The sequence below is a fragment of the Cherax quadricarinatus genome, chromosome 23 (assembly GCF_038502225.1).
Source record: "Cherax quadricarinatus isolate ZL_2023a chromosome 23, ASM3850222v1, whole genome shotgun sequence".
NCBI lineage: Eukaryota > Metazoa > Arthropoda > Malacostraca > Decapoda > Parastacidae > Cherax > Cherax quadricarinatus.
In genome coordinates, this window is record NC_091314.1 from 16,875,992 (window position 1) to 16,948,080 (window position 72,089).

At 37.9% G+C, this 72,089-nt stretch overlaps 1 protein-coding gene across 1 annotated transcript; it reads left to right on the forward strand.

Annotated features, from left to right (window-relative positions):
• The first annotated feature begins 6,104 nt into the window (after window positions 1-6,104).
• LOC128685732 (mitogen-activated protein kinase kinase kinase 4) lies at window positions 6,105-51,406 on the forward strand. Its single transcript, XM_053772311.2, has 7 exons — window positions 6,105-6,183; window positions 7,444-7,631; window positions 12,021-12,189; window positions 18,375-18,497; window positions 41,760-41,860; window positions 50,283-50,462; window positions 51,093-51,406. Exons 2-7 carry the CDS (start codon window positions 7,500-7,502, stop codon window positions 51,177-51,179), a joined length of 792 nt encoding a protein of 263 aa, XP_053628286.1. The 5' UTR covers window positions 6,105-6,183; window positions 7,444-7,499; the 3' UTR covers window positions 51,180-51,406.
• The last annotated feature ends 20,683 nt before the right edge of the window (window positions 51,407-72,089 follow it).

Consider the following 72,089-nt stretch of genomic DNA (forward strand, 5'->3'; position numbering starts at 1 on the left):
CTCCTTCGCCTACATTCCACCCTCATTTCATCGAAACTTGATTATGGTGACCAGATCTATTCAGCGGCATTTCCTGCTATTCTTTCTAGCCTTAACCCCATTCATCACCAAGGATTACGTTTATGCCTTGGTGCTTTTCGCTTTTCCCCTGTTGAGAGCCTCTATGCAGAAGCGAACGTTCCATCCTTATCTGATCGCCGTGATGCCCATTGCCTTCGCTACTATGTACGCTCTCATGATCTCCGCAATCCTTCCATTTATAGAATGGTCACTGATATTAGTAGACATTCTTTATTTGTTCGCCGCCCCTGTTTACTGCGTCCATTCTCTCTTCGCCTTTATTCGCTCTTGTCTTCTCTTCAATTACCACCTTTCTATGTTCATGTAGCATCTCACTTTTCCCTACCCCCCTGGGAAGTTCCAGCTGTTCGAGTCTGTTCTTTCTTTCTCCCTTGCTTGAAAGCCAACTGTCTATGGTCACTTCCCGCTCTCTTTTTCTTGACCACTTCCACTCTCATTCTCATGCCATTGCTGTGTACACAGATGGCTCTAAGTCTTCTGATGACGTAGGATTCACAGCAGTGTTTCCGGACAGCGTCGTACGAGGGCATTTACTATCTTCGGCTAGTATTTTTACTGCTGAATTGTATGCCATCCTTGCAGCACTTATCCGTATTGCATCTATGCCTGTGTCATCATTTGTGGTTGTCTCAGACTCCCTTAGCGCTTTACAGGCTATACAGAAATTTGATACACCTCACCCCTTAGTCCTCCATATCCAACTTTGGCTACGCCGCATCTTTACCAAGCATAAAGATATTGTTTTTTGTTGGGTCCCTGGTCATGTTGACGTACAGGGCAATGAACAGGCAGACACTGCTGCGCGGTCAGCAGTACATGACCTACCAGTTTCATATAGAGGTATTCCATTTACGGACTATTTTGCTGCAATATCTTCCCACCTTCACACCCGTTGGCAACAACGTTGGTCTACTATGCTCGGTAACAAACTTCAATCTATTAAACCGAGCATAGGTTACTGGCCGTCTTCTTATCACCAGTGTCGAGGTTGGGAGACTACTCTCTCCCGTCTTCGCATTGGCCATACTCGTCTTACTCATGGATATCTCATGGAGAGGTGCCCTGCTCCTCTCTGTGAGAATTGCCAGGCTCCATTATCAGTCAGCCACATTCTGTTGGGCTGCCCACTTTATCAACGAGCACGCAGAATTTACCTCTGTCGTCATCTTCACTCCGCTGCTCTCTCTTTACCTTCGCTTCTCGCTGATGGACCCACCTTTCATCCGGACTCTCTCATTGACTTTTTGACAAAAACTGACTTACTTCACAAATTCTGATACCTTCAGCCCTTTCTACCTCAATCTCTTGCTACCCTCTACCCCCGTACTATCCCCTGCCCCGCTGTTTTCTGTAACCTACTGATCATCCCTCCTCCCTTCTGCCGCCCAATACCCTCGCTTCCTTCCCTACCCTGCAGCGCTGTATAGCCCTTGTGGCTTAGCGCTTCTTTTTTATTATAATAATATAATAATAACTTCTCCACGTCTTTGATTGTTTGTGATCTGTTTCGTTAGCATGTTTACCCCTTTTGCAACATCAGCCTCCTAGATTTCTACTTTCTTCACCAGTATGGAACTGATTGTTGATTTGGACTTGGCATACATCCTGGCGAGCTTGGTCACATGTGCGCCACTTTTGTATTTTGCTACAAGTTCTTTCTTGAATTCTATCATGTTTCTTACCTTCTTTACCAAGGGGCTGGCACTGGAACTTTCTTTGGCCCCATGGTGACTTATTTCGCAATCACACTCAATAAACAAGCACAAAATACAATGGATTATTACGGAATGTTTCAGATGAATGCGTGGAGTATTGCTCACAGAATAAGTGACAGAAGCAGACTGAGTCACATATGTGTGAGCAGCTGTGTCCTTGGTGGGTGGACGTGTCTGATACGGACAATTTCCAAGCGGAGGTATGAAACCCAGGGTAAAATTTCTCCCAAAAAATTGGTCGAAATCCGAATTGTATGACATCCGCACTGGGTGAAATCTGGGGTTCCTCTGTATTAATATACAGTGGAACCTTGCCTTATGAATTTAATCCATTCTGTGACTTTGCTTGTATCCCGATTTGTTCGTATGTTGAGTCAATTTGCCTCATTTAAATTAATTGAAATGCCATTAATCTGTTCCAGAGGAATTCCTGCTCTCAGGAGGCAGGAGAAAATATCAACTCTTTGGCTTATTTATCTATCACATTTCATCTAATATGACATAATAAACAATATTAATAACATAGAAACATGATATATACTCTAGAATGAATAAAATAGGCCATAATATGGTCAGTGATGGTGCTGGTGGCAGCATCTGCCATTTACTCTCCCACTCTGACTATAGTATCTTCCCATGCTCTTATTATAAGAGAAAATGGAGTGTTTGTGAGACTAACTGCAGTAGATCAGTTTCATAAAACTGAAACAATGTAGTAAATAATTTTTATTTTTTGTTCACTTTTCACTGATTTACTTGCTAGGCTCTTAATTAGTATCTTACATATCATAGAAGTTTTATGCTGGTACTGCCTGGCAGAGTCCATAACCCCACACCTATCTTGTGTTTATCTATGATTGGTGGTGAGGTTGTCACATATGTAACCACAGGTGTGGTCAAGACGTGTATATATAGGTGAAGACTTGATCACTGTGGGCACATTTGTGGTGGCGGCGGCAGCCATCTGCCTCACTCTCTGCTGCTGCTGTCTTCATTTCTCTAGCTTTTTTCATAGTTCGTAATTGCTTCCTGAGTTTCCTGCTGATTGTACGTGAATACTGTCTCTTTGAACGAGGCATTGTGTAAAAAATTTGTGCAGTATAAGACAAAATTGTGTCCCAAGGGTCTGCTACAGTCACTCAGGGCGACGCACCTCCTCTTCCTTTCTGCCCTTGGTCAGCACTTAGATGGCGTCATAGCAGCTGTACCTACAGCCACCCAGAGAGTTACCAATTTGTTTTTTGAAGCATTTGACACAAAAATATAAAAAAAAAAAAAAACGAAAAATGTCAAAAAATGACAACAAATGTACTACTGTTATGGTATGTCACTGTTGTTTTATTATTATTATTACGTATTATTATTATTAGTATTCATGTACAGTATTATAATAATTATTATTATTATTCTTTAGTTAACTGGAGCAACGATCCAGTTCCCTAGATCAAGAGCCCCTCACCACGTATGTACGAATGATAATAATAATACATATTTAATATTATTATAATTATTTTTTTTTATTATCACACCGGCCGATTCCCACCAAGGCAGGGTGGCCCGAAAAAGAAAAACTTTCACCATCATTCACTCCATCACTGTCTTGCCAGAAGGGTGCTTTACACTACAGTTTTTAAACTGCAACATTAACACCCCTCCTTCAGAGTGCAGGCACTGTACTTCCCATCTCCAGGACTCAAGTCCGGCCTGCCGGTTTCCCTGAATCCCTTCATAAATGTTACTTTGCTCACACTCCAACAGCACGTCAAGTATTAAAAACCATTTGTCTCCATTCACTCCTATCAAACACGCTCACGCATGCCTGCTGGAAGTCCAAGCCCCTCGCACACAAAACCTCCTTTACCCCCTCCCTCCAACCCTTCCTAGGCCGACCCCTACCCCGCCTTCCTTCCACTACAGACTGATACACTCTTGAAGTCATTCTGTTTCGCTCCATTCTCTCTACATGTCCGAACCACCTCAACAACCCTTCCTCAGCCCTCTGGACAACAGTTTTGGTAATCCCGCACCTCCTCCTAACTTCCAAACTACGAATTCTCTGCATTATATTCACACCACACATTGCCCTCAGACATGACATCTCCACTGCCTCCAGCCTTCTCCTCGCTGCAACATTCATCACCCACGCTTCACACCCATATAAGAGCGTTGGTAAAACTATACTCTCATACATTCCCCTCTTTGCCTCCAAGGACAAAGTTCTTTGTCTCCACAGACTCCTAAGTGCACCACTCACTCTTTTTCCCTCATCAATTCTATGATTCACCTCATCTTTCATAGACCCATCCGCTGACACGTCCACTCCCAAATATCTGAATACGTTCACCTCCTCCATACTCTCTCCCTCCAATCTGATATTCAATCTTTCATCACCTAATCTTTTTGTTATCCTCATAACCTTACTCTTTCCTGTATTCACCTTTAATTTTCTTCTTTTGCACACCCTACCAAATTCATCCACCAATCTCTGCAACTTCTCTTCAGAATCTCCCAAGAGCACAGTGTCATCAGCAAAGAGCAGCTGTGACAACTCCCACTTTGTGTGTGATTCTTTATCTTTTAACTCCACGCCTCTTGCCAAGACCCTCGCATTTACTTCTCTTACAACCCCATCTATAAATATATTAAACAACCACGGTGACATCACACATCCTTATATTATTATTATAATAATAATACAATATAATAGTAATAATAATGATAATAATATGTAATAACAGTAAGGAGAAATTTAGAAGGCTGAAAGTAGTTGGCACCACAATCAGCAAAACATTGGTAACCACTACTACTTTTCACCTGTCTAGACTTAAGTAGTCTATAAGTATTAGGTTAAGTCTGCCTGAAATACCTCAGCATGATAGTGGCTTTCTTTGCTCCAATCATATTACGATATGTAAACACACATTGTAACCTTTGCAAAGAAATTAATATTTTATTTATTTATTTATTTAATCCTTAAACTGTCCAAGCAGATCTACGTTCATATGCATAGTGCTCCAAAAGTAGATCTACTTTTTTTTATATATATTTTCAAATACATACTGTATAACAAAAAAAAACGTAGATCAAAGTTTTTTTACACGTTTTCAAATGTAAAAAAAAAAAAAAAAAAAAAAGATCTACTTTTTCTTTACATACTTTCAAATGTTGAAAAAATGTAGATATACGTTTGGACAGTTTAAGGGTTAAGAAACCTCCCTTGAGAGGGAAGTTCGCATCCTGAAATTTTGTTCGTATCCAGAAGCAACAAATCGACTAAGCGACTGTTTGTATCCTGAAAAAATTGCTTGATGGGGCATTCGTAAGCCAAGGTTCCACTGTACAAGATAATACACAAAGAATGGGCTAGTGTATATATAAAAAAATTAAATTAAACTAGGTTAGGAATTTTTGCTAGAATATTGAACAAAGTTGAATGATAAAGCATTAAGGGGAGGAGGGTTATGTATGTACGTACTTGGATTTTTTTAGATTTGTTTTATTTATTATTAACACATTGGCTGTTTCCTGCCAAGGTAGCGTAGCTGAAAAAGAAAAACTTTCACCGTCATTCACTCCATCACTGTATTGCCAGATTTGTGCTATGGATTATTGTCTCGACCAGGCCACGTTCACAAAGGAATTTTGTTAGGTCATGTTCATTGGGTGTTTCATATCTTATTCCTGTTGTACAATCCACTGGAGAATTTTGTCGCTATTTTATGACATAGTTTTTCTTAGCCTGAATAAAAGATTTGGTTTCGTTTTTACAGTGCACTTGTTTACAAAGTTTTTTCGACTTCTGGATGATTAAATGAACTCTACTTGTCGATGAGTAATGCACATGTGTGAAAACACTATGCCCACATTCTCTTTCTAGTATCTTTAGCTAGATATATGGAAATATTTTGTTCGACTACAAGAGTATTGTACAGTATCTCCTCCAGCATGTCATAGTGTCCTGTCTTACTTGGTATGCATATGGTGGTAGCTCGACCCTAAGCTGGGTCGACTCTTGGCACATTGGTAGCATCTTTGACTTTCAACTGAAAGACCTGGATTTGATATTGGGGATGGTAGAGATAAATATGTTTCAGTACACATGTTGCCCCTGTTCAGCTAACAGTAAGTAGGTACCTAGGTACAGTATATGCTTATTTGTGAGTCATAGTCCTATAAAAAAGACTGAAGAACCCCATTGGAAATTAGGTATTCTACTGAATGCTGTTGACTTATCTTGGGTTAATGAACCCTTGGGGTTAATAATCTGGATAAAGTCCTCCTCTTTAATACATAATTTATGGTCTCTTAACTTAGAGAGGGCAGTTTCATTAAACAAAAAAGAGTATCTATATTTCACAACTGACACAAATCGGATGTGAAACTCCTGGTAAGTATTTTGATCTGCAAACACCATTATTCTATTTTGACATACTAAAATGTCATCTCATTTTATCTTCATTTTGTGATTTAGTTGTAAGATTTTCCAGCCACAGTCTGTTTTTTAAGTCTTCAAATTATTTTAATTCTAGAAAGGGGTTGTTTTTACAGGATAATTTCATCTTGCTGTGAATTTTTGTCATCATAGTATTATACTGATGTGTGATGTACTATATTGTGCATTGATGTTAGCTATAGTCTGTGTTAAGGGTATGGCAATGTATTGTTATCAGTGCATATAGGTAAATTTTGGTAGTATTGTATCAGTAGTGGCCTAAAATCTATTATCAGTGTTGATGGGAAGTGACTAATTGTAATTAGTGGGTATTGAGTAATTTTGATGGTGTTGATATTAGCGTGAAATTAAGTTTCAGTACGTATCTACAAAAACTTTGATATTGTCCTATTACTAGTCTGTACAGCAGGACCCCACTTATACAGCAGGTTTGGTTCCTGGCTACCACTTTAAAGTGAAACATAGCCCTCCCCCCTCTTTTTTTTTTCACTCTCTTTCAAATGCATATAAGAGCCGAACTGCTCTGCAATACACCTACCATCCGACTTACGGCCTGCTCGATATACGACCACTCGACTTACGACCGTGTTTTGTATGCCAAATTTCTGGGAAATAAGCAACTGTTTGTGTTGTACACAGTGTTTATCCCAAACCTTACAGTATAAAATACAGTACTAACAGCATAAAAAGTAAAATAAAAAATGAAATACCAAAATAAAACAATAAAATAAAGCCATTACAAAATTTTATGTTTATATTCAGTAGTAAGGTTCGACTTACATCTATTTCGACTTACATCCGGTTGGTCGGAACCAAGCTCGGTCGTAAGTCGGATGGTACCTGTACAAGGGGCTTTTGACATGTACACTCAACTATTATATTCCTTTGTAAAACCATGTATCATGTCAAAATAAATTTATTATTATTATTATTATTATTATTATTATTATTATAATATGTTTACACCATCATATATTAAGTGAGCAATAGAACTAGGCTTAAAAATTCATACACAGTACACACATTACTTACCTTAAAATATTTTTGTCCTTAGTTTTCGGTGAATATATTGTAGGAAATCTCAGTAAATGAAGAATGGGTATAATTGAAAACTGCTGCATTAGTGAAACACCATAAAGTAAAGCACTGTAAAACGGGACCCTCCTGTATACATATTACTGTTTTCCCATTCAGGTGCTGGACGGTTTGGCAAAGTGTACACAGCCGTAAACAATAACACAGGAGAGCTGATGGCCATGAAGATTCTTCCACTGCAACCCAATGATCACCGCTCTATACGACGCATGGCTGATGAACTGCGCATCTTTGAGGGTATCCATCACACGCATCTTGTCCAGTGTTATGGTGTTGAAATACACAATGTACGTCTACATGCACATTTTTTTATTTATACAGGATTCCACAGACATATTTAAAGTTTGTCATTAAACTCTAAACCATAGCCTTATGAAAATTTTGGAATAATACCTCGGTTATTAAAAAAATTTAAATGTTTAAATTTTTATTTTTGAGAATAAGAGTAAATATTCCCAGTTTGTGATGATAATTTAAATGTCATGCTTAAAATGTTTTTTTCCTTCCACTGCTGCCATCACCCCATCCTTTTTCCCCAATCTTAGGTTGGGTTTGTTTCAGTGTTTCATCTTTCATATTTTGGGTAAGCTCAGTGTAAACACATTGTGCTTGCTCAAAAGTAATGTAAATACTGTATCTCAAATTTATGTCTTGGTTATTGATATTTCAAAGCAGCACTGCACAGTTTGTGGATTAATTTGGGTATTGAATTAATTAATAAAGTGTACCAACAAAATCAAATGCAGTAATATCTCATTAGTTATACAGTGGACCCCCGGTTAACGATATTTTTTCACTCCAGAAGTATGTTCAGGTGCCAGTACTAACCGAATTTGTTCCCATAAGGAATATTGTGAAGTAGATTAGTCCATTTCAGACCCCCAAACATACACGTACAAACGCACTTACATAAATACACTTACATAATTGGTCGCATTCGGAGGTGATCGTTATGCGGGGGTCCACTGTACAGTGAAACCTCTACTTGCGAGCGTGTCCACGTGCGAGTTTTTCCAAATACAAGCAGTCGATGGGCCGATTTTTTACTTCCATACACGAGCAAAATTTCCACAAGCGAGCAGACCTCAAGGCAGGTTCCTTGACACTGGTGAGGGACTTCTGCTCTTGATCTCGGGAATTGTATCTCATTTGTTTGTTGGACTATCTTATTGAAACTTGGGCAATGTACGATGGAAAGATGCTTCTTAATGTACACCAAAAATGAAAGAAATCTAAGCATAAATAATGGAGTTCGCTTCTCAGCAATTAGCCACCCCTTTGCGGTAATTTCAAATGGTTTTTATGGTTGTATTCTCGTTTTTTTTTCTCATTTGATAGAATGGAGATATGTTACAGAAATAGATATGATTTTAATTGCTTTCATGACGAAAAGTACCTTGAAATAGAGCTCAACCTAGGAGAAATGGTCCATTGCTTGGCTGTTTCAGTCGGGAATGGGTTGACATTATTTATACAGTTATTGCAATAAGGAATAACAAATTATTTATATAATAATAATAATAATAATAATAATAATAATAATATGTATAATAATAATATGTATAATAATAATATGTATAATAATAATAGTATAATACAGTGGACCCCCGACTAACGATGAGCTCCCAACTCGACCAATTATGTAAGAGTATTTTTGTAAGTGCTTTTGTAGGTGTATATTTGGGGGTCTGAAACGGACTAATCTAATTCACAATATTCCTTATGGGAACAAATTCGGTCTATAACAGCACCCAAACAGACTTCTGGATTGAAATACAATATCATTAGTCGGGGGTCCACTGTAATATAATACAATAATAATCATAATAGTAATATAATATGTATAATAATAATACATATAATAGTGTACTACATATAATAATTATAATAATAGACGGCTTCAGAAGGCCGTCACTAGATGGCCGTGTTTACCACAACAAAGAGGGAGCGGTTGTGGCTGCCTCCACCTGTTACATAATGAGATATTTTATTCATTCTAGAGTATACATCATGTTTCAATGTTATTTATATTGTTTGCTATGTCATATTAGATGAACTGTGATAGATAAATGAGCCATATAGATGGTATTAATGAAATTCATGAAGTACAGTGGACCCCCGCATAACGATTACCTCCGAATGTGACCAATTATGTAAGTGTATTTATGTAAGTGCGTTTGTACGTGTATGTTTGGGGGTCTGAAATGGACTAATCTACTTCACAATATTTCTTATGGGAACAAATTCGGTCAGTACTGGCACCTGAACATACTTCTGGAGTGAAAAAATATCGTTAACCGGGGGTCCACTGTAGTAGTATTTTGCCCGATCTCCAGACAAACTCGTCCACTGCCGACACCGCCCATACCACTACATGAATGACATATTTTATTCATTCTGGAGTATATATCATGTTTCTATGTTATTTATATTGTTTGCTATGTCATATTAGATGAACTGTGATAGATAAATAAGCCGTATAGATGATATTAGCGAAATTATTCATGAAGTATTTTGCCCGGTCTCCAGACAGACTCTCGTCCACCGCTGACACCACCCATACCACTACATGAATGACATATTTTATTCATTTTAGAGTATATATCAGGTTTCTATGTTATTTATATTGTTTATTATGTCATATTAGATGAAGTGAGAGAGATAAATAAGCCGTAGAGTTGATATTAGCGAAATTATTGAAGTACAGAATTCCACTGGAACAGTTTAATTGCATTTCAGTTAATTTAAATGAGGAAAATTGACTCTGCAAACTAGCAAATCCAGTTGCGAGCAAGGTCATGGAACGGATTAAACTCGCAAGTAGAGGTTCCTCTGTATTTTTAAATCTCATGCATGATTCCGAATAAAAGATTAACTGTTTATAGAATAGTAAAAGTTTTTAGTGTACCTGTACCTCATTGCTACCTTGTACCCTAATTAATAGGACCTTTTTTTTTTTTTTTCCATTTGAGGGACTATGGGTATTCGTGTTATCACCGAAGTTACTTGCTGACACGGACTAGCATTGAGAAAAAAGGGGGCAAAGGAGAGCAGTTGGCCGGTATTTTTTGCCAGGATCAGGCCTCTGTCAAGGAGTATCGACCATATTTATGGCTTCCTTCTCTCTTTGTCTCCCTGGTAAAGTTCTAGGAGATATCCATGCCTGTTGGTGATTTCAGTCATCTTTGGGTCTAGTGAGTACAGTATTCACTCACAACACAACGTAGAATGGGTGTTGCTATGCTTGCCCTTTTTTGGGCAGGCATAAAAATATTAGAGAGATTTGAATGTGCTTCTATTATGTTATAGATTGCCTCATTCTAAGGCCTTTTTACTCTTGTGAATTTTGCCGTATCTGTCTTAGATTTTGTTTATGAATTGTTGAGAGCGAGTCCAAAAAGTCATAATTCCAATTTACGAGCCGACTCTTTGCTGACTACTACTACTACTTCCTTTCACTCTACCACTCCTGTCTCCCACCTCGTCCTCCCACTCTACCATTCCCATCCCCCACCTCACCCCTCATATGTATTCTGGCTCCCTTACCTTTGCGTTTCTCTGTGTGACTAGTTAATGATCCAGGTCAGAAACATCATAATAAGTTTGTTTCTTTTGGGTTATTTGTATATTGTTCCAGCCTTGGTATTGTGCTTTTTTATTCTTTATGAGCGATTGTAAACCTCCCACTCCCAAATCTGGAACTACACAGTTAAACATCTCATCTCACTCTTCCTGGGGAGGAGTAGTTGATTGGTTACTTGAGGATAGCAATGAGTTCCCCTGTTGATTAAAAGGCAATTTCAACAATTTTAGGTGTCTAGTTTAGGCTCTGGAACCCTTCCAGATAGAGGCCCTTAACCCTTAAACTGTCCAAGCAGATCTACGTTCACATGCGTAGTGCTCCAAAAGTAGATCTACGTTTTTTTACATATTTTCAAATATAACAAAAAAAAAGTAGATCAAAGTTTTTTTACACGTTTTCAAATGTGAAAAAAAAAGAAGATCTACTTTTTTTTACATACTACTTTAAAATGTTGAAAAAACGTAGATCTACGTTTGGACAATTTAAGGGTTAAATGGTCTGCAGCTCTAAAAATACAGTACATCACAATACAATTTTTATTTCTTTATGCAGTACAAATAATGTAGCTTACATGTAATAAAACATTGGTAGGCATAAAATAAAGCCACTAATTATATGGTGCATTTCAGTCAAACTGATCCTAATGTTTAATTGTTACTAAGACTATTAAGTAGGACCTAAGCAGAGAAATCTTTTTATGTGTTGCACTAACAGTTGGGCTTTGTCAGGTATAGTGCATGTATAAAGACATTATCGTATACATTTTGACTAAACAGAAATATTCGAACAAACGAAGCCTCAGGATCCAAGAGTAGCAATTTTTAGTTATACATACTTTATTGTGAAAACTCTTGTATTACAGTAGTTTTTTCACCATCAGTTAAATTCATCAGAATTGAGGGAGCACCAGCAAGCCAAAGCAGAGGATGTTTACCTTTTTTTTTTATTTATTTAGCACAAGCAGTGTTCTGTTTTCAAATGTTGTGCATATAAAATTTTATACAATTTGTTAATTAACTTTTTTGCAGTTTGTTTACACTTTCAAGAAAATTTTTAAAGACCTCTACTATAATACTGAGAAATCTCTTGGCAGGATGAGATGCTAATGTTTATGGAATATTGTGATGAAGGCACTCTTGAGAGCTTAGCTGTAAGCACAGAAACTGGTCTTCCTGAAGAAAGCGTACGAAAGTATACAAGGCAGCTGTTGGAGGCAGTTAATGCATTACATGAACAGGGCATTGTCCATAGAGATATCAAAGGTAAGAACCTGTACTCTTCACTAATCTGTTTTTTCCTTGCTCATGTTCAGTAAACCCAGATTTTAGTTTTTAATTTGGTTTAATTTAATTTTCCTAGAGTAATCTATAAGGTAGCCTTGTATACTTTTATGTATAATCCTAGCCAATTTACAGATAGTCAGCCAATTGTGAAGATTTTATTTTATCTCGTACTTAGTCTCATATTGACTTGAAACCCACAAATGAGCTAAATTAGAAAGCACTTTCACATTAAAATAATTTTAAATGATTTGTAATAATGGCAGCAAATTATGAATTCATTCAATAAAGTTGAAAGAACTGAGTAACCATATGGCTTTCATTTGTGTATTTATAATTCATCTCTGTGTCTCTCTTTCTTTTCTGTGTGTGTGTCTGTTTGTATCTTTCTGTATCTCTCCCTTTGTATTTCTATTGCTCTCTCTTCCCTTTTCTGTATCTCTCTCTCCTTCCATTCCCTTCCCTGCCCTTTACTCTCTTACTTCTGGTACACTCTCACTTATCACAAACCACTTTAGAACGTTTATACATGTACAGTGGAACCTCCACTAATGAGTTTAATCCATTCTGTGGCCTTGCTCACATCTGGATTTGCTCGTTTGCAGAGTCAATTTTCCTCATTTAATTTGTTCCAGTGGAATTCCAGGGTTCATAAAATACTTCAATAATTTCCCTAATATCAACTCTATGGCTTATTTATCTATCACAATTCATTTAATATGACATAATAAACAGTATACATAACATAGAAACCTGACATATACTCTAGAATGAATAAAATGTCATTATGTGACAAGTGGAGGCAGCCATAACCTCTCCAGTATTTTTGTGGTAAACACTGCCATCTAGTGACAGCCTTTAGAGGCCTTCTATTATTATAATTATTATTATATAGTACATTATTATTATACATGTATTATTATATGTATTATATTATTATTATTATGAATTATTATTATTATGTATTATTATTATTATATATTATTATTATTATGTATTATTATTATTATTATTATTTTTTCAACAAGTCAGCCGTCTCCCACCAAGGTAGGGTGACCCAAAAAAGAAAGAAAATCCCCAAAAAGAAAATACTTTCATCATTCAACACTTTCACCACACTCACACATTATCACTGTTTTTGCAGAGGTGCTCAGAATACAACAGTTTAGAAGCATATACATATAAAGATACACAACATATCCCTCCAAACTGCCAATATCCCAAACCCCTCCTTTAAAGTGCAGGCATTGTACTTCCCATTTCCAGGACTCAAGTCCGACTATATGAAAATAACCGGTTTCCCTGAATCCCTTCACTAAATATTACCCTACTCACACTCCAACAGATCGTCAAGTCCCAAGTACCATTCGTCTCCATTCACTCCTATCTAACACGCTCACGCATGCTTGCTGGAAGTCCAAGCACCTCGCCCACAAAACCTCCTTTACCCCCTCTCTCCAACCCTTTTAAGGACGACCCCTACCCCGCCTTCCTTCCCCTATAGATTTATATGCTTTCCATGTCATTCTACTTTGATCCATTCTCTCTAAATGACCAAACCACCTCAACAACCCCTCTTCTGCCCTCTGACTAATACTTTTATTAACTCCACACCTTTTCCTAATTTCCACACTCCGAATTTTCTGCATAATATTTACACCACACATTGCCCTTAAACGGGACATCTCCACTGCCTCCAACCACCTCCTCGCTGCTGCATTTACCACCCAAGCTTCATACCCATATAAGAGTGTTGGTACTACTATACTTTCATACATTCCCTTCTTTGCCTCCATAGATAACGTTTTTTAACTCCACATATACCTCAACGCACCACTCACCTTTTTTCCCTCATCAGTTCTATGATTAACCTCATCCTTCATAAATCCATCTGCCGACACGTCAAGTCCCAAGTATCTGAAAACATTCACTTCTTCCATACTCCTCCTCCCCAATTTGATATCCAATTTTTCTTTATCTAAATCATTTGATACCCTCATCACCTTACTCTTTTCTGTGTTCACTTTCAACTTTCTACCTTTACACACATTCCCAAACTCATCCACTAACCTTTGCAATTTTTCTTTAGAATCTTCCATAAGCACAGTATCATCAGCAAAAAGTAACTGTGTCAATTCCCATTTTGAATTTGATTCCCCAAAATTTAATCCCACCCCTCTCCCGAACACCCTTGCATTTACTTCTTTTACAACCCCATCTATAATATATTAAACAGCCATGGTGACATTACACATCCCTGTCTAAGACCTACTTTTACCGGGAAGTAGTCTCCCTCTCTTCTACACACCCTAACCTGAGCCTCACTATCCTCATAAAAACTCTTTACAGCATTTAATAACTTACCACCTATTCCATATACTTGCAACATCTGCCACATTGCTCCTCTATCCACTCTATCATATGCCTTTTCTAAATCCATAAATGCAATAAAAACTTCCCTACCTTTATCTAAATACTGTTCACATATATGCTTCAATGTAAACACTTGATCTACACATCCCCTACCCACTCTGAAACCTCCTTGCTCATCCGCAATCCTACATTCTGTCTTACCTCTAATTCTTTCAATTATAACCCTACCGTACACTTTTCCTTGTATACTCAGTAAACTTATTCCTCTGTAATGTTTACAATCTCTTTTGTCCCCTTTCCCTTTATATAAAGGGACTATACTTGCTCTCCGCCAATCCCTAGGTACCTTCCCCTCTTTCATACATTTATTAAACAAAAGACCAACCACTCCAACACTATATCCCCCCTGCTTTTAACATTTCTGTCATGATCCCATCAGTTCCAGCTGCTTTACCCCCTTTCATTCTTCGTAATGCCTCACATACCTCCCCCACACTTACATTCTGCTCTTCTTCACTCCTAAAAGATGGTATACCTCCCTGACCAGTACATGAAGTTACTGCCTCTCTTTCTTCCTTAACATTTAAAAGTTCCTCAAAATATTCTCGCCATCTACCAAATACTTCCATCTCCCCACCTACTAACTCCCCTACTCTGTTTTTAACTGACAAATCCATACTTTCCCTAGGCTTTCTTAACTTGTTTAACTTCAAAAATTTTTCTTATTTTCATTAAAATTTCTTGACATTGCCTCTCCCACTCTATCATCTGCTCTCCTTTTGCACTCTCTCACCACTCTCTTTACCTTTCTTTTACTCTCCTTATACTCTGCTCTTCTTATAACACTTCTGCTTTGTAAAAACCTCTCATAAGCTACCTTTTTCTGTTTTATCACGCCCTTTACTTCATCATTCCACCAATCACTCCTCTTTCCTCCTGCCCCCACCCTCCTATAACCACAAACTTCTGCCCCACATTCTAATACTGCATTTTTGAAACTATTCCAACCCTCTTCAACCCCCCCCCCCCACTACTCATCTTTGCACTAGCCCACCTTTCTGCCAATAGTCGCTTATATCTCACCCGAACTTCCTCCTCCCTTAGTTTATGCACTTTCACCTCCCTCTTACTTGTTGCCACCTTCCTCTTTTCCCATCTACCTCATACTCTAACTGTAGCTACAACTAAATAATGATCCGATATATCAGTTGCCCCTCTATAAATATGTACATCCTGGAGCCTACCCATCAACCTTTTATCCACCAATACATAATTTAATAAACTACTTTCATTACGTGCTACATCATACCTTGTATATTTATTTATCCTCTTTTTCATAAAGTATGTATTACTTATTACCAAATCTCTTTCTACACATAGCTCAATTAAAGGCTCCCCATTTACATTTACCCCTGGCACCCCAAATTTACCTACTGCTCCCTCCATAACATTTTTACCCACTTTAGCATTGAAATCCCCAACCACCATTACTCTCACACTTGATTCAAAACTCCCCACGCATTCACTCAACATTTCCCAAAATCTCTCTCTCTCCTCTACACTTCTCTCTTCTCCAGGTGCATACACGCTTATTATAACCCACTTTTCACATCCAATCTTTGTTTTACTCCACATAATCCTTGAATTAATACATTCTAGTCCCTCTTTTCCTGCCATAGCTTATCCTTCAACATTACTGCTACTCCTTCTTTAGCTCTAACTTTATTTGAAACCCCTGACCTAATCTCATTTATTCCTCTCCACTGAAACTCTCCCACCCCCTTCAGCTTTGTTTCACTTAAAGCCAGGACATCCAGCTTTTTCTCATTCATAACATCCACAATCATCTCTTTCTTATCATTATTATTATTATTATTCTTTCTTTCAACACACTGGCCATATCCCACCGAGGCGGGGTGGCCCAAAAGGAAAAACGAAAGTTTCTCCTTTTACATTTAGTAATATATACAGGAGAAGGGGTTACTAGCCCCTTGCTCCCAGCATATTAGTCGCCTCTTACAACACGCATGGCTTACGGAGGAAGAATTCTGTTCCACTTCCCCATGGAGGTAAGAGGAAATAAACAAGAACAAGAACTAGTAAGAAAATAGAAGAAAACCCAGCGGGGTGTGTATATATATATGCTTGTACATGTATGTGTAGTGTGACCTAAGTGTAAGTAGAAGTAGCAAGACGTACCTGAAACCTTGCGTATTTGTGAGACAGAAAAATGGACACCAGCAATCCTACCATCATATAAAACAATTACAGGCTTTCGTTTTACACTCGCTTGACAGGATGGTAGTACCTCCCTGGGCTGTTGCTGTCTACCAACCTACTACCTAGGATTATTATTATTATTATTACAATATAAATACAGTGGACCCCCGCATAACGATTACCTCCGAATGCGACCAATTATGTAAGTGTATTTATGTAAGTGCGTTTGTACGTGTATGTTTGGGGGTCTGAAATGGACTAATCTACTTCACAATATTTCTTATGGGAACAAATTCGGTCAGTACTGGCACCTGAACATACTTCTGGAGTGAAAAAATATCGTTAACCGGGGGTCCACTGTAATTTGGAATTTTTAGTCACACAAAAAACAGAAGATTTACTGTTATGCAGACTACTGCATTATTGTAATAACGTCAATCCATTCACGACTGCATATTGGAATGTTTACTGTTGAACATCGGCAAAATTACAACATATCTGCTATTTTGAGCTCATTTTCAAGGTATTTCTCATCATGAAACCACTCAAAATCATATTTATTTCTGTAATATATCTTCCATTCTATCAAATGAGAAAAAACGAGAATACAACCATAAAAACCATAGGAAAATACCACTAAGGGGCAGCTAATTGCTGAGAAGTGAACTCCATTATTTATGGTCCGATTTCTTTCATTTTTGGTGTACATTAAGAAGCATCTTTCCATCACACATTGCCCAAGTTTCAATAAGATAGCCCAACAAACAAATGAGATGCAATTCCCTAGATCATGAGCAAGAGCCCCTCATCAGCATCGTGGAACCTCCCTTGAGACCCGCTCGCTTATGGAAATTTCACTTTCCTATGGAAGCAAAAAATCAACCGATCGACTGCTCGTATTTGGAAAAACTCTCACGTGGATGAGCTTGCAAGTAGAGGTTCCACTGTGCTTTTATTCCTTTCCACAATTGATTGTTTAGCATACTGTTCCTCCTTATTTAACCCTTGTTCTGTCACACAGCTAACTTAATGCCATTTATTCCTTCGTATGTAAGCTCTACCACCTCTGTTATCTTTGTTTTGCTCAGTGCTAGGACTTCCAGCTTCCTTTCATTCAGAACATTAAGAAAACAGTTCTTTCTTGACGATGGAAACTAGATTCATGTACATTGACATAAAATACAAAATTGGATTACATTTTCTACAATTTCTCCATTTCTCTTCCTACTTAGCCTCATTCTTTTAACTAATACACACTTAGCAACACTGAACCCATTTGTTAACAATATTAAATTATGTCAGGCAAACAACTAAAATTTACACTCAAGAAATAATAAGCATGAGAATTGCTTTGTCGTATATATGCACTAAGAAAATAGGAAAGCAGAATAAAGACCTGAAAATAAAGAAAACAGTATGGAAGAATTCAAAAGTAGTAATGAAGGAATGTTATATTTACATGAAATTCTAGAAATGTATACCTCATGTATACACATTTTCTTCAAGAAAAATGTTATGAATGATAATACATAAATTTTTTGTAATTGTTCTCTTTATGTTTTTTTGTTTTTAAGGTGCCAATATCTTCCTGTCTGATGAAGGCAATACTTTGAAACTAGGAGATTTTGGATGTTCTGTCAGACTGCGTGGCCATCAGACAGAAATCGGAGAACTGGCTGGAATAGTTGGCACACATGGTAAGTATTTTATTTATACCATACTTGATTGTAAATGTTATGATAATACTGACAAGCTGTGGTAAAGAAAACCTTGTTCAACTCGTAACATTTATTAAGGGAAACATTTTACCATAAGCGACTGCATCACTCTGTACTTGTGACAGTTTAAAATTTATGATAAGAGCTCAAAAAGAAAGAAGAAACTTTCATCATCATTCAACACTTTCACCACACTCACACATAATCACTGTTTTACCAGAGGTGCTCAAAATACAACACTTTAGAAGCATATACATATAAAGATACACAACATATCCCTCCAAACTGCCAATATCCCAAACCCCTCCTTTAAAGTGCAGGCATTGTACTTCCCATTTCCAGGACCCAAGTTCGGCTATATAAAAATAACTGGTTTCCCTGAATCCCTTCACTAAATATTACCCTGCTCACTCTCCAACAGCTCATCAGGTCCCAAATACCATTCGTCTCCATTCACTCCTATCTAACACACTCATGCACGCTTGCTGGAAGTTCAAGCCCCTCGCCCACAAAACCTCCTTTACCCCCTCCCTCCAATTTTTTCGAGGACGACCCCTACCCCACCTTCCTTTCCCTACAGATTTATACGCCCTCCATGTCATTCTACTTTGATCCATTCTCTCTAAATGACCAAACCACCTCAGCACAACCCCTCTTCAGCCCTCTGACTAATACTTTTATTAACTCCACACCTTCTCCTAATTTTCACACTCCGAATTCTCTGCATAATATTCACACCACACATTGCCGTTAGACAGGACATCTCCACTGCCTCCAATTGCCTCCTCACTGCAATATTTACAACCCAAGCTTCACACCCATATTAGAGTGTTGGTACTACTATACTTTCATACATTCCTTTCTTTGCCTCTATTGATAACGTTTTTTTGTCTCCACATATACCTCAACGCACCACTCAGGTTGAACCAGGTCTCTGTTATACCAATAATATCTATATTACCTGCACTTGCAAGTAATCTTAGCTCATCTATCTTATTTCTTAGACTCCTACTATTTGTATAGTAAACCTTAAGGGAACTAGTCACATGTTGCCCTCTACTATCTCTGTTTGTTGATCATTTGATTTGCCTTTATTAGCAACTTTATTTTGAATATTGTCTTTTAAACATATTCTTGAGGTATCCTGGTAATATCTGCTGTTTTCAACCCTAATACTGCAGCCTGCTTGTTTCCTGCAAACTCCCATACCTCTGTAATCTATCAGTTTAAAGTCCTAGACAAGTTATCCATTACCCCCTCAATCGAATTGGCTAATGCAACCACTCCAGCCCAGGAGAGATGAACCTCATCCCTTGCATACATCGCATGTTTGCCATAGAATTTGTCCCAGTTATCAATGAATGGGATTGCAAGTTCCTTGATGTACCTGTCTAGCCAGCAATTTATACCAATTGCCCTAGACATCCATTCATTGCCCACTCCCTTCCTAGGCAAGATGCTACATATGACTGGGATCCCTCCCTTAGACCTGACTACTTCTATGGCTGACTTGTACTTATCCAGCAGCTCCTGTCTCCTGCCCTTCCCAATGTCATTACCCCCAGCACTTAGACAGATAATGGGCTTGTTCCCATTACCTGAAATAATATTATCCAACCTGCTGACTATGTCACCAACACCAGCTCCTGGGAGGCACACCCTTTGTCTGACCTTTCTATCTCTGTTACCAAAAGCACGGTCCATATATCTTACCTGAGAATCTCCTACAATTAGAATATTCTTACCCTGATTAGCAGGGTAATCAGTGTTACCTTCAACCTCACTAACCACTGAAGTACACTCGTCCTGGAGAACAGAGAATTGATTTCCTACCTTCACATCTTCTCTATTAACCCTCCTTATCTTCCTTCTTCCTGAACTGTGAACCACTTGCCACTTAAAGCTGCTGCCACTCTCACTGCTGGTGACCATTTCCTCCTTACCAGCTAAATCCATCTCACACTCACTCCCAAACCCATCTAGGAGAAGCTTCAGCCTCCTATTTTCCTCCTGAAGAAGTAGAACCTCCTCCTTTAACACTTGAGCCTAAGATTCTAAAACACTACAAGCCATGGTACTTGGTAACACCCCACGCTAACTTCCAGAGAGCTTAGGACAGGTATGACCACATGTGACCACTGAACTCAGTGTACAGTAGTCTGCATAACAGTAAATATTCTATTTTTTTGTGTGAATAAAAATTCTAAGTAGAAAGCAAGAATACTATAAAAGGGGCCTGGAGATGTGAATGATGTACAGAGGAAATGTTATTTTAGTGCCAGGAATATCTGCATTGTTCATTCTGGAGCCTATTTTGAAATTGGCATCTTTTTTAATTTGTGTGAAATTGGATAAATTGCCAGTTTCTGACCACTTTATTGGGTAGTTGAAATCAGTAAATGGGGAGTTTCTTGTACTCATTCAATACAACAAATGGATTTCTAAAGAAATAGCTATGAGTTTGGTGGACTGGAAAAATGGAATTAACTGACAATAGGGCTCAAAGTGGGCGAAATCATCGATGTGTAAATATCGCCAAGGTTGCTAACTTCGTGGGAGTGTAATTCTGTAAATTTTCCATCAAATTTCGTACTTTTGGTGTCATTACCATCAGGAAAAGATTCTCTATTATTTCATAAGAAAAATTATATATATATATATATATATATATATATATATATATATATATATATATATATATATACAGTGGACCCCCGCATAGCGAACGCCTTGCATAGCGAACAATCCGCATAGCGAACGCTTTGTTCGCTGAAATTTTGCCCCGCATAGTAGACAAAAACCCGCTCAGCGAACTTCGTCCGAGACGCGTCCAATGTGGGCCCTCAGCCAGCCTCACATGTGCCGCCCGTCCCATTGTTTACCAGCTAGCCTCCGCGGTAACATTCAAGCATACACTCGGAATATTTCGTATTATTACAGTGTTTTCGGTGCTGTTTCTGGAAAATAAGTGACCATGGGCCCCAAGAAAGCTTCTAGTGCCAACCCTGTGGTAAAAAGGGTGAGAATTAGTATGGAAATTAAGAAAGATTTTGAAGGGTTTGGGGCTAACCCTGAGAAGCCTATGCCAGTTGTGGAATCCATTGTGCCTACTTCAAAAATTAAGGAAATGTGTGCACAGTGGGTTGAACTGCAAACCTTTATGGATGAAAATCACCCTGACACAGCTGTTGCAAGCCGTGCTGGTGACTATTTCAATGACAATGTTATGGCCCATTTTAGGAAAGTCTTGAAGGAACGGGAGGTACAGAGCTCTATGGACAGATTTGTTGTGCGACAGAGGTCCAGTGACTCTCAAGCTGGTCCTAGTGGCATTAAAAGAAGAAGGGAAGTAACCCCAGAAAAGGACTTGCTACCTCAAGTCCTAATGGAAGGGGATTCCCCTTCTAAACAGTAAGAAGATAATGCTCTCCCCTCCTCCCATCCCATCAATCATCACCAGATCTTCAATAAAAGTAAGTGTCATGTAATTGTGCATGCCTTTTTCAGTTTGTGTGTACTAAAATTAACATTTTTTTGTGGTAAAAAAATTTTTTTTTCATACTTTTGGGTGTCTTGCACGGATTAATTTTATTTCCATTATTTCTTATGGGGAAAATTAATTCGCATAGCGAACATTTCACATAACGACCAGCCCTCTTGCACGGATTAAGTTCGCTATGCGGGGGTCCACTGTACAGTGGACCCCCGGTTAACGAACTTTTTTCATTCCAGTAGTATGTTCAGGTGCCAGTACTGACCGAATTTTTTCCCATAAGGAATATTGTGAAGTAGATTAGTCCATTTCAGACCCCCAAACATACACGTACAAACGCACTTACATAAATACACTTACATAATTGGTCGCATTTGGAGGTGATCGTTAAGCGGGGGTCCACTGTATATATATATATATATATATATATATATATATATTTCTTTTAAATTCTTTGACACTGAGAGCAAGTTGGTAGGCAGAGGTCTCGTCAGTCAAAGGGTTAATGATGCTTGCATAACTCATTTCTGAAACATTCTGAAAGGGAGGAAGAAACAAACTTCCTTGGACAGTTTTTTATTGAAATGCCCTGCAGATGAAAGTGTGAAAAGCGTGGTGAAAAAGCCAAAAATCAGTGTATAGTGAAGTAGCATAAAAATAAAAATCGTATCAGTTAAGTGATGAAGTTTATCTTTAAGAGTGTAGCAATTAACCCTTTCAGGGTCGCCAGGCCCTCTCCCAGACCTATTCTCAGGGTCAGCCAAATTTAAAAAAAAAATTATTTTTTTTCTTATGAAAAGATAGACAATCTTTTCCCGATCATAATGACACCAAAAGTATGAAATTTGATGGAAAACTTACGGAATTATGCTCTTGCGAAGTTAGCGGTCTCGACGATGTTTACGCATCGGTGATTTTGCCCAATTTGAGCCCTATTTTCAGCCAATTCCAATGTACTGGTCAACAAAAATCATAACTATTTCACTAGAACTCCATTTTTTCTATCGAATGAGTACAAGAAAACCACCCATTTACCAATTTCAACTGTTCAATACAGTGGTCAGAATTTAGCAATTTTGCCAATTGCACACAAATTTCAAAAGATGCCAATTTCCAAATAGGGTCCGGAATAAACAAGAAAGATATTCCTGGCACTAAAATAACATTTCCTCTGTTCACTAGTCACGTCCCTACGCCCCTCTTACATTCTTTTGCTTTCCACTTTGAATTCTTATTTTCACGAAAAATAGAGGATTTAGTTATGCAGAGTACTGCATTAGTGTAGAAATGGTATAAATAATATTGGCGCACTTGTGAAAGAATATTAGATTCACCAGTTGATGTGTATTGGACGCTTATCATGATTTGTTTACTTTTGAACTTTGGTAAAAATCTAACATTTCTGCTAATTTGAGCTCAATTTCAAGGTACTTTTCATTGTAAAACCAGTCAAAATTATCTCAATTTCTGTAATATGTCTTCCATTCTATGAAATGAGACCAGGAAAACTAGAATACAACAATAAATGCCATACGAAAATACAGTGCAAAGTCGCTGTTTTAATCCAAAAACACGGTCAAAGTTTTTTTTTTCTCATTATGCCCTGTGTGCTGCAGGATTTTTTTTTTTTTACTGCGCACACTGACCACAGACCCATTCTTTCATTTGTAGGCCTACCAGCTTTCTCTCGCTGGATTTGAAGGTGCTAGAATTTAGGCGTACTAGTACGTCAAAAACCCTGGTGCGTAAGCCGTACTAGTACATCTGAAACCCTGAAAGGGTTTTAACCCTTTGATTGTCGCAACCCCAAATCCTGAAGTGTCTCCAGGTGTCGAAAAATTTCTGCAAAAAAAAAAAAAAAAATTATTTTTCTTATGAAATGATAGAGAATCTTTTCCCGATGATAATGACACCAAAATTACAAAATTTGATTGAAAACTTAAGGAATTACGCTCCCGCGAAGTTAGCGATCTCAGTGATATATACACATTGGCGATTTCACTGACTTTGAGCCCTATTTTCGGCCAATTCCATTGTTCCATTCGACTAAACTCGGCTATTTCTTTAGAACTCCATTTTTTCTATCAATTGAGTACAAGAAACCACCCATTTACTGATTTCAACTGCTCAATAAAGTGGTCAGAAATTGGCAATTTGGCCAATTTCACACAAATTAAAAAGATGTCAATTTTAAAATAGGGTCCAGAATAAACAATGCAGACATTTTTGGCACTAAAATAACATATCCTCTGTTCATTAGTCATGTCTCCAGGCCCCTCTTATATTACTCTTGCTTTCTGTTTTGATTTTTTATTCACACAAAGAATAGAAGATTTACTGTTATGCAGACTACTGTATAATTATAAAAATGGTATAAATTATATCAGTGCACTAGTGAAAGAATATTAGACTCCCCATTTGACGTGTATTGGACATGTGGTCTGATTTGCTTACTCTTGAACATTAGTAAAAATCGAACATTTCCATTACTTTGAGCTCAATTTCAAGGTCGTTTTCATCATGAAACTAATCAAAATCATCTCTATTTCTGTAGTAAGTTTTCCATTCTATCAAATGAAACCATAAATACTATATGAAAATACACCTCAAAGTCAGCGTTTTAATCCAAAAACACGTTCAGAGTTTTTTTTCTCTCATTATGCACTGTGTGCTGGAGGATGTTTTTATACAGTGCCTCAAATGATGTAGTGGAAGTTTTAGCAGTAAAGGTCAAGAACCAAAACCTAGTCATTGTGGTAGTCTACAAGCCTCCGGATGCAACATCCCAGCAATTCCAGGAACAGCTGTTAAAAATTGACCACTGTCTGGAAAATCTTCCAGCTCCTGCACCCAACATCTTGCTCCTGGGGGATTTCAACTTAAGGCACCTAAAATGGAGGAATATAGCAAATAATATTGTTGCAGTAATAACACCAGGAGGCAGCTCTGATGAAAACTCACACTCACACGAGCTTTCAAATCTCTGCACAAAATTCAATTTAAACCAGCAAATAATAAAGCCTACTAGACTGGAGAATACACTAGACCTCATCTTCACTAACAATGATGATCTGATAAGAAATGTCACCATATCAAAAACAATATACTCAGATCACAACATAATGGAGGTTCAGACATGTATGCGTGGAGCCCCAGACCGACATAATGAGACTAGTCATGAGGGAGCATTCACCAAATTCAACTTCAATAACAAAAACATCGGCAACATTGACGAATTCCACATACGCAACACCCGGGCATCTCTATCGTAGACGTTTCGCCATCCAGCCAGCCACTGGATGGCGAAATGTCCACAACAAAGACACCCAGACGCCGCACATGTGTCTTAATTTCATTAGAAGTGGGACCAAGTAAACCAAGTCCTAACCGATATAAGCTGGGAAGATATACTAAGCAACACAGACCCCAACTTATGCCTAGAACAGATTAACTTGGTGGCACTCGATGTATGCACAAGGCTTATTCATCTAAGAAAAAGGAGGAGTAGATGCAAAATAAAAAGAGACAGGCGCTCCCTTTACAGGCAACGGAAAAGAATAACAGAGCGGCTAAAAGAGGTCAATATATCTGAAATGCGTAGGGAGACACTGGTCAGAGAAATAGCAAGCATCGAACTTAAGCTAAAGGAATCTTATAGGAGTCAGGAATCGCGGGAAGAACTAAAAGCCATAAATGAAATCAAAAGAAACCCAAAGTATTTCTTCTCCTATGCCAAATCAAAGTCGAGAACAACGTCCAGTATTGGGCCCCTACTTAAACAAGATGGGTCCTACACAGATGACAGCAAGGAAATGAGTGAGCTACTCAAGTCCCAATATGACTCAGTTTTTAGCAAGCCGCTAACCAGACTGAGAGTCGAAGATCAAAATGAATTTTTTATGAGAGAGCCACAAAATTTGATTAACACAGGCCTATCCTATGTTATCCTGACGCCAAATGACTTCGAACAAGTGATAAATGACATGCCCATGTACTCTGCCCCAGGGCCAGACTCATGGAACTCCGTGTTCATCAAGATCTGCAAGAAGCCCCTATCACGAGCCTTTTCCATCCTATGGAGAGGGAGCATGGACACGGGGGTTGTCCCACAGTTACTAAAAACAACAGACATAGCCCCACTCCACAAAGGGGGCAGTAAGGCAACAGCAAAGAACTACAGACCAATAGCACTAACATCCCATATCATAAAAATCTTTGAAAGGGTCCTAAGAAGCAAGATCACCACCCATCTAGAAACCCATCAGTTACACAACCCAGGGCAACATGGGTTTAGAACAGGTCGCTCCTGTCTGTTTCAACTATTGGATCACTACGACAAGGTCCTAAATGCACTAGAAGACAAAAAGAATGCAGATGTAATATATACAGACTTTGCAAAAGCCTTCGACAAGTGTGACCAAATTCAAAGTTTATTCTCTATAAAGATTACAATGTTGAATTTACAGAATTTGGTTGTTGTGTGGTTTACACGTAGTTAAATAATGATTACAGAGTGTACCACTAGAACGCCTAGCATGGCTAGGCATTTCGGGCAGACTTAGTTTAATTCTTTATTTTAAAATATTACAAATTATGAGGTAAGTTGGTATTATGGCTAAGTGACTAAATACAAGTTTGTGAGTTTAGCAATGTGAATGCTTTTGTTTTGGCACAGTACATAGTTTCACTATTGGAGTATCATAGGATTCATTATTTTAAGATTGAGATTAATATTTCTGTTTATGGTCAAATGGGTGAGTGAGTGTAAGTGTGAGCCACCAGGTGGTATTCGTGTAGTTAGTTGATGGGGTTTATCAGGGAGATAAGATGTTTTCTAATGGTAGTTTTGAAGGTGATGAATGTGTCTGCAGTTCTAGAGTTCTCAGGTAGGGTGTTCCAGATATTAGGGCCTTTGACATACATTGAATTTTTGTAAAGGTTTAGTCGGACATGGGGAATGTCGTAGAGATGTTTGTGTCTGGTGTTATGCCTGTGGGTTCTGTCACAACTATCAAGAAAGCGTTTTAGGTCAAGGTTGATATTGGAGTTTAAGGTCCTGTAGATGTAGATTGCACAGTAGTAAGTGTGGATGTACTGAACAGGGAGTAAGTTTAGATCTATGAAGAGTGGGGGGGGGTGTTGCCAGGGATGGGATTTAGTGATTATTCTTACTGCAGCTTTTTGTTGGGTTATCATTGGCTTTAGGTGTGTTGCTGCAGTTGATCCCCAAGCACAAATAGCATAGGTGAGGTATGGATAAATAAGTGAGTGGTATAGTGTGAGAAGGGCATTTTGCGGCACGTAGTATCGTATCTTGGAGAGGATCCCAACTGTTTTGGATACTTTTTTGGTTATGTGTTGGATATGGGTGCTCAAATTCAGGTTGTTGTCAAGGTATAGGCCTAGGAATTTGCCCTCATTATGTCTGGTAATTAGAGTGTTGTCGATCTTAATGTTAATTTGTGCATCTCCTGCTCTGCTACCAAACATAATATAATAGGATTTGTCAGTGTTAAGCGTAAGTTTATTGGCTGTCATCCAAGTCGATATTTTGATCAGCTCCTCATTAACAATGGTGTTGAGGGTGGCAAGATTAGGGTGAGAGATGACATAAGTCGTGTCGTCAGCAAAGAGAATGGGTTTCAGGTGTTGGGATATGTTTGGAAGATCATTGATGTATATGAGGAAGAGCAGGGGACCAAGGACACTTCCCTGCAGAACTCCAGTATCAAGTGGCCATGTTGTTGATGCAGTGTCTTTAATGGTAACATACTGATACCTATTAGTAAGGTAAGATTTGAAATAAGCAAGCGCATGGCCTCTTATACCGTAATGGTCAAGTTTGTGGAGTAGGATGTCGTGGTCTACTGTGTCAAAAGCTTTTCTTAGGTCAATAAAAATTCCTAGTGGATATTCCTTATTTTCCAATGCTGTGTAAAGCAGATCTAGCATTTTTATGATTGCATCATTAGTGCTTTTATTTTTCCTGAATCCAAATTGGCAGGGGTTGAGTATGTTTTGTGCTGTTATAAATGAATATAGTCTCCTGTGCACGAGTTTCTCAAAGATTTTGGATAGCAATGGTAAGTTTGATATTGGCCTATAGTTGTTTAAGTCTGTAGGGTCACCACCTTTATGTATTGGTGTAACCCTTGCCATCTTGAGTAGTTTCGGGAAGGTGCTAGTTTCTAGTGACTTGTTAAAAAGTAATGAAATAGCATGCGAAAGGATATGGGCCGCTCGCTTGTACAGTAATGGTGGGACATTAGACAGATTCCCCGAGTTGTTTTTAAGTGACTTTATAATCTCGGTGACTTCCGAGGGCTCAGTTGGTGCAAGATAGAAGGAATTCGGGAAATTCCCATCTAGGTAGTCCCCGGCATGGGCATTAGTATGTGGGATTTTATTGGCGAGATTAGATCCTATGGTTGAGAAGAAGTCGTTTATCTTGTTAGCTGTGTCAGTGGGATGTAGTGGTGTTTCATTAGGTTTAGTTAGGACAATATTCTTGTTTTTTTTCAGTTTCTGGGTCCCTAGAATCTGAGAGAGTGTTTTCCAGGTCTTTTTTATATCTCCTCTAGTGTCTGTGAATCTACTGGAGTAGTATAGTTGTTTGGCTTTCTTTATTACTTTGGTGAGAACTGATGAATAGTGTTTAAGAATATCTTTGTGTATTAAGCCCTGTCTATATTGCTTTTCATATTGGTGTTTCTTGTCAATGGATTTCAGAATGGTGCTGGTTAGCCATGGGCAACCAAGCCGTTTGTTTGTGATCTGTTTCGTTTTTATAGGACAATGTTTGTTGTATAGTCTAAGTAATTTGTTAAGAAAAATGTCTGTCCAGTCATCAATACCATTGGCCTTGGAGAATTCTGTAGGCCAGTCAACAATCTCTAGGTCAGTTGTGAACTTCCTTATTGAGGCCTCGTCATGGAGTTTAAATGAGACTTTGTTGTATTCAAGTGGTGGTTTATTAATGTTTGTCAGGAGGAAGGTAGGGTAGTGGTCTGTAGTGCTATCTGTGATTATCCCTGATTTAAGGGGGGCTAGTATATTGGTCCATATGTGGATTATTATCGTTGCACTTGTCTCAGTGAGCCTGGTTGGTTTAGTTATTGTTGGTATGAGAAGTGTGTTGTTCATATTGTTGATGAAATCAGTTACAGGCTGATCATCTAGTAAGCCAAGGTTGATGTTGAAGTCTCCAGCTAAGAGAAGGTGGTGCTTGTTCATTTGTCTGTTTGTTATTAGTGACTTTAATTTCTCACTGAAATTTGGGATGTTTGTGTGAGGTATCCGGTAAATGGCACCGATTGTTATAGGTGTCTTAAGGTTTTTTACAGTAAAATTAGCAAAAATGTATTCCCCATATTCATCACTAAAGCAAGTGGTGCTAATACAAGATAATTGGTTAGAGTAATAGATTGCAATACCACCCCCAACTTGGTTTGGTCTGCAGTTGTGAATTGCTGTGTATCCTGGTAGAGGGTAGATATCTATTGTGTCTTGCTTAACCCTTTCAGGGTCCGTCCCGTAGATCTACGGCTTTACGTTCAGGGTCCAAACCGTAGATCTACGCCATGAGCTCAGCTCACTCTGATAAACTGTGAGTGGTACATTTGGGCCTAGATATGAGAGAATGCATCTATGTGGTATGTGTGCACCACATAAAACACATCCTGCAGCACACTGTGTATAATGAGAGAAAAAAAATGAAATCATGATTTTTCGATTAAAACAGCAACTTTGCAGTGTTTTTTCATATGTTTTTTATAGTTGTATTTGCGATTTCTTGGTCTCATTTGATAGAATGGAAGACATATTACAGAAATAGAGATGATTTTGATTGGTTTTAGCATTGGAAATGGCTTGAAACTGAGCTCAAAGTAGCGGAAATGTTAAATTTTTGCCGATATTCAAGAGTAAACAAACGACCTCACACGTCTAATACACGTCAGCTGGTGGGTCTAATATACATTCACAAATATGGTGATGATATTTATACAATTATTACAGTATTGCATAACAGTAAATCTTCTATTTTTTGGTGTGAATAAAAATTCATTATGTGAATAAAAAATCAAAATGGAATTTATTTGTAAAGCCTCAAAACATAACTAATGAACAGAGGAAATGTTAGTTTAGTGCCAGGAATGCCTACATTGTTCATTCTGGACCCTATTTTGAAATTGGAATATTTTGAACTTTGTGTTAAATTGGCCAAATTAACAATTTCCGATCACTTTATTTTGTAGTTGAAACAGTTGACTTGGCGATTTCTTGTGCTCAATCGATAGAATAGAAGTAATACTAGTGAAATAGCTAAGAATTTGGTTGATTGGAATAACGTAATTGGCCTAAAATGGGAGTCAAAGTCGGCAAAATCGCCGATTCGTAAATATCGCTGACACATCAAAATTCGCGAGAGCATAATTTCGTCAATTTTCCACCAATTTTCGTACTTTTTGTTTTATTACCTTCACAAAAAGATTCTCTATGATTTCATAAGAAAAAATAACAAATTTTTTTTTTGAAAATTCTTGGACACTTGTGCGTGACTCCAGATTTGGGCCTTGGACCCTGAAAGGGTTAAGCCAGGTGTCAGTAAAAATAATGCAGGAGAAGGGTGTCTTTAGTGATTCAAGGAGTGCCAGGAGGTCATCATAGTGTTTGCTTAAGGACCTGATGTTGTAGTTAAGTACTGATAGGCTTTTAGCATTGTTTAGGATAGTGCTGGCTTGTGATGCTGTGTAATAAAGGCAGTTACTTTCCAATAGGTTTTGATTGGGTGTCAGATTATGGAGGTTTAGATCAGGGTCAACGTGATCAATCATCTTCTAGGTTTAAATTATGGTTATTTATATCCTGAGTTATGTGTTGAGTTCTAGTACTGATATCTGTAGTGGTGGGAAGCTTGGATAAGTATATAGCTAGAGTATTTTGGTCATATAGAGTATAGTCACTACTACACATAATGAAGTTGATGTTGTCTATGTGTTGTGCTGGAATGAACTAAAGTACAACTAGGTATAAACTAGTAATATAAAAATACAAATTTAAAATAGAACAAGACTCTCACTTGTAATTGCACTAAGGTCTAATATAATGACTTTTGTGGAGTCTATGTTTTGAGCTAGAATGAGCTATAGTACAACTAGATTTAATCTAATAATATAAAAATACAAATTAAAAATAGCACCAGTCTCTCACTAGTAATTGCAATATGGTCTAATATAATGAATTTAGTATTGACTATAGTACAACTGAGTTTAGTCTAATATAAAAAAGGCACAAGACTCTCAGTTGTAATTGCACTAAGGTGTTATATAAGTTGTTTACAAGAATTAGAGTATAACTAGATTTAAATTGACAAGATAAAATATACATGTTAAGGTAGCAAAAGAATAAAAAAAAAGTAGAAAAAAAAAAAAAAGATATATGAGGTAGTTGGTACTAGTTAGCAAAAGATAGTTAAGGGCCTTGAACAATAATATAATTGAAATATCCACTAATTGCACACACAATATAGTCACTAAGATATGAAAACAATCTTAGAGTAGGAATTATAATATAAACTTATAATATAAAAATACAAATTGAAATGGTACTTGCAATTGCACTAGGGTCTGGTATAGGTTGTTGACAAGATCAAGAGTATAACTAGATTTAAATTGACAAAATAAAATTCACAATTAAAGTACCAAAAGAATAATAGTAAAAAATAACAATGGTAATGTCTTGGTTATAATATGATAGTAAGATGGTAGACAGCTACACAGGTACAAAGGATAATATAAAGGTTGGAGTTGAATATACAAACTTGAAAATTTGGCAACAAAATGTTATGGGAAGTATAAAATAATGTTTAATGTAGAAAAGTAAAGTTGACTGGTAGTAAATATGGTGTTTAATAAAATTTTACCATGGCGTAATAGCGCACAAAATGCGTGCTAAAGGAATAACAAGAAAAGTCGGTCGATGGATCTATAATTTCCTCACTAACAGAACACAGAGAGTAGTCGTCAACAAAGTAAAGTCCGAGGCAGCTACGGTGAAAAGCTCTGTTCCACAAGGCACAGTACTCGCTCCCATCTTGTTCCTCATCCTCATATCCAACATAGACAAGGATGTCAGCACAGCACCGTGTCTTCCTTTGCAGATGACACCCGAATCTGCATGACAGTGTCTTCCATTGCAGACGCTGCAAGGCTCCAGGTGGACATCAACCAAATCTTTCAGTGGGCTGCAGAAAACAATATGAAGTTCAACGATGAGAAATTTCAATTACTCAGATATGGTAAGCACGAGGAAATTAAATCTTCATCAGAGTACAAAACAAATTCTGGCCACAAAATAGAGTGAAACACCAACGTCAAAGACCTGGGAGTGATCATGTCGGAGGATCTCACCTTCAAGGACCATAACATTGCATCAATCGCATCTGCTAGAAAAATGACAGGATGGATAATGAGAACCTTTAAAACTAGGGAGGCCAAGCCCATGATGACACTCTTCAGGTTACTTGTTCTATCTAGGCTGGAATATTGCTGCACACTAACAGCACCTTTCAAGGCAGGTGAAATTGCTGACCTAGAAAATGTACAGAGAACCTTCACGGCGCGCATAACGGAGATAAAACACCTCAATTACTGGGAGCGCTTGAGGTTCCTAAACCTGTATTCCCTGGAATGCAGGCGGGAGAGATACATGATTATATACACTTGGAAAATCCTAGAGGGACTAGTACCGAACTTGCACACGAAAATCACTCACTACGAAAGCAAAAGACTTGGCAGATGATGCAACATCCCCCCAATGAAAAGCAGGGGTGTCACTAGCACATTAAGAGACCATACAATAAGTGTCAGGGGCCCGAGACTGTTCAACTGCCTCCCAGCATACATAAGGGGGATTACCAACAGACCCCTGGCAGTCTTCAAGCTGGCACTGGACAAGCACCTAAAGTCGGTTCCTGACCAGCCGGGCTGTGGCTCGTACGTTGGTTTGCGTGCAGCCAGCAGCAACAGCCTGGTTGATCAGGCTCTGATCCACCAGGAGGCCTGGTCGCAGACCGGGCCGCGGGGGCGTTGACCCCCGGAACTCTCTCCAGGAAAACTCCAGGTAAACACTGACCACACAGACCGATTCTCTCACATGTGGGCCAACCAGCTTTCTCTTGCTTGATTTGAAGCCGCTAGAGTTATTGAGTATGTAAGACGTATATATATACGGCCGAAACGGTCAAAGGGTTAAGCGATTAAGCTATAGAAAAAGGATGAAATGAAATCAACTCCTAACAGCATAAGCCACTGTGCCCAGCATCTCTTCTCCATCTCCAAGGTAAATGCTGTAGTACTACATAATTTATTTATATTATTATTATTATTATTGTTTTCCTTATGAAACTACATAGTGATCTAATGCAGTTTGCCTCTCAGACACTCCATTTTCTGTTATAATAAGAGCATGGGAAGGTATGTAATCAACAAAAACAGAGGCCACTACCACAAGCCACATATGAAATGACATATTTCATTCATTCTAGTGCATATATCATGTTTCTATGTTATTAATATTGTTTATTATGTCATATTAGATGAACTGTGATTGATAAATAAGCCGTAGAGTTGATATTAGGGAAATATTGAAGAATTTTGTCGTTCCTGCAATTTAATTCCATTTCAGTAATTTAAATGAGGAAAATTGACGAATGAGCAAATCGAGATGCCAGCAAGGTCATGGAATGGATTAAGCTCGTAAGTAGAGGTTCCGGTGTATATATATCTTAATAGTTCTTGTTCTTGTTGCTTTTCCTTTCATATCTGTGGGGAAATGTAATAAGAATCTTTCCTCTGTAAGCCATGTGTGTTGTAAAAATCAACTAAAATGCCAGGAACAGTGTGCTAGTAACCCCTTTTCCTGTATAGCCTACTAAAAATAAAAAGAAGAAAACCATCAAAGTGGATGTTTGAATGTGCGTGGATGTTGTGCGAATGATAAGAGGTGATTGTGGATGTTATGAATGAGAAGAAGCTGGATGTCCTGGCTTTAAGTGAAACAAAGCTGAAGGGGTTGGGAGAGTTTCAGTGGGAAGAAATAAATGGGATTAGGTCAGGGGTTTGAAATAGAGCTAAAGGAGTAGTAGCAATAATGTTGAAGGATAGGTTATGGTATGAAAAGAGGGAATATAAATGTATAAATTCAAGGATTATGTGGAGTAAAATAAAGGTTGGATGTGAAAAGTGGGTTATAGTAAGTGTTCATGCACCTGGAGAAGAGAGAAATATATAGGAGAGAGAGAGATTTTGGGAAATGTTAAGTGAGTACATGGGGAGTTTTAAAGCAAGTGAGAAGTACTTGTGGTTGAGGATCTCAATGCTAAAGTGGGTAAAAATGTTGTGGATGGAGTAGTAGGTAAATTTTGGGTGCCAGGGGTAAATGAAAATGGGGAGCCTTTAGTTGAACTATGTGTAGGAGAGGTTTGGTAATAAGTAATACATATTTTATGAAAAAGAGAATAAATAAGTATACAGTGTATGATATAGCACATAATGAAAGTAATTTGTTAGATTGTGTATTGGTGGATAAAAGGTTGATGGGTAGGCTTCAAGATGTACATGTTTATAGAGGGGCAACGGATATATCGGATCATTATTTAGTTGTAACTACAGTTTGAGTAAGAGATAGATGGGACAAACGGAAAATGGCAACAACAAGTAATAGAGAGGTGAAAGTGTATAAACTAAGTAAGAGAGGAGGAAGTTCGGGTTAGATATAAGCAGCTATTGGCAGAAAGGTGGGCTAGTGCAAGTATGAGTACTGGGAAGGGTTGAAGAGGGTTGGAATAGTTTTAAAAATGCAGTATTAGAATGTGGGGCAGAAGTTTGTTGTTATAGGAGGGTGGGTGCAGGAGGAAAGAGGAGTGATTGGTGGAATGATGAAGTAAAGGGTGTGATAAAAGAGAAAAAGGTAGCTTATGAGAGGTTTTTACAAAGCAGAAGTGTTATAAGAAGAGCAGAGTATATGGAGAGTAAAAGAAAGGTGAAAAGAGTGGTAAGAGAATACAAAAGGAGAGCAGATGATAGAGTGGGAGAGGCACTGTCAAGAAATTTTGATGAAAATAAGAAAAAATTTTGGAGATAAACAAGTTAAGAAAGCCTAGGGAATGAATGGATTTGCCAGTTAAAAACAGAGTAGGGGAGTTAGTAGATGGGGAGCTGGTGGTACTGGGCAGATGGCAGGAATATTTTGAGGACCTTTTAAGTGTCGACGAAGAAAGGGAGGCGGTAATTTCCTGCACTGGCCAGGGAGGTATACCATCTTTTAGGAGTGAAGAAGAGCAGGATGTGAGTGTGGGGGAGGTGTGTGAGGCATTACGTAGAATGAAAGGGGGTAAAGCAGTTGAACTGATGGGATCATGACAGAAATGTTAAAAGTAGGGGGTGATATAGTGTTGGAGTGGTTGGTATTTTTGTTTAACCCTTAAACGGTTCAAACAGATCAAAGTTCAAATTCGTAGTTCTACAAAAGTAGATCTACCTTTTTTTACATATTTTCAAATATAAAAAAAAAAATGGAGATAAAAGTTTTTTTTACACGTTTTCAAATGTAAAACAAAAAAGAAGATCTACATTTTTTTACACACTTTCAGATGTTGAAAAAAGTATATATACGTTTGGAAAGTTTAAGGGTTAATAAATGTATGAAAGAAGGGACAGTATCTAGGGATTGGCAGAGAGCATGTATAGTTCCTTTATATAAAGGGAAGGGGGACAAAAGAGATTGTAAAAGTTTCTTCTTTCAATGTACCAGCCGTATCCCACCGAGGCGGGGTGGCCCAAAAAGAAAAACGAAAGTTTCTCTCTTCAAATTTGGTAATATATACAGAAGGGGTTACTAGACCCTTGCTTCCGGCATTTTAGTTGCCTCTTATGACATGCATGGCTTACGGAGGAAGAATTCTGTTCCACTTCCCCATGGAGATAAGAGGAAAGAGACAAGAACAAGAACTAGAAAGAAAATAGAAGAAAACCCAGAGGGGTATGTGTATATATGCTTGTTCATGTATGTGTAATGTGACCAAGTGTAAGTAGAAGCAGCAAGACGTACCTGAAATCTTGCATATTTATGAGACAGACAAAAGACACCAGCAATCCTACCATCATGTAAAACAATTACAGGCTTTCATTTTACACTCGCTTGGCAGGACAGTAGTATCTCCCTGGGCGGTTGCTGTCTACCAACCTACTACCTAAAATTGTAAAAATTATAGGGGAATAAGTTTACTGAGTATACCAGGAAAAGTGTACGGTAGGGTTATTATTACGAAAGAATTAGAGTTAAGACAAAGAGTAGGATTGCAGATAAGCAAGGAGGCTCTAGAGTGGATAGGGGATGTGTAGATCAAGTGTTTACATTGAAGCATATATGTGAACAGTATTTAGATAAAGGTAGGGAAGTTTTCAATGTATTTATGGATTTAGAAAAGGCATGTAATAGAGTGGATAGGGGGGCAATGTGACAGATGTTGCAAGTAGTATTTAGAATAGGTAGTAAGTTACTAAATGCTGTAAAGAGTTTTTATGAGGATAGTGAGGCTCAGGTTAGGGTACATAGGAGAGAGGGAGATTACTTCCTGGTAAAAGTAGGTCTTAGACAGGGATGTTTAATGTCACCATGGTTATTTAATATATTTATAGCTGGGGTTGTAAAAGAAGTAAATGCTAGGGTATTGGGAAGAGGGGTGGGATTAAATTATGAGAAATCAAGTACAAAATGGGAATTGATAGTTACTTTTTGTTGATGATTCTATGCTTATGGGAGGTTCTAAAGAAAAGTTGGAAAGGTTAGTGGACGTGTTTGGGAGGGTGTGTAAAAGTAGAAAGCTGGAAGTGAACATAGATAAGAGTAAGGTGATTAGCGTATCAAATGATTTAGATAAAGACAAATTGGTTATCACATTAGAGAGAGGGAGTATGGAAGAAGTGAATGTTTTCAGATATTTGGGAGTTGACTTGTCAGTGAATGGGTTAATGAAAGGTGAGGTTAACCATAGAATTGATGAAGGAATATTGGTGAGTGGTGCTTTGAGGTATCTGTGGAAATAAAAAAAGTTATCTATGAAGGCAAAGAAGGGAATGTATTAAAGTATAGTGGTACGAACACTCTTATATGGTTGTGAAGCTTGGGTTGTAAATGCTGCAATGAGGAGGTGGATGGAGGCAGTGGAGATGTCCTGTCTACGGGCAACGTGTGGTGTAAATATTATGCAGAGAATTATGAGTGTGGAAATTAAGAGAAGGTGTGGAGTTACTATAAGTATTTGAGGGCTGAAGAGGGGTTGTTGAGGTGGTTTGGACATTCATAGAGAATGGATCAAAGTAGAAAGACTTGGAGAGCTTATAAATCTATAGGGGAAGGAAGGAGGGGTAGGGGTCATTGTCGAAAAGGCTGGAGGGACGGGGTAAAGGAAGTCTTTTGGGTGAGGGGCTTGGACTTCCAGCAAGCGTGTGTGCGCATGGTAGATATGAGTGAATTGAGACGAATAATTTTGGGACCTGATGAACTGTTGGAATGTGAGGAGGGTAATATTTAGTGAAGGGATTTAGGGAAACCAGTTAGTCAGACTTGAGTCCTGGAAATGGGAAGTACATTGGAACCTCTACTTGCGAGCTTATCCACATGCGAGTTTTCACAAATACGAGCAGTCGATGGGTCGATTTTTTGCTTCCATACTTGTGGCATGCAAAGAGTACATAACCTTTATTCGGCGCATGTACACACCCTCATTGAAAGGCTATCTCCCCCAACCAGCGAACCAGGTGCTAAGGGTTGGTGATGGGGCCCCATTGTTCAATCACTACCCAAGTTCCAGCCAATAAGAAGATGGCTTTGGCAATCGCAGAGGTATTGTGGGTACCACACACCTGTCTGCCCTTGTCATTCCCATTTTCGAGTTGCTTGAAGCACGGTCTGCTCTCTAGTGGCTTCTATTCTGCCTTGCTTACCGTGGAGTGCACTAATACCTATTGTTGTACATAGTGTATATAGTGTACATAATTCTGTTCTTAATTGGTGAAGTTTTTCTGCTGTGTTTATTTTGCTCCCTTTACACCCAGGATAACAGGCCTTTGGAGTCCTGGGTTGTAATAGGCGAGCAAAATTTCCATAAGCGAGCAGACCTCAAGGCAGGTTCCTTGATGCTGGTGAGGGACTCTTGCTCTTGATATAGGGAATTGTATCTCATTTGTTTCTTGGACTATCTTATTGAAACTTGGGCAATGTATGATGGAAAGATGTTTCTTAACTTATACCAAAAATAAAAGAAATCGGAGCATAAATAATGGAGTTCATTCTCAGCAATTAGCCACCCCTTAGCGGTATTTTCGTATGGTTTTTATGGTTGTATTCTCATTTTTTTGGTCTGATTTGATAGAATGGAAGATATATTACAGAAATAGATATGATTTTGATTGCTTTCACAACGAAAAGCACCTTGAAATTTGGCTATGTTCAAGAGTAAACAAGTGACATCACTGTCCATTCCAGTATGCAGTCGTGAATGGGTTGACATTATTTATACAATTATTGCAATAAGGCATAACAGTAAATCTTATATTTCTTGTGTAAATATAAATTTCAAAATATTTACATTGTAATAATAATAATATGTATAATAATACGTATGATAATAATAGTAGTGTAATATAGTACAATAATAATAATAATATACGTATAATACTAGTAATACATATATAATAATACGTAATGTACTACATAATAATAATTATAATAGACAGCTTCAAAAGGCCGTCACTAAATGGCAATGTTTACCACAACAAAGAGGGAGCGGTTGTGGCCACCTCCACCTGTTACATAATGACATATTTTATTCATTCTAGAGTATATATCAAGTTTCTATGTTATTTATATTGTTTATTATTTCATATTAGATGAACTGTGATAGATAAATAAGCCGTAGAGTTGATGATAGCGAAATATTCAAAGAGTATTTTGTCCTGTCTCCAGACAAACCCTCGTCGGCCGCCACCGCCACATGTATAATGGCATATTTTATTCATTCTGGAGTATATATCAGGTTTCTATGTTATTTATATTGTTTGTTGTGTCATATTAGATGAACTGTAATAGATAAATAAGCAGTAGAAATGATGATAGCGAAAATTCAAGGATTATTTTGTCCTGTCTCCAGACAAACTCGTCAGCCGCCACCGTCACATATATAATGACATTTTATTCTTTCTAGAGTATATATCAGGTTTCTGTGTTATTTATATTGTTTGTTATGTCATACTAGATGAACTGTGATAGATAAATAAGCCATATAGATGATATTAGCGAAATTATTCAAGAAGTATTTTGTCCGGTCTCCAGACGAACTCTCGTCCACTGCCGACACTGCCCATACCACTACGTGAATTACATATTTTATTAATTTTATTAATTTTTTTTTATGTCATATAAGATGAAGCGAGGTAGATAAATAGCCATAGAGTTGATAGTAGCGAAATTATTGAAGTACAGAATTCCACTGGAATGGATTAATTGCATTTCATTTAATTTAAATGAGGAAAATTGACTCTGCAAATGAGCAAATCCAGTTGCGAGCAAGGTCATGGAGCAGATTAAACTTGCAAGTAGAGGTTCCACTGTACAATGCCTGCACTTTACAGGAGGGGTTTGGGATACTGACAGTTTGGAGGGACTTCTGAACTGTCGTATCTGAGCACCTCTGCATAGACAGTGATTATGTACGAGTGAGGTGAAAGTGTTGAATGATGATGACATTATTTTCTTTTTGGGGATTTTCTTTCTTTTTGGGGATTTTCTTTCTTTTTGGGGATTTTCTTTCTTTTTGGGGATTTTCTTTCTTTTTATGGATTTTCTTTCTTTTTGGGGATTTTCGTTCTTTTTGGGTCACCTTGCCTCGGTGGGAGACGGCCAACTTGTTGAAAAAAAATATATGTATGATGCACATGTACATGCATGTGTAGGGTGAATTAAGTGTAAGTATAAGTAGCAAGATATACCTTTTATCCCATGTGTTAATGAGACAGAAAGACACCGGCAATCCTATCATCATCAAATGAGACAGAAAGACACCGGCAGTCCTATCATCATCAAAACAATTACATTTCACACTCATTTGGCAGGATGGTAGTACAGCGTGGCCATCTCTAATCTTGTTTCATCAGTAATCCAGCACTAATTTTGGCTAGAGTAATTTCAAATTTCTGGGGTCACTGCACCAACCTGCCTCTACTGTTTGGTGGCACTACCTGCTGCATAAGTCATTCCAATTTGTTTTTCTCCATTTATTGTTATAACTTACTCACTTTTTGCCCTAGCCATGGTTCCAACAAATAAAGGAAATGCTTCTCATTGTGTAAAGCGTAAACACTGTACATTGTCCATAAAAGCTAAGGTGGCTTTGAAGCCACTGTTGCCCTGTAGTATGACGCTATGAGTTCAGCTCACTCAGATAAGCTGTGACCAGTAAATTTGGGCATACATATTAGATAATAAGTCTGTGTGGTAAGTGTGCACTATATAAAAAAAATCCTACAGCACACAGTGCACGAGAAAAATCTGTGACCGTGTTTTTAATGTAAAACAGCGACTTTGTGGTGTATTTTCATATGGTTTTTATGGTTGTATTCTCAGTTTTCTGGTTTCTTTTGATAGAATGGAAGATATATTACAGAAACAGAGATGATTTTGATTGGTTTCAGGAAGGAAAGTTTCTTGAAATTGAGCTCAAAGTACCAGAAATGTTTGATTTTTGCCGATGTTTAAGAGTAAACATATGACATCACCATCCAGTACGTGTCCAACTGGCCGATCTAATATGTCGTCATAAATGGGTTGACATTATACAGTTATTACAATACTGCAGTAGTGTGCATAACAGTAAATCTTCTATTTTTTGTGTGAATAAAAATTCAAAATGGAACACAAGCATAATATAAGAGGGCCTGGAGATGTGACTAATGTACAGAGAAAATGCTAGTTTAGTACCAGGAATGTCTGCATTGTTTATTCTGGACCCTATTTTGAAATTGGCATCTCTTGAAATTTGTGTAAAATTGGCCAAAATACAGATTTCTGACCACTTTATTGATAGTTAAAATAGGTAAATGGGCGGTTTCTTGTACGTACTCAGTCGGCAGAAAGAAGGAATGCTAGTGAAATAGCTATGAGTTTGGTCAACTGGAGCAATGGAATGGGCCAAAAATGGGGTGTAAATTGGGTGAAATTGCCAATGTGTAAATATCGCCATTGGGTTAAGTGTATTTTAAGCTAACCACACTGTAATCTGGCAAAGTCACTGATCTGGCACCCTACATGTCCCAATGATGCCAGATTAGTAATGGTCAACCTGTACCTCCCTGGGTGGTTGCTGTCAACCAACCTACTACCTAAGCATTTTGAATTCAAAATAGTAAATTTTTAATTTCAATCTGTTTATTCATCTTAATACAACACTTCAGGCTTTGTACACAAATGACCTGCATATAGGAGAAAGTAGCAACATTTTGGTCTGGCTTGGATCATTTACATAGTCACAGCATAACTGTAAATGGTTCAAGTCGGACCAAAACATCATTGAAAGCACCTCTCTCTTATGTGTGTGTTATTTGTGTATTGTTCCAGTCACGGTATTATGCCTTTTTGTTCTTCACTCTTTGTCCGAGTATGGTGAAAGGTATATTTTTCTACTTTTGCAGCTTACATGGCTCCTGAAATTTTCCAGTCAAGTGAAGGCCATGGTCGAGCAGCAGATGTTTGGTCTGTGGGGTGTGTTGTTATAGAGATGTCAACTGGCAAGGTGAGAGTTACTATCACCCAAGTTCTGGATTTTGACAATTATATAAAACCCATTCTAATGAAAGTAATAAATTTGTGTAATAATATTTTTATTAATGTATTTTTATACTGTTCATGGATTAGTACTGCAGTCTAATGCCACATCAAGATAGATATGTTAAAAGCAGATGGTGATATAATTTTGGAGTGGTTGGTGCTTTTATTCAATAAAGGTATGAAACAGGGAAAGGTACCTAGGGATAGGCAAAGATTGTGCATAGTTCCTTTGTATAAAAGCAAAGGGTACAAAAGAGTGTAAGAATTATAGGGGAATAAGCCTGTTGAATATCCCTGGTAAGGTGTATGGTAGCTATTATTGAAAGAATTAAGAGTAAGAAGGAGAGCAGGATTGCAGATGAACAAGGAGGCTTTAGGAAGGGTAGGGGATATATAGACCATATGAAGCATATAAGTGAACAGTATTTAGATGAGGGTAAGGAAGTTTTTGTTGTATTTATGGATTTGAAAAAGGTATATGAAAGAGTGGATAGGGTTGTAATGTGGCAAATGTTGGAAGTGCATGAGGATAATGAGGCTCAGGTTAGGGCATGTAGAAGAGGGAGATTATTTTCCAGTAAAAGTAGGCCTTAGACAGGAATATATGATGTCAGCATGGTTGTTTAATATATTTATATAAGGGTTTGTAAGAGAAGTGAATGCTAGTGCTGGGGAGAGTTTTGGAATTGGAATATAAAAAGATCCAATACAAAGTGGAAGTTGTCATGGTTGCTTTTTGCCAATGACACAGTGCTCTTGGGAGATTCTGAAGAGAAGCTGCAAAGGTTGGTAGATGAATTTGTGAGGGTATACAAAAGAAGGAAATTAAAAGTGAGCATAGGAAAGAGAAAGGTGATGAGGGTAACAAAAAGTTTAGGTATTAACCCTTTAACTGTTACGGTCGTATATATACGTCTTACGCGCCACTGTTTCAGACATTTAAACGCGTAAATTCTAGCGGCTTCAAATCAAGCAGGAGAAAGCTGGTAGGCCCACATGTGAGAGAATGGGTCTGTGTGGTCAGTGTGCACCACATAAAAAAAATCCTGCAGCACGCAGTGCATAATGAGAAATAAAAAACTGACCTTTTTTTTTTGGATTAAAACCCCTACTTTGAGGTGTATTTTCGTATAGTATTTATCGTTGTATTCTCGTTTTCATGGTCTCACGTGATAAAATGGAAAACATATTACAGAAATAGAGATGATTTTGATTACTTTCTTGATGAAAACGACCTTGAAATTGAGCTCAAAGTAGCGGAAATGTTTGATTTTTACCAATGTTCAAGAGTAAGCAAATCACACCACACGTCCAATACACGTCAACTGGGGAGTCTGATATTCTTTCACTAGTGCACTGATATTATTTATACCATTTTTATAATAATGCAGTAGTCTGGATAACAGTAAATTTTGTATTTTTTTGCACAAAATTGGCCAAATTGCCAATTTCTGACCACTTTATTGGGTAGTTCAAATTGGTAAATGGGTGGTTTCTTGTACTCAACTGATAGAAAAAATGGAGTTCTAATGAAATAGCTATGAGTCTGGTCAACTGGAGCAATGGAACTGGTCAAAAACAAGGCTCAAAGTCGGCAAAATTGTTGATGCATATGTATTGCCGAGACTGCTAACTTCACGGGAGCGTAATTCCATGAGTTTTCGACCAAAGTTCGTACTTTTGGTGTCATTACCATCGGTAAAAGATTCTCTGTCATTTCATAAGATTTTTTTTTTTTTTTTTTTCCAGAAAATTTTGCGACATAAAATGACAGTTTCAGAAAAGGGCTTGCGACAGTCAAAGGGTTAAAAGACTGGATATCAGATTGGAGAGAGGAAGTGAATATCAGCAGATGTGTTCATGAAAGATGAGGTGAACCATAGAATTCATGAGGGGAAATATTCAAGTGGTGCATTGAGGCATCAGTAGAGACAAAGACATGAGACAATGACACGATTGCAAACAAACCATACCCCCGATGCGACGGGCTGGAGTGTTGAGACTCTATGACCGCGGGTTCAATCCCGGCCGGGGGTATGGTTTGTTTGCAATCGTGTCATTACGATTTCTTGAGTCATGTTGACGGCAGTGAAGGGACTTGAGCTAGAGTTCGTCACAGCCACACTAGCTGGAGATTCGTCTGTAAAAACTTGCATTTGTGGTCACAGTGGTGCCTGTGCTAACCTTCCTATGGTGTAGAAATATACCTAGTTGGATGAATCTTATTGTGGCTAGCTGGTCTAGTGGCTAACGCGACGGGCTGGAGTTTTGAGACTCTATGACCGCGGGTTCAATCCCGGCTGGGGGTACGGTTTATACGCTCTGGTAGTGTGCCATATGCTATTCCAAGGTGAAGGAGCACATCTCGGAGTACATCCCGTGGCTGTACAACAGGAACTGACAGTGAAAATGACGATGATACTGTTGCAATTGGGATGGAAAATGTGCATGGTGGTGGTAGTGGTGGTGCCGGCCGTGAGGCACCAGCAGTGGCCCATGCTGCCACCCACGCTGCCTCCCACGCCGCTGCCTCAGCTGATCTACAACAAAGGCCACCATCCCCCACCCACCCACCACACCAGCCTCCACAACCTCCACAACCACAACCTCCACAACCACAACCACCTGTCATTGTCCAGTACCCACCAGCAGACCGCACCTGGGATTGGCAGGAAGCTGTCAATTTTGTTCCAAATCCCCACCAGTTTGATGACAGCCAAAGTGGAATACGGTCATGTTGTACACTGGAAAACAATGCCTGTGAACTGGAATGTTTCGAGTTATTCTTTGACCAATCCTTGATGGAAAGTATTGTCATGGAATGCAACACATCCTATGAGTACACCATGGCAAGCACAATACTTTCACCAAAATCACGTCTACACCAGTGGAAGGAGACAACTGTGGCTGAGATGAATCTTTTCTTTGCCACAATAATGCTTATGCCACATGTGTATAAGCACAAAGTGAAATCATACTGGTCAACAGACCGCCTGATTGCAACCCTAGGTTTCAGTGATATAATGCCAGTGAATCGATTTGTGCTACTGTTACGTATGCTTCACTTCTCAGACAAAACCAGGCCTGACAGAAACGACAGGTTATATAAGATTAGGCATGTGTTTGTGTATCTGAAAGAGAAATTCTATATGTATTTTTATCCCTTCAGGAAGCTTGTAATTGGCGAGTCTTTGATTCTGTTCAAAGGAAGACTCTCTTTCAAGCAGTACATACCAAGCAAGAGGAAACGCTTTGGTATAAAGTTGTTTGTGCTTTGTGATTGTTACAGTGGTCTGGTATTGGATATTATTGTGTACACTGGAAGTTATACATTGCAAAATACCAGGAAGTTATTGGGCATCTCGGGTGATGTGGTTAGAATAATGATAGAACCATACCTTGGTAAGGGGCATATATACAGAGAACTGGTACACAAGCCCCACACTCAGTGATTTTTTGCGAGTGAACATGACAGATGTGTGTGGCACAGTGTGTGCAAATCAGAAACATATGCCCAGGTTTGACGCTGGCACTCGTAGAGGTGAGGTGCAGGCGTTTGCTGCCAGTGACATCATGGCATTTCAGTGGCATGACAAACGAGATGTCACACTGTTGTCATCAGTTCACCCTAATGAAATGGCAGACACTGGCAGGCAGCATAGAGATAGCAATGAACCCATTCTAAAACCTGCAGCTGTGATGGACTACACCCTCAATACGCGTTCAGTGGACAAATGTAACATGCAGATTGGGTTTGCTGATTGTGTTTGCAAGAGTTATAAGTGGTACATAAAACTCTTTTTCCATCTTCTGGACATTTCCATGCTGAATGCTTATAATATGTATAAGATGAGAACCAGAAATAAACCACCATACGGTGAATTCTGTTTGTCTGTCATCAGACCAATAGTATTCAAGTACCAAGGAACAACACCTGCAATAGACCGCCCACCAAATTTTCAACAACTTCCTTCTCGTCTGAAGCATGGTGATCACTTCCTGGTAAAACTGTCTGCTACTGCTTTCAAGAAAAAGGCTCAGAAGAGGTGTTACGTCTGTGCACATACAAAAAAACGCCCACAACAGCGCAGAGACACTCGTTTTATGTGTGAGAAGTGTAAAACACCACTGTGCATGACACCATGTTTCAAGGACTTCCACAAGCTGCAGAACTTCTAGAAACATTCCCTGTGACTGTATATGTGTATATAAAATATAGAAAAATAGCAATAAACAACATTTCATATCATTTGTTTGTGTAAATATTTTCTGTAAACAAAACAATGACAACACTGTTTATACCGTTATTGTGTAATATTGAAAAAGAAATAACTTACAAAATACTGATCATATTGGTCTCACAGGCCATAAAAGTTACTTGGAAAAATAAAAATTTAAAAATAATAGAAAATAGTACATAAAACACTAAATAAAAAAATACCGGGTGACGGCAGTTGGCGATGTTACCACATGATGCGCATTTTTGGTAAACTTCACGCCTCCATATCTCGGTAAATATTGATGGTAAAAAAATTTTGTTTAGCCTATAATGTTTAGAAAAAAAAAAAATTTTTTCATAAGAAATTTTTTTTTTTTTTTTTTTTTTTTTTTTTTTTTTGAAATTTGGCCGACCCTGAGAACAAGTCTCTGACAGGGCCTGTCGACCCTGAAAGGGTTAAACAGTCCAAACGTATATATACATTCACTCGCGCAGCGCCCCGAATATTTTGAAAAAAAAAATCTTTTTTTTTATAGAAAAAAAGAATGCATTTTTTGACGTGTTTTAGAATAAAAAAAAATTAGGGTCAGTACTTACTGAAATATGAGGCCGAGAAGTTGGCACTGGATGCTCATGTGACAGCAGCATCGAGTCCTGCCGCTTGCAGAAGTGTTGCCGATATACCTTTTTACTATTTTTCATATTATTTTATGTAATTTTTATGTTCTGATAATTACAATTTGTAGTAGTTCTTGTCATTTTATAACCAATCTTTGTTCTGACACTAGTATTAGGTACTGAAATTTTACTCCAATTGTCACAGACACACTGGCAGGTGGACATTTACACCTGCTTTAGCGTTTACTATTGTCTTGGAATATATACAAAGTATTTATATGTCCCAGCAATGTTTTGGATATGTGGAAGTATATAATAACAATGAAGAAGAGGAGGAGGAGGAAGAGGAGGAGGAGGAGGAAGAGGAGAAGGAGGAATAGGAAGAGGAGGAGGAGGAGAAGGAGAAGAATAATATGTAATAATAATAATAGGTAATAATAAGTTCCCTTGAAGCATGAAAAACAAAGTCCACCCCTGACAGTGACATGATAAGATGAGATAACATCTGATATGAGCTGACATTTGATGAGCATACAGGAGGGTGGGGGAGGGTGCAGCTGATAAGAAAAGATTAGAGGTGATATTTAATGAGCATTGCCTGCACTTTGTTTTTGCTGGTACACAAACATGTCTGTCTATTTGTCTGTCTGTCAAGCTCCCTGTCTATCTGTCTATCCATCTAGCTCTCTGTCTCAGAGTCACAAGACTGCATCGTCATCACGTTTACTCGCATCTTCAAGCAGAGTATAGCACTTTGTCTGGATTTTTTGGGTTATCCTAGGTAACTTACACTATGTATACTTGTATTTATGTGTACCTGTGAGACAGAGATAGACAGACAGACAGATACAGAGACAGACAAAGACAGACACAGATAGACAGAGGTAGACAGATAGACAGAGGAAGAAAGAGATAGACAGAGGAAGACAGAGATAGAAATAGAGATAGACAGGGATACAGAGATAGACTGACTGAGATAAACCCTAAACTTGGGGTTAACATCACTTTCCTCTTAAAAGAGGAGTGTTAATATGACATTACATCAATGAATCCTTGGTGTTTGCTGCACTGTTTGCTCTAGCTGGCGCTCAATTTAACTGGTGCTCCCACAAGGTACTAAGTGGTCCCAGATTTTTTTTAATACTGCACACACTGAGTGTTAGGACCCATTCTATGCTGACAAGGCATCTCAGGCCAATCATGCCAAATTTGAAGGCAGGAAAAATAAAATGTATATATACATTTGGGGAGCTACGCGTAAGAATGTATATATACGTTTGGACCTTTTAAGGGTTAAAGTATTATCCAGAGGGTTGAAGAAGGGTTGTTGATGTGGTTCAGATTTTTAGAGAGGATAGAAGAAAATAGAATAACTTGATAGCAGCAGTAGTAATATTTACAGATAGTAGCAGCAGTAGTAATATTTACAGATAGCAGCAGCAGTAGTAATATTTACAGATAGCAGCATCGGTAGTGATATTTACAGATAGCAGCACCAGCAGGAGGAGGGCTTGTAAACCTAGTGGAGGGAAAGTGGGGTAGATTTTTTTTTTTTTTTTTACACTGCACATTCACCATGCAGACTCATTCACTTATATCTAGGCCAAAACTTAACCTTTTCAGGGTCGAAAGGCCCTCTCCCAAACTTGTTCTCAGGGTCGAAAAATATTCGGAAAAAAAAAAATGATTTTTCTTATGAAATGATAGAGTTTTTTGTGAGTATTATAGGCCAAAAAAAATTTTTGCGATCAATACTTATGGAGATATGGAAGCGTGAAGTTGACAGAAATTGAACCGTATACGCAACATCGCCGACTGCCGGTCACCCGGTAATAGTTTATTTTGTTTTTTCTACTTTTTTCTTTTATTTTTTAATATTTTATTTTTTCAACTAACTTTTATGACCTCTGAGACCAATATAAAGACTATTTGGTATATCACTCATTGTATACTACACAATGACAGCACAAACTTTGCTGTCATTATATTGTTTACAAAACATGTTTACATAAACCAACAATAAAAAATGTTGTTTATTACTATTTTTCTATTATATATATACTCATATAGAGTCACTGGACAAGTTCTTATAACTACAAGAGGTTCTGAAAGTTTGTAGTTGTGTGGGGGTGGACTTGTAAATATGCTGAGTCACCGGTGTGTCTTGTGTCACAAAGATGCATCATACCACCACTCAATAACACTCACTGCCTTCCACAACACATCCCTTCCTCCCGACACACCTACCTTCCTCTTTCCTTTCTTCCTTCCTACCTTCCCTCCTTCCTTCCTCATCTCTTCATGCCTACCTACCTTCCCTTCTTCCTTCCTTCCTTCCTTCTTTCTTTCTTTCTTTCTTTCTTTCTTTCTTTCTTTCTTTCTTTCTTTCTTTCTTTCTTTCTTTCTTTCTTTCTTTCTTTCTTTCTTTCTTTCTTTCTTTCTTTCTTTCTTTCTTCAAGTAACTTTTATGGCCTGTGAGACTAATATAAGGTATATTGTATGTATATTCACTCGTTGTATGCTACACAATAACAGCACAAACATTGTCATTATATTGTTTACAAAACATGTTTACACAAATCAACAATAAAAAAATGTTTATTACTATTTTTCTATCACATATGTACACATATAAAGTCACTGGACACTTCCCAGAACTGCTACAGCTTCTGTAAAGCTCGTCACAATGACAAATACCACCATCACTCACCACTCTCACTGCCTGTCTACTTCCTCTTCACCCCACCAACCCACATGGAAATAAGTCAGTCTGAATTTTTTGGGTTATCCTAGGTTGATGGTCTCCTTCCTCCCTTCCTTCCCTCCCTCCTTCCTCTCATCTCTTCCTTTCTTCTTCTCATCTCTTCCTCCCTTTCTTCCTACCTTCCTCCTTCCTTCCTTCCTTCAGGTTTCCTGGGCATTGCTTTCGGTCACAAACTCCTCATAACCATGAAATTCATCTTCACTGACACTTCCATCTGTGTTTGAACTGTCACTTGGGAACAAAAGAGCCCCAATTAGCCAAGGAGTGAGGAGTTTCTTAGCACTAGACATGGTGAACAAGGTGTAATAAAATGGCTTTCCCTCAATGCACCACTGGGTCCCCGATTTTTTTGTACCGCGCACACTAACCATGGAGACCCATTCTCTCACATCTAGGACTACCAGCCTTTTCCTGCTTGATTTAAGGACACTAGAATTTATGCATAATAGTATGTCAATAACCCTGGCACGTAAGACGTAGTAGTACATAAGAAACCCTGAAAGGGTTAATGCTCACAGCTTATCTGAGTGATCTGAGCTCGTGAAATGCATGGGGACCCTGGCCTCAGTGACATAGTTCAATGTGACGGCCACTGAAAAGGTTAATGTTAAACTCTGTGTGCACTAGTTTCTTATGATATTACATGTGTTTTAACTAATTACATAATTTTATTGGAAATTTTAAAATATATATGATTATAAGCAACCTATGTACTGTATGTATAATGTGTTTTAATATTTTTTATCCCTGTATATATTTGAAATATTATATAATACCTTCATACAGAGACCCTGGCCAGAATATGACAGCAGCGTGCAGATAATGTTCCGGGTAGGTATGGGAGAGTCTCCAACTCTTCCCAAACAACTCTCAGAAGAGGGTCATGAGTTCTTAGCTAGATGCTTTGTTCATGATGCAAAATCTCGGGCAACAGTTGCTCAGCTACTGGACCACACATTTGTAAAGGTTATTATAATTTCTCCTTTTAATGTAAACTGGGCTTTTTTTTATTTTATGAAGGAATGCATACGAAGAAACTTGGAAACACCAGAAACATTTTAACAGAAAATTTTTTTGTTATTATGAAAATGTTAACGTAGAAAGATGTTCCTTAAAGCATACTTCTGCTGTAGAAAGTATTTTGACCTAGATCTGACCATAATCTCCTGCTTATTTTCACCAGAATTATACAAGTTCTTCCTTTGGCAGCATTTAATCATCTGCTAAATTTCATCAAAATCAGTTTGCTTGTTTTTGCAGCAGTTCATTTAAAGATGTAGACCTTGCTTTTTGGCTTCTTGTAAAATAAAATTGGTCTCTCTTCCATTGCTCAACGTACTTACCAAGTTTCTTAAAAACTGACTTTTGTAAAATATTTTGTTATTGTAGGTCAAAAGTATATGGCATTTATGTCTTCTCTGACAGTTTCTTCAGGCTATTCATTGTTATTTCATATTAACTATTGATGATAAACTTGGATTAGAAATAAAAATCCTATAAACAATTAGTCTCATGCTTAAATATAATTGTACACTTGAAACATAATATAATATTCCGTCGGAATTTTTATTATTTAAGTATACTTTGCTTTCCCAGGTTGACACTGGAGAGGACTGTACATCACTTCCTCTGTTCTCCCACACACCATTTGTGCCTTACATGAAACTTCTGTCCAATACCTGATTCACTTTGGATTTTTAATAATACTTGAAATATTGAGATGATATTCATGTCTCAAGAAAAAGGCTTTAGGTAGCTAACGATAAGTGTGTATACAGTTTACTCTTATTATTCCTGAAATATGAATATTTATATATAGTATATGAAAGCATTTTATTGTTTTCTCTGAGGGTTTAGCTCCTCACAGTATTACCAGATATTGTACCATTCATATATATTTATAGATACTGTACAGTCAATCACTCATTATCTGGCTTTGAAGGGAGAGAGGGTGTGCAAAGTTTCTAAAAAAAAATACCAGATGATGTATTAGACTAATATTTTTTATGAATCAACCCCTTGATGCCTACGAGGGGCTCTTCATCATAATCCTTTTTACCATTAAGTATCTGTTTTAAGTGTTCTATATGTAAGAGTAAGGGGATAGAAAGGGAGATATTGAGAATACATGGGTAGGGCAATGACTTACAAACATGGACTGTTTTAAACTTGATTAAATCTCAGTCTTAAACTGGTTTATACTGACATTCACAAGAAAAATTATTAGAAACAGAACAGTTATGCGCAGGAAATCCAATGAACATATCTGGGACAAAATGTCAGTGTCTTGGTCATTTAGAGAGGATAGAGTAAAATAGGATGACTATGAGAGCCTGGCCCAGACCATGAGGCCTGGTCTCAGACTGGGTCACAGGGACGTTGACCCCCGAAACCCTCTCCAGGTAAACTCCAGGTAATGTAAGTCTGGGGTGGTGGGAAGGAGGAGTAAGGAGTCATTCCTGGAAGGATTGGCAGGAAGGAGTAAAGGAGGATTTGAATTCTAGGGGCTTAAATATCCAGCAGGCTTGTATGTGTTAAATAGGATCGAAGGTAAGTGGTTTTTATAATTTAATGTGCTATTGGAGTATGAGCAAAGTAACATTTATGGAGGGATTCAGGGGAAACCAGTAAGCCAAACTTGAGCCATCAAGGTGGGAAGGCATTGCCTGCACTTTGAAGGAAGAGTGAGGATGCTACAGTTCAGAGGTCACTTGGGCTGTGATGTGAGCATGCTTCTGGAGAGTAACTGAGTGAGTGATGGTGAAAGTGTCTTTTTGTTTTTGGGTTATCTTAGTGGAAGATGGCCAGTGTGTTGACAAAACTTTTATGTTAAATTGGTTTATGGCAACACATGATCATAAGAGAAACCTAAATGAAAGAAAAATAAAACCACTGACTGCCAGTATGCTTCAACAAATATAAATTATTTAATTCATGTTGAAAATTTGATTTAAAAAATCTGAAATATCATTTTCCCCCACATTTTCAATGATAGAAAGAGGGAGGGAGGGAAGTACCGTTATGTAAACATTGCCACCAGCAGCAGCCCAACCTCACACGTGCATTACTTTATCACAATATATGAGTTAACAACCAAACTGATGCACACTGTGTATGTAGTAGATACTGTATTGACATTGTATCCAGTTCCCTTTCATTTGAACTCTGATTAGGGGCTTGGTATTATCATTTTTGGTTTGCTGTTTTTTGTTCAATTTCTTCCAAATTTTTTTGAAGAGTTTACAGGTGTGTGAAAAATAGCCTAAAAAATAAGTTTCAAGAAGATTAGTGGAATCACACATAATAGAAAGAAATTGCAATGTGGGAACACTTACCTGCTACTATTCAAATATTTGCAATGGCAAAAGCAGCTTTGTTACTGGTATGTAACAGAGTAATGGCAAATCAAGTTTTTGTCAAAGAAAAATTTTATAATCTACTTTTTTTTCCACCTACCCAAAAAAAAAAAAAAAATTAAGTAGGGGAGATGCAGAATTTTTTAAAAAATATCTGCTCTAACCCCCACCTCCTCACAAATGAAAAAAAATCTGAGGACTATTGCAAATATTTGCTCATGGGCTTTTAAAATAATGACTACTGAAAGTGTAGTGTAAAAGCCATTATGACTGGTTCATAAATAAAACATCCTTCAGTAAATAACCAAATAGCTCACCTTCAGGTTATTTAATCTTTTAAGGGTCGGTCCCATATATGTATGGCTTGAGAGCCAGTGTCGGTCCTGCATTTATATGCCAAAATTCTACGCCTTCAAATCTGGTGGAAGAAAGCTGGTAGGCCTACATATGAAAGAATGGGTCTACATGGGCAGTGTGTGCATTATAAAAAAAAATCCTGCAGCACGCAGTGCATAATGAGAAAAAAAAAAAAACGACAGTGTTTTTGGTTTAAAACTGACTGCAGTGTATTTTCGTCTGATTTTTATGGTTGTATTCTTGTTTTCTTAGTCTTGTATGATGGAATGGAAGATATGTTACAGAAATAGAGATGATTTTGATTGGTTTCACAATGAACAGTATCTTGAAATTGAGCTCAGAGTAGGCACAAGCAGTCTCAGCAACTCATAGTTCACCATGGCATGTGGAGGTATGAGCTCACAACACTATAAAATATTGTAGAATTGTACTATTACTATCAATAAAGGCTATCTAACTATCATATTTATTCCAGAATAATATTAGGTATAACATAAATAACATAGAAGTATGATAAAGATGATCAAATTAATAAAAACTGACATTATATAGAGAGGTATTGAAGGGTGGGTGCCAAGCACCCACCCTTCAATATAGTGACGTCATTTGTTTACTCTTGAACATCTCCAAAGAATCAAACATTTCTGCTACTTTGAGCTCAGTTTCAAGGTACTTTTTGTAAGTAATGCAGTAGTATGCATAACAGTAAATCTTCTATTTTGTGTGAATAAAAATCCCAAATGGTAATAAATAATAAATACTACTGTCCTGCCAAGTGAATGTAAAACGAAAGCCTGTAATTGTTTTACAAGATGGTAGGATTGCTGGTGTCTTGCCTGTCTCATAAATATGCAAGATTACAGGTACGTCTTGCTACTTCTACTTACAGTTAGGTCACATTACACATACATGTACTCATTTATTTATACACACTCATCTGAGTTTTCTTTGATTTTATCTTAATAGTTCTTGTTCTTATTACTTTTCCTTTTATATCCATGGGAAGTGGAAGAAGAAGCTTTCCTCTGTAAGCCATGCGTGTTGTAAAAGTCAACTAAAATGCCGGGAACAATGGGCTTGTAACCCTTTTTCCTGTAATGATTACTAAAAAGAATAAGAAGAAGAAAATTGTCAAAGTGGGATGTCTGAATGTGCGTGAATGTTGTGCGAATGATAAGAAAGAGATGATTGTGGATGTTATGAATGAGAAGAAGCTGGACGTCCTGGCTAAAGGGAATGGGAGAATTTCGGTGGAGAGAAATAAATGGGATTAGGCCAGGGGTTTCAAATAGAGTTAAAGCTAAAGAAGGAGTAGCAATAATCTTGAAGGATAAGCTATGGCAGGAAAAGAGGGAGTATAAATGTATTAATTCAAGGATTATGTGGAGTAAAATAAAGGTTGGATGTGAAAAGTGGGTTATAGTAAGTGTATATGCACCTAGAGAAGAGAGAAGTGTAGAGGAGAGAGAGAGAGATTTTGGGAAATGTTGAGTGAATGCATGGGGAGTTTTGAACCAAGTGTGAGAGTACTTGTGGCTGGGGATTTCAATACTAAATTGGGTAAAAATGTTGTGGAGGGAGTAGTAGGTAAATTTGGGGTGCCAGGGGTAAATGAAAATGGGGAGCCTTTAATTGAGCTATGTGTAGAAAGAGGTTTTGTAATAAGTAATACATATTTTATGAAACAGAGGATAAATAAATATACAAGATATGATATAGCACATAATGTAAGTAGTTTGTTAGATTATGTATTGGTGGATAGAAGGTTGATGGGTAGGCTCCAGGATGTACATATTTATAGAGGGGCAACTGATATATCACATCATTATTTATTTGTAGTTACAGTTAGAGTTAGAGGTAGATGGGACAAGAGGAAAATGGCAACAACAAATAAGAGAGAGGTGAAAGTGTATAAACTAAGGGAGGAGGAAGTTTGGGTGAGATATAAGCATCTGTTGGCAGAAAAGTGGGCTAGTGCAAGTATGAGTAGTGGGGGGGGTTGAAGAGGGTTGGAATAGTTTTAAAAATGCAGTACTATTAGAATGTGGGGCAGAAATTTGTGGTTATAGGAGGGCGGGTGCAGGAGGAAAGAGGAGTGAGTGGAGGAATGATGAAGTAAAGGGTGTGATAAAAGAGAAAAATGTAGCTTATGAGAGGTTTTTACAAAGCAGAAGTGTTATAAGAAGAGCAGAGTATATGGAGAGAAAAAGAAAGGTAAAGAGAGTGGTGAGAGAGTGCAAAAGGAGAACAGATGATAGAGTGGGAGAGGCACTGTCAAGAAATTTTAATGAAAATATGAAAAAATTTTGGAGCGAGTTAAACAAGTTAAGAAAGCCTAGGGAATGAATGGATTTGTCAGTTAAAAACAGAGTAGGGGAGTTAGTAAATGGGGAGATGGAGGTATTGGATAGATGGCAGGAATATTTTGAGGAACTTTTAAATGTTGACGAAGAAAGGGAGGGGGTAATTTCATGCACTGTCCAGGGAGGTATACCATCTTTTAGGAGTGAAGAACAGCAGGATGTGAGTGTGGGGGAGGTGCATGAGGCATTACATAGAATGAAAGGGGATAAAGCAGCTGGAACTGATGGGATCATGACAGAAATGTTAAAAGCAGGGGGATACATAGTGTTAGTGGTTGGTATTTTTGTTTAAAAAAATGTATGAAAGAGGGGAAGGTACCTAAGGAGTGGCAGAGAGCATGTATAGTCCCTTTATATAAAGGGAAGGGGGACAAAAGAGATTGTAAAAATTATAGAGGAGTTAGTTTACTGAGTATACCAGGAAAAGTGTATGGTAGGGTTATTATTGAAGGAATTAGAGGTAAGACAGAATGTAAGATTGCAGATGAGCAAGGAGGTTTTAAAGTGGGTAGAGGATGTGTAGATCAAGTGTTTACATTGAACCATATATGTGAACAGTATTTAGATAAAGGTAGGGAAGTTTTTATTGCATTTATGGATTTAGAAAATGGATATGATAGTGGATAGGGGAGCAATGTGGCAGATGTTGCAAGTATATGGAATAGGTGGTAAGTTACTAAATGCTGTAAAGAGTTTTTATGAGGATAGTGAGGCTCAGGTTAGGGGTGTGTAGAAGAGAGGGAGACTACTTCCCGTTAAAAGTAGGTCTTAGACAGGGATGTGTAATGTCACCATGGTTGTTTAATATATTTATAGATGGGGTTGTAAAAGAAGTAAATGTTAGGGTATTTGGGAGATGTTTGGGATTAAATTATGGGGAATCAAATACAAAATGGGAATTGACAGTTACTTTTTGCTGATGATACTGTGCTATTGGGAGATTCTAGAGAGAAATTGGAAAGGTTGGTGGACGAGTTTGGGAGAGTGCGTAAATGTATAAAGTTGAAAGTGAACATAGAAAAGAGTAAGGTGATGAGGGTATCAGATGATTTAGATAAAGAAAAATTGGATATCAAATTGGAGAGGAGGAGTGTGGAAGAAGTAAATTTTTCAGATATTTGGGAGTTGACGTGTCAGCGGATGGATTTATGAAGGATGAGGTTAATCATAGAATTGATGAAGAAAAAAAGGTGAGTGATGCATTGAAGTATATGTGGAGACAAAAAAAAAATGTTATCTATGGAGGCAAGGAAGGAAATGTATGAAAATATAGTGGTACTAACACTCTTATATGGGTGTGAAACTTGGTTGCAGAAGCTGCAGTGAGGAGATGGTTGGAGGCAGTGGAGATGTCCTGTCTAAGGGCAATGTGTAGTGTAAGTATTATGCAGAAAATTCGGAGTGTGGAAATTCTGAGGTGTGGAGCTAATAAAAGTATTAGTCAGAGGGCTGAAGAGGGGTTGTTGAGGTGGTTTGGTCATTTAGAGAGAATGAATCAAAGTAGAATGACATGGAGAGCATATAAATCTGCAGGGGAAGGAAGGCAGGGTAGGGGGTTGTCCTCGAAAAGGTTGGAGGGAGGGGGTAAAGGAGGTTTTGTGGGTGAGGGGCTTGGACTTCCAGCAAGCGTGCATGAGCGTGTTAGGAGTGAATGGAGATGAATGGTATTTGGGACCTGACAAGCTGCTGGAGTGTGAGCAGGGTAATATTTAGTGAAGGGATTCAGGAAAAAAGGTTATTTTTATATAGCCGGACTTGAGTCCTGGAAATGGGAAGTACAATGCCTGCACTTTAAAGGAGGGGTTTGGGATATTGGCAGTTTGGAGGGATATGTTGTGTATCTTTATACATATATGCTTCTAAACTGTTGTACTCTGAGCACCTCTGCAAAAGCAGTGATTATGTGTGAGTGAGGTGAAAGTGTTGAATGATTATGAGAGTATTTTCTTTTTTGGGATTTTTTGTCTTTTTGTGTCACCCTGCCTTGGTGGGAGACGGCCGACTTGTTAAAAAAAAAAAAATAATAATAATAATATTATGTATAATAATAATACATGTACAGTATAATAATAATAATGCATGTGAAGTATAATAATAATGTATACTATAATAATAATTATAATAGACGGCTTCGAAGGGCCGTCACTAGATGGCAGTGAATACCACAATAATGCGGGAGCGATTATGGCCGCCTCCACTTGTCACATAATGACATATTTTATTCATTCTAGAGTATATATCAGATTTCTGTGTTATTTATATTGTTTATTATGTCATACTAGATGAATTGTCATAGATAAATAAGCTGTAGAGTTGATATTAGGGAAATTATTGAAGTACAGTGGAACCTCAAATATCGAACTTTCTTCAGTCCAGAAGGCTGTTCGAGTGCCTTTACCGAATGAATTTATTCCCATCAGGAATAATGTAAATTAGATTAGTCCATTTCAGACCCTCAAAAATACACTTATAAAAGCACTTACAAAAATACACTTACATAATTGCTTGTGTTGGGAGCAGTTCGATTTTTGAGGTTCCACTGTACAGAATTCCACTGGAATGGATTAATTCCATTTCATTTAATTTAAATGAGGAAAATTGACTCTGCAGACAAGCAAATCCAGGTGTGAGCAAGGTCATGGAACGGATTAAACTCACAAGCAGAGTTTCCATTGTATAAATATCCATATTTTTTTTTTTAAAGTGAGAGAGAGAGTGACAGCATTTATGAGTAAAGACATAAGAAAGGAGTGTTTTCTGAAATTTTCCCAGTTGTATGTGTAGGTTTTCTCAAGTGTTCTCTACATGGTGAGCACATCATATGTGCGACATATAGGAGGGCCTCGAATAACATCGCTTTGTTCAGTGTCGTTTCATTATAACATTGAGAAAAAAAAATTGAACACAATGGATACAGATTAATGTAAAATAAAAATTGGTGAAGTATACGATAATCATACAAATGCATGACAATCAACAATGCAGTATGAAAGCACTCAGCGATCCCGCCATATTTGTTTGTTTCTAGAACTGCATGGTGGTAGGAGGTGCTCCTTACAATTTTTGCTTTGCAGACATTTATTCCTTGATTTAACCTTGTTGCAATGAGTGCTAAAGGTTCACTGTGTGCCCCTGATGTCTGTGGTCACCAAAAAAAAAAAAGTGTGACATTAGAAACAAAACTAGCCTTTGGTAAATTGGCTTATTATTTCTTTGTACAGTGATCCCTCAACAATTGTAAGGCTCAATAGTCATAATTTTTGAAAATCATAACATTATTTTCGTCAAAACATTGGCTCATGAATTGTCGTTTGACTCGCAAATAGCAGTTCGTCTGGGACGCGTACACACAGCCCCGAGCCACCTCACACTCCATTCCCAGCCAGTGTGCCATTGTTTATCAGTGAGTGAGGATGATCCCACGAGTTCATACGATACATTTCATAATATTCCATTTGTTGTAGTGCTTGCAACTGTGGCTCCAAAGAAAGCTTCTAGTGCCAGCCCTTTGGTAAAGAATGTGAGAAACACATTGTAGAAAAACACATTGTAGAGAAACAGATTGTAGAAAAATATGAAGGTGGTGGTAGAGTGGAAGCAGATGTGATAGTGGTAGAGGGTGGTAGTGATGGTGGTAGAGGGTGCTAGCAGTTGTGATAGTGGTAGAGGGTGCTAGCAGTTGTGATAGTGGTAGACGGTGCTAGCAGTTGTGATGGTGGTAGAAGGTGGTAGTGATGGTGGTAGAGAGTGCTAGCAGTTGTGATAGTGGTAGAGGAGGGTAGTGATGGTGGTAGAGGGTGCTAGCAGTTGTGATAGTGGTAGAGGATGTGTAGTGATGGTGATAGAAGGTGGTAGTGATGGTGGTAGCAGTTGTGATAGTGGTAGAAGGTGTTAGTGATGGTGGTAGAGGGTGCCTTCTTCAGTGATTCAGCGATTCTACCAAGTCCTCCAATGTTGTTGGAGTTATGTAGGGCTACAGAAAACACCGCCGCCTCAACTGCTGCTTCATCACCATTATGGATGGCTTAATCACAGTGGCCCTTATACACCCAACAACAACACAACACAACACACCTCTTGTGACATACATAATGACTTATTTTATTCATTCTAGAGTATATTCCATGTTTCTATGTTATTAATATTGTTTATTATGTCATATTAGTTGAATTGTGATAGATAAATAAGCCGTAGAGTTGATATTATTGTCATATTCTCCAACAATAAACTCGCCTCCCCTCCTTCTGCCATACACCAACAAAAGTCTTAAATAAAAGGTAAGTGTGATGTTAAGTGTTCATTTATACATTTTATTAGTGCTTTACATTTATTTGGCATTCTTTTCTGCATGTAAATCTATATTTAAGCTAGGAAAGTGACCCCTGAAGTGACCTAGAGTCCTTATGGAGGAGGATTCCCCTTCCAAACAGTAACCTCCCTCCCCTCTCTCCTCCTCCCTGTCTTCCATTCATCAACAACAGCTTTCAATAAAGGTAACTGTCATGTTGAATATTCATTCTTTTGTGCATGTAAACCTATCTTTAAAGTAAAAAAAAAAATATTGTTGTTGAAACTTCTGGGTGTCTGGAATGAATTAATTGGATTTACATTATTTCTTATGGGAAAAATGGATTTGAAAATCGTCAATTTCGATAATAGTCACACTTCCAGGAACGGATTAATTACGAAAAACGAGGGGCCACTGTTCATCATTTCGCTTTAAGTCACAGTTTCCAAGAACCTATCAACAGTGTTAAGTGAAGACTTACTGTACATGCACAAGCAGGAGGACACACTGAACTGCCTTCCCATTACACTCCTCAATATATGTCCTTTTTTTTTTTCAATTCTGCTGTCTGTATTACATTTTAATGATGTTTACCATAATTACTTATTTTCATCAAGCCTTTTAACCCTTAAACTGTCCAAACAGATCTACGTTCACATGCGTAGTGCTCCAAAAGTAGATCTATGTTTTTTTACACATTTTCAAATGTAAAAAAAAAAAAAAAGAAGGTCTACGTTTTTTACATATAGTGGACCCCCGGTTAACGATATTTTTTCATTCCAGAAGTATGTTCAGGTGCCAGTACTGACCGAATTTGTTCCCATAAGGAATATTGTGAAGTAGGTTAGTCCATTTCAGACCCCCAAACATATACATACAAATGCACTTACATAAATACACTTACATAATTGGTCGCATTGGGAGGTGATCGTTAAGCGGGGGTCCACTGTACTTGCAAATGTTGAAAAAACATAGATCAACGTTTGGACAGTTTAAGCGTTAAAGGTGAAATAATAAAAATGTAAATAATAGCATAAATATACTTCATTTTAACCCTTTGACTGTTTCAGTCGTATATATACGTCTTACGAGGTACCGTGTTTGACGTATATATACTCATAAATTCTAGCGGCTTCAAATCAAGCAGGAGAAAGCTGGTAGGCCCACATGTAAGAGAATGGGTCTGTGTGGTCAGTGTGCACCATATAAAAAAAATCCTGCAGCATGCAGTGCATAATGAGAAAAAAAAACTCGACCATTTTTTTTTTAATTAAAATGCCGACTTTGTGGTCTATTTTCGTATAGTATTTATGGTTGTATTCTTGTTTTCTTGGTTTCATTTGATAGAATGGAAAACATATTATAGAAATAGAGGTGATTTTGATTGGTTTTACTATAAAAAGAACCTGGAAATGGAGATCAAAGTAGGGGAAATGTTTGATTTTTGCCAATGTTCAAAAGTAAACAAATGATGTCATTGTGCAATAAATGTCCAACTAGCCATTCTGATATGCAGTCATGAATGGATTGACATTATTTGCACAATTATTACAGTAGTCTGCATAACAGTGAATCTTCTATTTTTTGTTTGAATAAAAATTCAAAATAGAAAGCAAGAGTAATATCAGAGGAGCCTGGAGATGTGACTGATGAAGAAAGAAAATGTTATTTTAGAGCCAGGAACATCTGCATTGTTCATTATGGATCTTATTTTGAAATTGTCATATTTTTTTTAATTTTCATGAAATTGGCCAAATTGCAAATTTCTGACCACGTTATTGGGTAGTTGTAATTGGTAAATGGGCAGTTTCTTGTACTCAATCGATAGAAAAAACAGAGTTCTAAAGAAATAGCTATGAGTTTTGTTGACTGGAACAATGGAATTAGCCAAAAATAGGGCTCAAAGTGGGCGAAATCGCCGATTTGTAAATATCACCGAGGTTACTAACTTTGCGAGAGCATAATTCCGTCAGTTTTCCATCAAATTTCGTTTTTTTTTTTTTTGGTGTCATTACAATCGGGAAAAGATTCTCTATCATTTCATAAGAAAAAATAATTAGGAGTTACGACAGTCAAGGGGTTAACATGAGATATTGATCACAACTGCACCCCATATCAACTCATATTGCAATAAACACTGCAGCAAACTCCCTCCTGTCTGCAAGAAAGTTTCACATATTTTGTAACAATGTCAGATGGTGGTTTTCATCAATTTAACCCTTTGACTGTTTCAGGCCCCTCTCTGAAACTGTCATTCTATGTCGCTCAATTTTTGAAAAAAAAAAATTATTTTTTCTTATGAAATGATAGAGAATCTTTTCCCGATGGTAATGACACCAAAAGTTCGAAATTTGGTCGAAATCTCGTGGAATTATGCTCCCGCGAAGTTAGCGGTCTCGGCGACATATGCGTATCGGCGATTTCGCCGACTTTGAGCCCAATTTTCAGCCAATTCCATTGTTCCAGTTGACGAAACTCATAGCTATTTCTTTAGAACTCCATTTTATCTATCAGCTGAGTACAAGAAACCTCCCATTTACTAATTTGGACTACCCAATATGGTGGTCAGAAATTGGCAATTTGGCCAATTTCACGCAAAATAAAAAAGATGCCAATTTCAAAATAGGGTCCAGAATAAACAAGGTAGACATTCGTGGCACTAAAATAACATATGCTCTGTTCATTAGTCACATCTCTAGGCCCCTCTTATATTATTATTGCTTTTAATTTTGATTTTTTATTCATACAAAAAAATACAAAATTTACTGTTATGCAGACGACTGCATTATTGTAAAAATGGTATAAATAATATCAGTCCACTAGTGAAAGAATATTAGACACCCCAGTTGACGTGTATTGGACGTGTGGTATGATTTATTTACTCTTGAACATTGGTAAAAATCGAACATTTCCGCTACTTTGAGCTCAGTTTCAAGGTCGTTTTCATCGTAAAAGTAATGAAAATCATCTCCATTTCTGTAATATGTTTTCCATTTTATCACCTAAGACCATGAAAACGCGAATACAACGATAAATACTATACGAAAATACACCTCAAAGTCGGCGTTTTATTCCAAAAAAACGATCAGAGTTTTTTTTTTCTCATTACGCAATGTGTGCTGCAGGATTTTTTTTATGTGGTGCACACTGACCACACAGACCCATTCTCTCACATGTGGGCCTACCAGCTTTCTCCCACTTGATTTGAAGCCGCTAGAATTATTGAGTATATATACGTCAGAAACATTGGCTTGTAAGACGTATTTATACGTCGAAAACAGTCAAAGGGTTAACAATTAAAAATCCATAAAAAATTACCAAAATTTCAATAATTACCCAAGAATATATTACTAATGACATCATCATATCAAATGTCATAATTGCAATAATGCATATTTAGAAATATGGTAAAACAATGAGATGTGCACCAATATTTTACCAGATTTTAGGACTATTTTTGTTAACCCTTTGACTGTTGCAAGCCCCTTTCTGAAATTGTCATTCTATCTCACAAAATTAGAGAATCTTTTCCCGATGGTAATGACACCAAAAGTACAAAATTTGGTCGAAAACTCACGGAATTACACTCCCGCAAAGTTAGCAATCTCGGCAACATATACGTATCGGCGATTTCGCCGACTTTGAGCCCTGTTTTTGGCCAATTCCGTTGCTTCGGTTGACCAAAGTCATAGCTATTTCTTTAGAACTCCATTTTTTCTATCAGTTGCATACAAGAAACTGCCCATTTACCGATTTCAACTACCCAGTAAAGTGGTCAGAAATTGGCAATTTTGCCAATTTCATGCAAATTAAAAAAGATGCCAATTTCAAAATAGGGTCCAGAATAAACATTGTACACATTCTTGGCACTAAAATAACATATCCTCTGTTCATTAGTAACGTCTCTAGGCCCCTCTTATATTACTATTGCTTTCTATTTTGATTTTTTATTCATACAAAAAATACAAAATTTACCATTGTAAAAATGGTATAAATAATATCAGTGCACTAGTGAAAGAATATCAGACTCCCCAGTTGACGTGTATTGGACGTGTGGTGTGATTTGCTTACTCTTGAACTTTGGTGAAAATTGAACATTTCCACTACTTCGAGCTCAATTTCAAGGTTGTTTTCATCGTGAAACTAATCAAAATCATCTCTACTTCTGTAATATGTCTTCCATTTTATCATGTGAGACCATGAAAATGAGAATACAACGATAAATACTATATGAAAATACACCTCAAAGTCGGTGTTTTAATCCAAAAAAATGGTCAGTTTTTTTCTCATTATGCACTGCGTGCTGCAGGATTTTTTTTATGTGGTGCACACTGACCACACAGACCCATTCTCTCACATGAGGGCTTACCAGCTTTCTCCTGCTTGATTTGAAGCCGCTAGAATTTACGCGTATTAATACGTCCGAAACGGTGGCGCATAAGACGTATGTATATGACCAAAACAGTCAAAGGGTTAAACTTTTCTTCTTCTTCTTCTTCTTCTTCTTCTTCTTCTTCTTCTTCTTCTTCTTCTTCTTCTTCTTCTTCTTCTTCTTCTTCTTCTTCTTCTTCTTCTTCTTCTTTCTTTCTTTCTTTCTTTCTTTCTTTCTTTCTTTCTTTCTTTCTTTCTTTCTTTCTTTCTTTCTTTCTTTCTTTCTTTCTTTCTTTCTTTCTTTCTTTCTTTCTTTCTTTCTTTCTTTCTTCTTGACTGCTATATGAGAAAATAGGTAATTTACCTCTTCCTGTTTAGATCTGTGATTACTATGGTGATTATATATATAGTTCTTTAACACTCGGCCATCTTCTGCTGATGCAGGGTGACCTGACGGAAAAAAAAAAAAACACTTTCACTGTCACAGTTCAGATGACTCCAAACTGCAGCATTTCCACCCATCCTTCAGGGTGCAGGCACTGTAATTCCCATCTCCAGGACACAAGACTAGCTAAATGATTTTCTTGAATCAGTTCACAAAATGTTGCCTTGCTCACTCTCCAAGAGCACATCAAATCATAAAAACTATTTTCTCCACTCATATCTAACAAGCATATGCAAGCCTGCTGCATATCCAAACCCCTAGCACTCAAAACCCTCCTGCCAATCTTTCCTAGGATGATCCCTACCCCTCTTTCCCTCCACCCTTGTTTTATACATCCTCCTAGTTGTCATATTTTTCTATAACCCTTTCTAAATGTCCAATCTACCTCAACAATCCCTCCTCAGACCTCTGAATAATACTTTTGGTGACTCCAAACTCTGAATTCTCTGCATAATATTCACACTACACATTACCATCAAAGTACATCTTGACTGCCTCCAGCCTCCTCCTCACTGCATTATTCAGAACCCATGCTTGCTGTGCATATAATAGTGTTAACACCACTATTCTCTGGTATATTGTCCTTTTTGCTTTCATAGATAAAGTTTTTTCTCCACAGATGCCTCGGTGCACCTCCCACCTTTTTACATTTTATAGTTCTATGGTTCACCTCATCTTTCATGGAACCATCCTCCAACAAGTCCTCTCCCAAATATCTGAGAACATTTACTTCCTCCATACTCTCTTCCTCCAATCTAATATCCAGTCTCTCATTGCCTGTATGCTTTTGCACTCTCGTCACCTTGCTCTTTCCTAAGTTTACTTTTAATTTCCTTCTTTTACATACCCTCCCAAATTTGTTTACCAATCTTTGCAACTTCTCTGAGTCTCTCAAGGGAGCCATGTCATTGGCAAAAAACAACTGTGACTTCTCCCACTCCACACTAGATTGACTATCCTTCAATCCCACACCTCTCCCTAACACCCAGCATTCATTTCTTTTACAACCACATCTGTAAATATGTTAAACAACCATGGTGACATTACATATCCTTGTTTAAGACCTACTTTTACTGAAATAATCTCCCTCTATCCTACATACCCTAACCTGTGCCTCACTTTCTACTACAGCTCTTTACTGCTCTAAGTAATCTTCCACCTATTCCATACATTTGCATCATCTCTCACATGTTGCACATGTATGGAATAGAAAATATTTTGTGTTCATTGTGATGCAGAAAAAAAGTGATTTAATTCCATCTGTGAGGATTAAAAATACACCTCATCCTTTACCTGGGTTATGCAAAAAATATGATATTTGAGTGTAAGTATGCCATCTTTCTGTCTTATGATCAGTAATATATGGTACAGGAAACCCTGTCATAATGCACGAGGTATATTGATGAAAATCAGCACCCAATGAATATTAGTTTTAATGTGAAGTGAAGAACATTTGAAAAATAAGGTTACATTCCAGATACCGCCACTAAAATAATGGTACATAATACCGAAAAGTTGATGAACAGTATGAATGTATAACACCTTAGTGTATTGATGTATACATTTTGCCAGCCAGTAGCATTTTCAGTCCAATCTCCAGTATTTATTGTCTGTATTGGATTGAAAAAAAAAAACACTGCCTGGGGAACATATCCATCAATAAAGATTCCTAGGTTTTACTACACTTGTATATTATTCATTGGACACCTCAGTATTTGTAAATAAATTATTTTAATATTGTACTACGGTAAGTAATAATTACTGCACTTTATTTTACCCTAACATTCTGCTAGTCATTACTTGAAACATTGAAAGAGTGTGAGGGAGGGTTGACTTGGGCCTACTTGGCCAAGAGAATGTATTGAATAAGTCTTCCCATAGATTCCTGAATGTTGTTTGTGTATTTATGAGCTTGTTCCTGATGTTGTGTTTGTGTGCCTCTCTAAAGACGTTTGGGATAATAGCTATTATCACGCATGCAGGCAGTCAGGCATGGATGGAGGCAGGCATGCATGGAACCAGGCAAGCATTGGTAGAGATGTAGACTATTTATGTGCCGTAAAGTTGTAATAATGTTAGTAGAATTACTGACAACGTGTTTGGTAATGGCTTGACAAAGCTCCTGGAGAGCAGAACATTACCACAGTAAAATGTCACATTAGTTGCACATGTGTTCTTTTACCTAACATGATGTATTTAGATCTAGTACAGGTCAGGTTGTGTGGTGGGAGAGGGAAGAATGATAGATGGCTGTGTGTGAGAGGAATGGTAGATTGGGGGGGGGGGGGGTTGCAGAGAGGTATCACTTGCGTACTGCACTCACCCTTTCTCTCCACATAATAAACTGAACGATAAAATGCATTTGTACGTATTTTCCGATGCAACCAAGGTTCGCATTCAGGGGCGTCATAAGGGGGGGCAGGGGGGCGGGCCACCCCGGGTGACACCATTTAAGGGGTGACACCATAGAGCCTCTAAAGAAGGTAACACTAATGACCAAAACCATGCTGCAGCAACCTAAGAGAAAAATCCTTCGTTTCTATATAGCCTGTTATGGGATTACAGAGTACAAATAGGCCTATATAGGGAAAATCATTGATTTTGATGATGTGATAGATGATTTTGCAGGATTGAAGGCAAGGAAATGAAATGTCAGATTCTTTGAGACGTTACCTGTACTCGAGGTTAAATCGGAACTAGTGTTTTTATTTTTCAAAATTTTTTTTTTCATTGTTGAAGATAAATAAATGTAGGATCTGTTGCCTATACTCAAAGTGGTATTTGAGTTTATATTTCTTCAATATTACTATGATTATTTATTTTATCATTAATAAAGTTTGGTTTATGGCCTTTAAACATTCTCATTGCTAAACATTGGTCACTGGTCATGCAGCAGTGATGTAACTGGAGTTTACTACCCCTATCCCCCCACCCTTGGATTTCATGGGGGTGACACCAAAGATGCCACCCCGGGTGATACCAAAGATTCTGCCCCAGGCGACACCAACCCTAGCAACGCGTCTTTGCATTTCATATTAAAATAAAATTAAAAACTGATTAGGATAGGAACAGTAATGGACCTGACAGTGGCTGATAAGATGTGATGATGAGAGGGAGGGAGGTGGGGCAGGAATGCTTGGTGAGGTCTGGTGACAGGCAGACAGCCAGCCAGCCCACCTAACCAGCCAGGCAAGCAGGCCAGCCTGGCCCTGCCCTGCACACCAGACAGGGTGGCATGCAGTTCGGGGAATAATGAAAACAGATAGTAGGTTGGTAGACAGCAACCACCCAGGGAGGTACTACCGTCCTGCCAAGTGAGTGTAAAACGAAAGCCTGTAATTGTTTTACATGATGGTAGGATTGCTGATGTCTTTTGTCTGTCTCATAAATATGCAAGATTACAGGCATGTCTTGCTACTTCTACTTACACTTAGGTCACACTACACATACATATACACATTTATTCATACACACTCATCTGAGTTTTCTTTGATTTTATCTTAATAGTTCTTGGTCTTATTAATTTTCCTTTTATATCCATGGGGAAGTGGAATAAGAATCTTTCCTCCGTAAGCCATGCGTGTTGTAAAAGTCGACTAAAATGCCGGGAACAATGGGCTAGTAACCCCTTTTCCTGTAAAGATTACTAAAAAGAATAAGAAGAAGAAAATTGTCAAAGTGGGAAGTCTGAATGTGCGTGGATGTTGTGCAGATGATAAGAAAGAGATGATTGTGGATGTTATGAATGAGAAGAAGCTGGATGTCCTGGCTTTAAGTGAAACAAAGCTGAAGGGGGTGGGAGAGTTTCAATGGAGAGGAATAAATGGGATTAGGTCAGGGGTTTCAAATAGAGTTAGAGCTAAAGAAGGAGTAGCAATAATGTTGAAGGATAAGCTATGGCAGGAAAAGAGGGACTATAAATGTATTAATTCAAGGATTATGTGGAGTAAAATAAAGATTGGATGTGAAAAGTGGGTTATAATAAGCGTGTATGCACCTGGAGAAGAGAGAAGTGTAGAGGAGAGAGAGAGATTTTGGGAAATGTTGAGTGAATGCGTGGGGAGTTTTGACTCAAGTGTGAGAGTAATGGTGGTTGGGGATTTCAATGCTAAAGTGGGTAAAAATGTTATGGAGGGAGTAGTAGGTAAATTTGGGGTGCCAGGGGTAAATGTAAATGGGGAGCCTTTAATTGAGCTATGTGTAGAAAGAAATTTGGTAATAAGTAATACATATTTTATGAAAAAGAGGATAAATAAATATACAAGGTATGATGTAGCACGTAATGAAAGTAGTTTATTAGATTATGTATTGGTGGATAAAAGGTTGATGGGTAGGCTCCAGGATGTACATGTTTATAGAGGGGCAACTGATATATCGGATCATTATTTAGTTGTAGCTACAGTTAGAGTAAGAGGTAGATGGGAAAAGAGGAAGGTGGCAACAACAAGTAAGAGGGAGGTGAAAGTGTATAAACTAAGGGAGGAGGAAGTTCGGGCGAGATATAAGCGACTATTAGCAGAAAGGTGGGATAGTGCAAAGATGAGTAATGGGGGGGTTGAAGAGGGTTGGAATAGTTTTAAAAATGCAGTATTAGAATGTGGGGCAGAAGTTTGTGGTTATAGGAGGGTGGGTGCAGGAGGAAAGAGGAGTGATTGGTGGAATGATGAAGTAAAGGGTGTGATAAAAGAGAAAAAGGTAGCTTATGAGAGGTTTTTACAAAGCAGAAGTGTTATAAGAAGAGCAGAATATATGGAGAGTAAAAGAAAGGTAAAGAGAGTGGTGAGAGAGTGCAAAAGGAGAGCAGATGATAGAGTGGGAGAGGCACTGTCAAGAAATTTTAATGAAAATAAGAAAAAATTTTGGAGTGAGTTAAACAAGTTAAGAAAGCCAAGGGAAAATATGGATTTGTCAGTTAAAAACAGAGTAGGGGAGTTAGTAGATGGGGAGATGGAGGTATTAGGTAGATGGCGAGAATATTTTGAGGAACTTTTAAATGTTAAGGAAGAAACAGAGGCAGTAATTTCATGCACTGGTCAGGGAGGTATACCATCTTTTAGGAGTGAAGAAGAGCAGAATGTAAGTGTGGGGGAGGTACGTGAGGCATTACGTAAAATGAAAGGGGGTAAAGCAGCTGGTACTGATGGGATCATGACAGAAATGTTAAAAGCAGGGGGGGATATAGTGTTGGAGTGGTTGGTACTTTTGTTCAATAAATGTATGAAAGAGGGGAAGGTACCTAGGGATTGGCGGAGAGCATGTATAGTCCCTTTATATAAAGGGAAAGGGGACAAAAGAGACTGTAAAAATTATAGAGGAATAAGCTTACTGAGTATACCAGGAAAAGTGTACGGTAGGGTTATAATTGAAAGAATTAGAGGTAAGACAGAATGTAGGATTGCGGATGAGCAAGGAGGTTTCAGAGTGGGTAGGGGATGTGTAGATCAAGTGTTTACATTGAAGCATATATGTGAACAGTATTTAGATAAAGGTAGGGAAGTTTTTATTGCATTTATGGATTTAGAAAAGGCATATGATAGAGTGGATAGAGGAGCAATGTGGCAGATGTTGCAAGTATATGGAATAGGTGGTAAGTTATTAAATGCTGTAAAGAGTTTTTATGAAGATAGTGAGGCTCAGGTTAGGGTGTGTAGAAGAGAGGGAGACTATTTCCCGGTAAAAGTAGGTCTTAGACAGGGATGTGTAATGTCACCATGGTTGTTTAATATATTTATAGATGGGGTTGTTAAGGAAGTAAATGCTAGGGTGTTTGGGAGAGGGGTGGGATTAAATTATGGGGAATCAAATTCAAAATGGGAATTGACACAGTTACTTTTTGCTGATGATACTGTGCTTATGGGAGATTCTAAAGAAAAATTGCAAAGGTTAGTGGATGAGTTTGGGAATGTGTGTAAAGGTAGAAAGTTGAAAGTGAACATAGAAAAGAGTAAGGTGATGAGGGTGTCAAATGATTTAGATAAAGAAAAATTGGATATCAAATTGGGGAGGAGGAGTATGGAAGAAGTGAATGTTTTCAGATACTTGGGAGTTGACGTGTCGGCGGATGGATTTATGAAGGATGAGGTTAATCATAGAATTGATGAGGGAAAAAAGGTGAGTGGTGCGTTGAGGTATATGTGGAGTCAAAAAACGTTATCTATGGAGGCAAAGAAGGGAATGTATGAAAGTATAGTAGTACCAACACTCTTATATGGGTGTGAAGCTTGGGTGGTAAATGCAGCAGCGAGGAGACGGTTGGAGGCAGTGGAGATGTCCTGTTTAAGGGCAATGTGTGGTGTAAATATTATGCAGAAAATTCGGAGTGTGGAAATTAGGAGAAGGTGTGGAGTTAATAAAAGTATTAGTCAGAGGGCAGAAGAGGGGTTGTTGAGGTGGTTTGGTCATTTAGAGAGAATGGATCAAAGTAGAATGACATGGAAAGCATATAAATCTATAGGGGAAGGAAGGCGGGGTAGGGGTCGTCCTCGAAAGGGTTGGAGAGAGGGGGTAAAGGAGGTTTTGTGGGTAAGGGGCTTGGACTTCCAGCAAGCGTGCGTGAGCGTGTTAGATAGGAGTGAATGGAGACGAATGGTACTTGGGACCTGACGATCTGTTGGAGTGTGAGCAGGGTAATATTTAGTGAAGGGATTCAGGGACACCGGTTATTTTCATATAGTCGGACTTGAGTCCTGGAAATGGGAAGTACAATGCCTGCACTTTAAAGGAGGGGTTTGGGATATTGGCAGTTTGGAGGGATATGTTGTGTATCTTTATATGTGTATGCTTCTAGACTGTTGTATTCTGAGCACCTCTGCAAAAACAGTGATAATGTGCGAGTGTGGTGAAAGTGTTGAATGATGATGAAAGTATTTTCTTTTTGGGGATTTTCTTTCTTTTTTGGGTCACCCTGCCTCGGTGGGAGACGGCCGACTTGTTGAAAAAAAAAAAAAAAAAAAAAGATAGGACCTAGACATGGTTGCTCTGGCCCACACCAGACAAATGTGGGAGTCATCAGGCTTCGTCTGATGCTTCGGAAGACAACCGGACAAGTGCTATAAACAAAATTCAGAACTGTGGACTATTGTTTATTTTGTCTGATAATTAGAGATTGGCCAATTTTTTGGTCCAAAATTGATGAAATCCATTAATGAGAGGTTTTACTGTACATCAAAAGTACATGGAATGAAGTGCCCCTATTAACATTAAATGCAGGCTGGGCAAATTATGGCCTGATTTGGCGAGTACTTTTACAGGCTGTCCCTCAAGGAGATGGCTAGGTGAGGACTTTGAAAGATATGCAGGAAGATGATGTGAATGAGCTCCAGAGGAAATATTGGCAGACTTCATTGCCCAGGTACAAGGAAAGCAGATATCAGATGAAGATGACAAACCTGAAGAACAAGTTAACATTGCAAA

Coding starts and splice junctions, on each gene's coding strand:
- LOC128685732 (XM_053772311.2), top strand. CDS start 7,500: ATGGCCATGAAGATTCTTCCACTGCAACCCAATGATCACCGCTCTATA. Junction 12,190..18,374: donor TGTCCATAGAGATATCAAAG/GTAAGAACCTGT, acceptor TTTGTTTTTAAG/GTGCCAATATCTTCCTGTCT. Junction 41,861..50,282: donor TAGAGATGTCAACTGGCAAG/GTGAGAGTTACT, acceptor ACCTTCATACAG/AGACCCTGGCCAGAATATGA.